The 71,927-nt window shown below is 41.9% G+C and overlaps 4 protein-coding genes and 1 long non-coding RNA gene across 5 annotated transcripts; 3 read left to right on the top strand and 2 right to left on the bottom strand.

The window, feature by feature from the left end:
• Positions 1-145: 145 nt before the first annotated feature.
• On the bottom strand, positions 146-1,763 carry cebpb (CCAAT enhancer binding protein beta). The gene is given in 1 exon segment (NM_001124447.1): positions 146-1,763. A coding segment is annotated over 1 exon segment (876 nt). The 5' UTR covers positions 1,535-1,763; the 3' UTR covers positions 146-658.
• A 2,287-nt stretch (positions 1,764-4,050) lies between these two features.
• Positions 4,051-9,126, top strand: peds1 (plasmanylethanolamine desaturase 1). Its single transcript, XM_021566168.2, has 6 exons — positions 4,051-4,410; positions 5,595-5,714; positions 5,851-5,942; positions 6,082-6,226; positions 6,369-6,581; positions 7,510-9,126. The coding sequence occupies exons 1-6, from the start codon at positions 4,275-4,277 to the stop codon at positions 7,629-7,631; spliced, it is 828 nt and encodes a 275-aa protein (XP_021421843.1). The 5' UTR covers positions 4,051-4,274; the 3' UTR covers positions 7,632-9,126.
• A 6,789-nt stretch (positions 9,127-15,915) lies between these two features.
• Positions 15,916-23,596, top strand: LOC110492133 (ubiquitin-conjugating enzyme E2 variant 1). Its single transcript, XM_021566169.2, has 4 exons — positions 15,916-16,071; positions 18,211-18,359; positions 18,715-18,840; positions 22,212-23,596. The coding sequence occupies exons 1-4, from the start codon at positions 16,014-16,016 to the stop codon at positions 22,356-22,358; spliced, it is 480 nt and encodes a 159-aa protein (XP_021421844.2). The 5' UTR covers positions 15,916-16,013; the 3' UTR covers positions 22,359-23,596.
• Positions 23,597-27,581: 3,985 nt separating this feature from the next.
• Positions 27,582-35,682, top strand: slc52a3 (solute carrier family 52 member 3). Its single transcript, XM_021566165.2, has 4 exons — positions 27,582-27,968; positions 32,550-33,680; positions 33,902-34,025; positions 35,067-35,682. Exons 2-4 carry the CDS (start codon positions 32,662-32,664, stop codon positions 35,277-35,279), a joined length of 1,356 nt encoding a protein of 451 aa, XP_021421840.2. The 5' UTR covers positions 27,582-27,968; positions 32,550-32,661; the 3' UTR covers positions 35,280-35,682.
• A 1,103-nt stretch (positions 35,683-36,785) lies between these two features.
• On the bottom strand, positions 36,786-43,719 carry LOC118939543. Its single transcript, XR_005036533.1, has 3 exons — positions 43,331-43,719; positions 42,475-42,645; positions 36,786-39,123 (listed from the first exon to the last, which is right to left on the bottom strand). It is a non-coding gene; the product is annotated as an uncharacterized LOC118939543 (long non-coding RNA).
• Between the last annotated feature and the right edge of the window lie 28,208 nt (positions 43,720-71,927).

The following is a 71,927-nucleotide window of genomic DNA, read 5'->3' as shown; positions in this document are numbered from 1 at the left end:
TCTTACACATGTATGTGAGAGAAAAGATACATAAATGTTATATTTAATTCTGTGTATGTATGTGTGTGAAAGAGAGAGTGGAATACACCAGTCAAATGATCTACTACCTTTTTGAAATGTCACAAATAAACAACATACAAATGAATAATATCAAAGTATAAATCTGTTTAATTCAATAAAATATCAAGTACCATTAAAACATGTGTACATTTTCATCATATTAAGAGATTACTTAATTCATTGACAATACTGTTACAAAGAGTTGCATCATACCTCTGCAGTGGGCTACAACACTTCCCTTGATAACCACTGCTCCAGATAAAGAAAGGTATTTTTAAATAACAGAATATTTATCAATATTCTATATAAAATACAAAGCCCTTACAGAAATACTGCATACACAAAATGAATAAAGACAGAATGAAGGTGACAAGTCAAGAATCATGAATGGTTGCACATTCCATGCACCTTCTGTGCTTAATCACGACGTGTCTTGTAAACTGTTGGGGGCTTTTTCCACATATAGATTCTGTACACAAACGTAACATATTGGAATCACTTTTTCAGAATTATGGCACAGCGATAAATGGGTTTTTAAGTCCGTGCCTGATAAAGTACCGGTTTCCAGCGGTGTGTGGGCACTCCGGTGTGGCTAACACTAACCGGTGGCAGAAAGCAAGTTACGCAGGGTGGCAAGTTCTCTTGACAGCTGCTCCACGCGTTTTTGTAAACGATCATTCTCTGCGGCCAGTTCCAGCACTTTGTGTTGCGTCTCCGTATTGCGCATTTTGGCTTTATCCCTGCTCTTTCTAACAGCAAGGTTGTTCCTCTCCCGCCTCTGCTTATATTCCTCACTGTTCTTTTCCAGTCGCTTCTTCCCCTTGACACCAGACGACATTTTCCCGCCCCGCGAAGGCGACGTGCATTTACCTGACAGTGCAGGTGTACCGGGTGGACTGGAGGAAGACGAGGATGCAGTGGAAATGTTACCAAGGCTGCCACTTGGAGTCGACTGGTAATGAAGATACCTCATGTCGTAGCCAGTTGAACCGTTGTCCATTCTTGGGTCCTCTTGAGACTCGTCTCTTTCACCGGATTTAAAGTGGTTCCCAATAAACTCCGGGCTGAACACGGTGTCCACACGGGTCTCCTGCAGTTCAGGATAGCCCAGGACGTATGGCTCTCTATTGTCGTGCACACTTGTCTCCCGCTCGTTGAGAGATATGTAGTTTCTGTAGTTTTGTTGTAATGATGAACGTCTCTTTATCCTGCTTTCCTCGGCAAGGAAATCTGCGAATATGTCTACCCCTCTCTGATGACTTTCGTTTTGTGTTGCCAGTTGTTGACAGTGCGCAGCAGGAGGATCCAAGTAGACACTGAAATCTATCGCTTTCTCGTTCTCGGCTATGCCAAGCTCCGTCATCGAGCCGTCAATGGGCTGCTTGCAAGTGCTGTTATCGCTAATGGGCCTGATAATGCAGTTTGTACTCTGGAAAGCAAAGCAATCCCTGTCGTAGAAACCGGCCACTTCCATGGATCTTAACACCCGCTGGATTGCGGGAACATCGAAACCAGGGGCAGACGCCCGGGAAATTGGCTACGCGAGTAGGCCGAAATTCTGTCTGAAAACACTAACGTATATTGTCACACGACTCAATGTCACTGTGACAATATTGAGTTATTGAAGAAAACAAGAAACTTGAAGAATTAGCTATTACTCAGCAGAAAGTTGTTGTCAATGTCACCAGAATGACGAGTAAAGTTGATGTCTATTGCAGCAGTGAGAGTCTAGGAAAGTTTTATATAGACTGTGAAAGAATGGGCGGAGCTGGTGTGATATGTTCCCCTCCTCTAACTAACCTCTTCCGTCTTGATTTCATGCTCTGAATTGTAATTAGGATCCTCCCCTTTCCCCCCCAATTTTCGCCTAAAATGACATATCCAAATCTAACTGCCTGTAGCTCAGGACCCAAATCTAACTGCCTGTAGCTCAGGACCTGAAGCAAGGATATGCATATTCTTGATACCATTTGAAAGGAAACACTTTGTAGTTTGTGAAAATGTGAAATTAATGTAGGAGAATATAACACATTAGATCTGGTAAAAGATAATACAAAGAAAAAAACATGCTTTTTTTGGTGTACCATCATCTTTGAAATGCAAGAGAAAGGCCATAATGTATTATTCCAGCCCAGGCACAATTTAGATTTTGGCCACTAGATGACAGCAGTGCATGTGCAAAGTTTTAGACTGATCCAATGAGCCAATGCACATTTGTTCAAAATGTTGTATCAAGACTACCCAAATATGCCTAATTAGTTTATTAATACATTTGAAGTTCATAATTGTGCACTCTCCTCAAACAACAGCATGGTATTCTTTCACTGTAATAGCTACTGTAAGTTAGATTAACAAGGGGGTGGGGGGGGGGGGGGGGGATTCTGTAGAGGTTTTGAGAAGGACCTTAGAAAGGGAGAATTTCACAACTAACCATACTACTAGTATTATAGGCAACACTGGTTGAATCAATGAATCAACGTGGACTACATGTTGAATTGATGTCTGTGCCCAGTGGGAGCCTACAGAGCCGGGTTCAAATCCATGTGTATTTGAGTCTATTTAACAAATACATGTGTATTTGAGTGTTTGTATTAAATACTTATGTGCTGTGTATTTTAGTATTTGTTAAATAATGTGACCAAATCAACTAGTTCTATTTGTATTTTCAAATAATTTTCTATAAATAGCCTACTATTATAAACTATTTTCAAATACTTGTTTCCATATACATTATCTTAAATACCGCTAGGACCAAACAGACCCGGGTGTAAATGCATGGAGTATTTAAATATGTGTATTTTAAAATACACTTGTCTGTAGTAATAGCCTAACTATAATATCCTACTAATAAATTATATTCTACTCTAAAGACACTCACAGAGGTTTTGCCACTGTAGATTTGAAACCATTTGTAGAGTTACTTGAAATATCAAATCACACATTTTAGGGCAGAGTGTAAATCCATTACCTACCATATTATAACCCACAGAGTCAACACTTTCCATTGAGAAGACTGGGAAAAGGAACAATATTGGTGACTTGTGGTTCAATGATTTTGGAAAATGATATTTAGTCTACACTGCCATCTAGCGGTATTGTAAAATACAATTCACTCGACTGTAAAACTTCAGGAGATCTCTGACTAGGCCTTCTATTAGGCTATTAAAAGTTTGTTGATTGTGACTTGCATTACTTTCTTTGGGGCTATCACCCCAAAGAAGATTTATGATCTCAAATAGGCCTAACACAGGTCAGTGAGAATGAAGTTAAATTACGAAATTGTAAAAACTGTAGTATACAACCATAAAGTGTTCTGGCCTAAACATAATTTCAACATCGTTGACATGCCATGACTGCCTTTAAATTAAAGGCCCATCTCTCTTCTAATTTAGCATTAGGTTTGCCTATCACGTATAACTTCGAAAAGCTGTCTGACGTGTAAAGGGGCAATCTGCAGTTGTTACATCTACTTTTGGACTTGTAAATTAATATTTACCTATTATTCATTGAAAAATACAACATAAATGCCTGATGAGTTTAGGTCAACTCTCGTACCCCATCATAACCCAAACTAAGCTTGTTTTACTCCAATGTTTAAAAACAAAGTAACTGTAAACAAATCATATGAAGCCTTAAAACATGGTTAAAACTATACTTTTGGTATCATGGATGGTCAGTCCAAGCATCCATAGCTCGATCTATGAATTTGAGAACGATTACATTTCTCCTGCTCCCTCCCTCAGCTTTTTACCGAAACAAGGGCGGGTATTTTATTTGTTATTGTTGCAACTGCTGATTGCCGCTTTAACAGCCAAACTCACATGCTCTGATTGGCCACTCAAGGGTGGGGTCAGGCAATGCGTTCGTTCTCCTCACTACCTAATTGGTTATTCGCCTGATTATGGAACTAAGTACGAGTCCGTAATTGGCTACTTTAGATAGCAGGCTCAATGTGATAGGGTTAGAAAGGCAACGCAGTTTTAAGGCAAAAAAAATCACGCATTATTTTCACCCCGGGATAGCCTGATTCTTACCAGAGCGGACCGAGATAGATATCAGATTCATGAGCACCGAAGCGTACACCTTTGCCAGGCGCAAGCGGCTTGTAAAACGAGCGCGCTCGATTATTCATAAAGGCGTGTATCTTGTTATGTAGTTCCTCCCTATATCTGTTGGTTTCCTGGCTGTGAAAGGGGTTGAACCAGGAGTGGAACATGGCGAGAATGGTAAACGAAAACGGGTGTGGACAAGACTTACAGAGCACAGAGTTAAATGGAGCCGGTCGAGGTACAGCGCGGTGGGGTCCCCAACACGCAGGGGCTCTGGAACTTGCGAATTTGTATTCGCCAGGTGAGGCAACAGCTCTCTCTTTTGTCAACGCCACTCAGGAATGTCGTAGGCTACTAACGTTACATTTATACAATACTTACGCATATCGATCAGCCAATTAAGCTTCAGGATTTTACTAATTAGGATCACGGGAAAGAAGTTAGGCATTTTAATATCAGTATTTCAGTTCCGGTACAATTCCGGAATACAGAAATGACGTTACAACTGTAACTATACTATAAAAGCCATACACAGAACGCTCCACACGCACACTGGGAGGGGCTTGCTTGACCTTTCAAAACAATTTCCCCTATTTGCGTGGTGTCAGGAACGGACCAAAGCTCCGTCATAATAAATTAATGGTGCACACTTCAGTTTAACTACACAAAGTTTTTTTTTTTTTAAAAGATTAATGAAAGCTAGCCTAATGTATCACTGTACCAATTGAGCATTTCCTTCTTTGAGTCAGTTGAACTCTAAACACAACCTATTTGTATGTTACCTTTTGTACTTGATGCTTTTGAAAGTTTTTCTTTATTTTCTGCTTGACTCCCATTGAAAGACACTGAATGCATAGGTGCTGCTGTGTCCAGAATGCTCCTCTGTCAGCCCTAATATACAACTGGTCAGGCTCCTCATTAGCTCTGGTCTGTGGTGTTTATGTGCAGCTGATCCTCCGCTGTTGAGGCTGAGCTGCACGTAAACGCCCTGGAACAGAGCTCTTTACTGGCACAGCATTGCTCTGGTGTAAGGAGACTAACTTACTTTGCAGGGTATTGCCTGGGGTGTTGAGCTATAAGGCTGCTTGGCCTTGAACTGTCTTTGAGCTGTAAGAATCGGCTCAGTGTTTCTGTGCCAGCTGCTTCACAATGAAATGAGTAGCTACAACAGCAACGCATGTAGCGTAAGAAAGCCTTCTAAGGTTATCGGTTAAGTGACTGCACATCCATTTAACTCGCAGGTACAGGGTACAACAAGTTATGTCATGAAAGAAAGATGCTCGCTAACTGTTGAAGACCATTGGGTCAAAACGTTGCACAAAAAGCTGCAGGAGCATTCAAGTGTATATAGCTTTTCCTTCATTCAGAGGTTATATCATTGGGCATAATATTGTCTAACTACGTTGAAGATCCACCCCTATGCCTTTTCTATGGTTTTACAGTTCTTTAATCATGGTATGTTAATTTGTCTGTTTGTCTCCACAGGAAAAAGATGTCAGGAATGGATAAGTGTTGTCCTCTGCTTCTCTCTCATGGCCTTCAACTTTTGTCACCTCCTTGTTAACTTCCACCTGGGTCATATGTGGTACATCCTTTTGGGCATTGGTAAGCATAGCTGAAGCACCGGTCATTAGAATAGGCTTACATCCCATGTTATGTTTCTCATTGATTTACACGATTGTTTGCTTACATGTCCCCTCCATCTCTTCCTGCTCTCTCTCTCTCTCTCTCTCTCTCTCAGTGGCAGGAATACTGACTGCAGACTTTGCCTCTGGTCTAGTCCACTGGGGGGCTGACACCTGGGGATCTGTGGAGCTACCCATCGTTGGAAAAGTAGGAGATGCATTTGCTTACGTGACTGGATTTGACAAGATATTGTCCCCAAAATGTGTGTTGTCGAATTGTTTTCTTGACTTTCTGATTGACTGTTTCTCCTGTTATTTTGAATCCACTTTCTGATATCTTGCCCCAGGCCTTTATCCGACCATTCAGGGAGCATCACATTGACCCTACAGCCATCACCCGCCATGACTTCATTGAGACAAATGGTGACAACTGCATGCTGACCCTGGTCCCATTAGCACACATGGCTTTCAATTTCCTCACCCTCTCGCCTGGTGAGCTACTGTCAAACATGGCACAATTATCATTCAACTGAGCCAATGCTCTGGCATCTGAAAACTTCCTTTTCTAGAGCCCTAAAATAGTCTTCTTTCGTTTTCCCGCTCTCTCTGTTTCTCTCTCTCGACCCACATATAGCGGAGCACTATCACAACTACCCCTGGCACTGCTATGTGATGGCACTGGCCATTTTCGTTACCCTAACCAACCAGATTCATAAGTGGTCGCACACATACTTTGGGCTGCCAGGCTGGGTGGTCTTTCTACAGAACTGCCACATCATCCTGCCCCGCAAGCACCATCGCATCCATCACGTTTCCCCCCACGAGACATACTTCTGCATCACCACAGGTCAGTGCTTATGGGAATGGGCTTTGTGTGTATCAGAATATGTCTGTCAGGATACGAGTAAGGGGAAAATATCATTAAATTAAATCGGCAGCCAACTATCTTTTCCCCTTTGGCTGCATTTATACAGCTCAATTCTGAATTATTATTATTATTATTATTATTATTATTTTTTGTTATTTTTTTTTATTTCCCCCACTAATTGGGTCTTTTGACAAATCACTTTTGACATCAGATCTTTTTCAGAGCTGATCTGATTGGTAAAAATACCAATTAGTGGAACAAATATCAGAATTGGGCTGCCTGTCTATGCAACTGAGAAATGAAATGGCATACCCAGAATCCAATATTTAACAATAATGCCTTGCAATCTGGAGGACTACCTACACATTGCACCAGTCATCCAAATGTGTTATCCTCGCCCTTGGCGATATCATGGATAGTAATGGTTTGAGGACATTCAAAGATCTGAGAAGAAGCATTTATATTACCAGGTAACTCTTTTTTTTTTTTTTTTTTGCTTTTGAGTTTATTTATTCTTGCTTACAGATAAAACGTAAGAAATCATCATACAATTGGGGGAATGTAAGTGGAGACTCAGGATGGAGGGGGTAGATTAACATGTTGAAACATTGTTTCAGGCGGGGTGCGTGGTTGGGGAATGGCTGGGGGGGGTGCTTTGTTTCTTTTCCTTGGATACAAAATATTACAAAACTATTGATACTGTTCTTTATCTTTGTATGCATTCCTGTTGTTTTTTTTTTAGTGGCAGCCAACAGTTACAAGAAAATGATAACTGAATATATCTGAATTAATGAGTTTTGATGTTATACCTGTATCTGTAACCCTCTCTGAAAAAAAACAAAGTAGTAGGTCAAAAAGAAATTCTGCTGCCTGTCTAAACGCAGCCATAATGGTCTTATCTCCCCAGGCTGGCTGAACTATCCACTGGAGAAGCTGGGGTTCTGGTCTAGGCTTGAGGATCTGATCCAGAGTGTGACTGGGGAGAAGCCCAGGTCTGATGATCTGAAATGGGCCCACAAAACCAAGTAACCATGCAGACTGGCTGCATCGCTACCTCAGGAGTATTCAGTCTCTTTCTCGCCTAACTCCAGCTGTAATCAATAGGAGACACCAACATAAGGATCTGGTTTCAGAGATGCCATATAGCTTTAAACCTTGCACATTTTGTCTGGTTCTAACCGTGGAGCGTTTTGTCAAGGGCCCAGGGGTGTTTTCTTAACCCACTGTGGAAATCTGAGTGGGAAGTGCTTTTTGAAATAACATTTTGAAAGCACTAATACATTGCAATACTTTCTCAACTCCTCATCTAGCTCTTTATTTCTGATTGTGTATGTCTAACTTGACTCAACCTTTCTTGAGGTGTAACAGTAAAGCCATTGTCCCCAAAGGGACATTTTAAATATTTTTTTCATCCACTTTACAGACTGAAAAAAAAAAAAAAAAAAAACTTTAAATGAAAACTCAAAATATCCCAACCAGAAATACTTGAAGGAAACAGTTTGCTTTTTTTCAGCACTTCGTGTTTGTTATTCGTCACTGTTTGAAAAAAATAAATAAAACATCTGGTCATCTCTCACTGGGTGGCATGGACACAGTATTTTGTGTCCTTCACCTGTCAAGGACTGCCTATTACCTTAATTTCATATTCATAGTTGATGCTGGTTAACAATTTGCCTACCTAAGATATTTTTGCTTAACCTTATAGTGCAGTGCTGGCTTACATTTAGTCTACATCCAATTGATGTAACTGCTATGTTCGTCCAGACTTCTCAAACAGCCTTAACAATCACAGATGCAGTGATCTCCTGCCTTTCATTTCACTTCTCTATTGCAGAACCTATCATGTAATGCTTCTGTTCTTTTCAACCAGTGGTTTTCTGTCTTAAATTTGCAAGTATCCATACAGTCTTTCTCAAGTAATTTGCCAATCTTTTTTTACACACCACACACCCTTTTTAAATCCCAGAAGCATGGAAGTGGTGAAACACATTACCCTTCAGCGATATTGCCAATATATCTGCCGTCTAACAATGCCAAGCAGGCTGCAGTGATGGCCTAATACTTTGAGTGCAGTAAAAGAGTAATCAAAAGTGATGAATCATCATATTTAGCAAAATACCTGAAATGAAAGTGCTTTGTGTGTATGCTCTAGTAATCATGTTTGTAAATTAACTGTGCAGCAGATACCTATGCAGTCTGACTGGTGATGAACCTGAACCTTGTGTCTTAACTGTCTGGTTGGCTAGAAATGCTATTTATGTTCTTAAATTCCCTTAACATAGACATTCTTTCATTATAAAAGGCACACTATTACCTCTGCGTGTGATATTTGTCATTGTCACAGACCAAACCGTTGACGTACAGGTAATCGTGTGGGAGTTCTGTCGTAATGAATTCAACTCTGGGGCTTTTATTTCCAGCACCAAAAATGAGTGTGCGTGTTATTCTCCCATATATAAATGATTTCCCAATTTTATATTTGAAAATGGTTCAGCTTGGGAAGAATAAAGGCTGTACACAAGAACACTGGTCTCAAATTCCCTATTCAAAGGTGTGTGTGTGTCACACTGACTTACATACTGTATACATGCATGCAGGTTGGCTTATGCAGGCAATATGTAGGATCACCAGCCTTCCTCACTGTTTTCATGTAACTAATTAATCGCTTGATAGTGGCATGAAATCAACCTGCTGTATGTGAGCACTTGAGTTTTGAAGGTTTTGCTATTGTTCAGTAATGTTTTTTTTGGGGGGGGGGGCTTTATTTGAACAACCCAAATTGTCAATTCATTTTAAGTGCTAGGCTTACTGTAATATGGCATTTGCATTCATAGTTATGAAGTTTTTTAAAGTGTCAAATTAAACTAGCTCCTGTTTTATTCAGAAGTCAAAATTACTTTACTGAAAGTTAACAAAGGTCCTTATTCTTCTGACTCAGTTCATATATTTCTCAATTGTAGGTCAGCAGAAAAATCCCTGCAGAGTTTGTTTTATTATAAGTAGGATATTGTAAAAGCTGGGAAAGTGATGACATTTTGTTTCACTACCACTGGTTCTATTGGGAGTGAATCATTTCAGTCAAACCCAACCAGGTTGATGTATGAATATCTTGTTGGCAAGATATATGAATATCTCGTTATCATCCTTCAAATTAGTATATTGTTGGCCAGAAACATTCATAGATCAATCATGAAATAACATTCTCCTCAAATGTGTTGTTTTGGTGCATTTAATGGATATGGTCTTATGGGTCCTATTAAAAATAAATGGCTGCCATTATCCCCGTGGAACCAGAAGTAGTGATGCAAACTATGCATCAATTCCATTGCTTATTACTGTTCTGCTTTGTCTGGGCTAGGTAATATTAAAGCAGGTGTGAGTTTACATATTAACTACAATGTCATTTATACTTTTTTTTTTTTACTAAGGATACTAGTAAGTATTTTATAGAAGTAGGTAGAGGATAATAGTAAATAAGCAGCTCAATAAATAATTATGACTACGGCTTCACTAGATGAAATAATTCAGTTGAGGGGAAGAAGTTTGAATGGATAAACTGAAATGGCTTTTCATATTGTTGAAATTGTAACCTCTTATCAGTTGTCTTTCAGATCATGTTGCTATTGACCAATGCCAAACTTAACTTGATTGATGGATAATTAAAAAATGTGTCAGTTTATAATGTAGTATATGCAAGATTATCTGTCATTCTTTTGCCATTGCAGATTTGAAGTTACAGGGTATGATATGCTGCATTAAGCCATGTGTTTAGTACAAACTATTGCCTAGATGTAAATGTGTGATTAAGTTATTTTAATGACCTAATAGCTTTAATACAATACTTTTTCAATGAATGGATTTAGTTAAAGCGCTTAAGTGTAACATTTGGTTTGTCTAAATGATACAAGAATAGAGATGTTGCCTAATGCACTTATTTTTCAAAAGAAAGATCAGTCATGTTATATAAATGGTTACTGTTGATTGTTCGGGTGTGTTTCTGACATGAGATTTAGCTTACCGGTACAATATTGTTGGCCTACTTATGACTTGCAACCGCACTATACTATTCAATTGATTCTGCTCTTAAAAAACCTTAAGGATCTACCCCCTTTTTTCTCTCTCCAATTTTCACCTAAAATTACATTCCCAATCTAACTGCCTGTAGCTCAGGACCTGAAGCAAGGATATGCATATTCTTGATAACATTTGAAAGGAAACACTTTGAAGTTTGTGGAAATGTGAAATGAATGTAGGAGAATAACACATTAGATCTGGTAAAAGATAATACAAAGAAAAAAAATATTTGAAATGCAAGAGAAAGGCCATAATGTATTATTCCAGCCCAGGCGCAATTGAGATTTGTCACTAGATGGCAGCAGTGTATATTCAAAGTTTTAGACTGATCCAATGAACCAGTCCACCATCTGTTCAAAATGTTAGATCAAGACTACCCAAATGTGCCTAATTGGTTTATTAATACATTTTCAAGTTCATAATTGGGCACTCTCCTCGAACAATAGCATGGTATTCTTTCACTGTAATAGCTACTGTAAATTGGACAGTGCAGTTAGATGAACAAGAATGTAAGCTTTCTGCCAATATCAGATATGTCTATGTCCTGGGAAATGTTTTTGTTACTTACAACCTCATGCTAATCGCATAAGCCTACATTAGTGTAACCGATCCTGTAGAGGTTTTAAATTATCCAAAATCCATGTAATCTTTTCTGATATGAATCCTGTGGATGTTAATAAAGTATGGTTGTGATGGAATTTTAGATATCAAACCATGCCTTGATGCCTTTTTGTTGTCTTCCATGTGGAAGACTTACTGTGTGTGTGTGTTCTATTTATAAAGAAACTAAACACCAATATATTACTTGGTTGTGTTCATTATTCCCATTATATCTAACAAAGACCTTCCATGAGCACAGTTGCTATAGCACAGATTATTCATTATATTGACCAGATACTAAATTGGCCGCCACAATGAACTTTTTTGAAGGCATTTATTTAAGGCAGTAAAATCAGGTGGGAACATTCTAGCCGATGAGAGGGCAGATACGAGTGTGATAACAGGCACAATTCCAGTAGTTATTTTTTTCTCAAGTTGCCGGGATGTCACGTGTCATTCTTATACTGGTACATTTAACAACCGAAGCATTACAAAACTCCTATTAGATCAAATACGCCATTATATTTCTTTGTTAACCAAATTCTACTCTCATTAACCATGTTTCCAGCCTCAGTTTTTATGCAAGTAAAGCCATGTGGTATAACAAAAAAAATCAGGACATCTGTGATGGAAACAGAAAGTTTTGGTACAATTTTATCAAACATTTGTTTGACATTGTGGGATATTTTTATAATCGTTAAAATCAATTATGCGAGAAATAGCGGGAACGGCTTTATACGCAAATATTGGTATAATAACCATATCAAAGTAAACTTGAGGTCGTGATGGCTTGGTTTGTAGTCCTCCCACTACGACTCGAGAAACTATGCAGTTTATTAGGCTACAGATTAAGTTGTGAAAGTGCACGGTAGGAGCTTGATGCGCCTTTCCAATAAAATGTTGAGGGTCTTATTCTGGTGACATGATCGATGCTTCACTGCCGTTTGACAAATAAAAATATTCTAGCTCTTATGCATAATAATATGTGTTGTTGACTAAACTACCAGCAGAGCCTACCTGCGAGCTATTTCTTTTTATTTCACCTTTATTTAACCAGGTAGGCCAGCTGAACAAGTTCTCATTTACAACTGCGACCTGGCCAAGATGGAGTAAAGCAGTGCGACACAAACACAGGGTTACACATTAAATTAACAAACGTACAGTCAATAACACAATAGAAAAATCTATATACAGTGAAACGTTGGCTAGAGCACATGTGCCAAGACCAGAGTAGGCACGTTTGCTTTGTAACGTAACATTTTTTTTGTGGCAAAACATTGAACATTCGATTTTTATTCAGTACATGAAAACTGTGTGCAATACGTCATCACGCACTGCTTTTTATCCCCCCCAAAAATTGTTTGGTGGAAAAACATACCACTGTTGGGAAAATGCACATTTTCTTTATGCATATTATAGAATATTTGCATGAAAACCTGTTGCCAATTGGATGGAAACCTAGCTATTGACCTCCATAGAGTACCACAGTATGAGTTATAATACCTATAAAACCTAGCAGTCATAACAGGAAATGGTTCCAATCATGTTTCCACCATTCATCATTTTTCCCAGAGAGGATTTTTTAGAAACACTTAAAATAAGGGCTGTGTTTTGTGTAGGCTTACAATTGCGTGATGTTTTGATAGCCGTGTGAATCTCTCTATGACAAAGTCACTTATCAATATATTCACCCCCAAAACATTTTTAAACGCCAATTAGCTGCTAATGTGGTTATCATAAAGAACTACAAATGCCATGATGATCTGGACGAGACTGCCGAATCCGGGCAAAGGTAAGGCTCTAGATTAACTATCTGTTAGCCAAATGTAGTAATTAATACGTTTTGGGGAAAAATTGTAAATTGACACGATACCTGTTAACAAAGCCCCCGTGATATGCAGCTGTTCAGGGAAGCTAGAAACCATTATACACAGGCAGTTAGAAAAGCTAAGGCTAACTTTTTCAAGCAGAAATTTGCTTCCTGCAACTCTAACTCAAAAAAGTTCTGGGACACTGTAAAGTCCATGGAGAATAAGAACACCTCCCAGCTGCCCACGGCACTGAAGATAGGAAACACTGTCACCACTGATAAATCCACCATAATTGAGAATTTCAATAAGCATTTTTCTACGGCTGGCCATGCTTTCCACCTGGCTACTCCTACCCCGGTCAACAGCACTGCACCCCCACACAGCAACTCGCCCAAGCCTTCCCCATTTCTCCTTCTCCCAAATCCGTTCAGCTGATGTTCTGAAAGAGCTGCAAAAGCTGGACCCCTACAAATCAGCCGGGCTAGACAATCTGGACCCTTTCTTTCTAAAATGATCTGCCGAAATTGTTGCCACCCCTATTACTAGCCTGTTCAACCTCTCTTTCGTGTCGTCTGAGATTCCCAAAGATTGGAAAGCAGCTGCGGTCATCCCCCTCTTCAAAGGGGGGGACACTCTTGACCCAAACTGCTACAGACCTATATCTATCCTACCATGCCTTTCTAAGGTCTTCGAAAGCCAAGTCAACAAACAGATTACCGACCATTTCGAATCTCACCATACCTTCTCTGCTATGCAATCTGGTTTCAGAGCTGGTCATGGGTGCACCTCAGCCACGCTCAAGGTCCTAAACAATATCTTAACTGCCATCGATAAGAAACATTACTGTGCAGCCGTATTCATTGATCTGGCCAAGGCTTTCAACTCTGTCAATCACCACATCCTCATCGGCAGACTCGACAGCCTTGGTTTCTCAAATGATTGCATCGCCTGGTTCACCAACTACTTCTCTGATAGAGTTCAGTGTATCAAATCGGAGGGTCTGCTGTCCGGACCTCTGGCAGTCCCTATGGGGGTGCCACAGGGTTCAATTCTTGGACCGACTCTCTTCTCTGTATACATCAATGAGGTCGCTCTTGCTGCTGGTGAGTCTCTGATCCACCTCTACGCAGACGACACCATTCTGTATACTTCTGGCCCTTCTTTGGACACTGTGTTAACAACCCTCCAGGCAAGCTTCAATGCCATACAACTCTCCTTCCGTGGCCTCCAATTGCTCTTAAATACAAGTCAAACTAAATGCATGCTCTTCAACCGATCGCTACCTGCACCTGCCCGCCTGTCCAACACCACTACTCTGGACGGCTCTGACTTAGAATACGTGGACAACTACAAATACTTAGGTTTTCTGGTTAGACTGTAAACTCTCCTTCCAGACCCATATCAAACATCTCCAATCCAAAGTTAAATCTAGAATTGGCTTCCTATTTCGCAACAAAGCATCCTTCACTCATGCTGCCAAACATACCCTTGTAAAACTGACCATCCTACCAATCCTCGACTTTGGCGATGTCATTTACAAAATAGCCTCCAATACCCTACTCAACAAATTGGATGCAGTCTATCACAGTGCAATCAGTTTTGTCACCAAAGCACCATATACTACCCACCATTGCGACCTGTACGCTCTCGTTGGCTGGCCCTCGCTTCATACTCGTCGCCAAACCCACTGGCTCCATGTCATCTACAAGACAATGCTAGTTAAAGTCCCCCCTTATCTCAGCTCGCTGGTCACCATAGCATCTCCCACCTGTAGCACACGCTCCAGCAGGTATATCTCTCTAGTCACCCCCAAAACCAATTCTTTCTTTGGCCGCCTCTCCTTCCAGTTCTCTGCTGCCAAGACTGGAACGAACTACAAAAATCTCTGAAACTGGAAACGCGTATCTCCCTCACTAGCTTTAAGCACCAACTGTCAGAGCAGCTCACAGATTACTGCACCTGTACATAGCCCACCTATAATTTAGCCCAAACAACTACCTTTTTCCCTACTGTATTTAAATGATTTATTTATTTTGCTCCTTTGCACCCCATTATTTTTATTTCTACTTTTCACATTCTTCCATTGCAAAAATTCCAGTGTTTTACTTGCTATATTGTATTTACTTTGCCACCATGGCCTTTTTTTGCCTTTACCTCCCTTATCTCACCTCATTTGCTCACATCGTATATAGACTTGTTTATACTGTATTATTGACTGTATGTTTGTTTTACTCCATGTGTAACTGTGTCGTTGTATGTGTCGAACTGCTTTGCTTTATCTTGGCCAGGTCGCAATTGTAAATGAGAACTTGTTCTCAACTTGCCTACCTGGTTAAATAAAGGTGAAATAAATAAAATAAATAAATAAGGCGTCAGCTAGATATGACGTGCAGGGATTTGTAGTCTTGCATGATGTCTACTTTGATGCTGAATAGCATTTTCAAAACTGCAAGTAATAGAGATTAATATATTGATAAAAGTCACCTTGTCCAAAAGAGATTTACCTGGTTATCAAAACGTCACACAAGGATAAGCCTACATGAAACACAGCCCTTATTTGAAGTATTTCTAAAATTCCATGTGGGAAAAAACTATGGTAGAAAAACGTTTGGAAAAAAACCCGATTGGAACCATTTCCTTGTTTGACCTCTAGGTTTTATAGTATTATGATACCTCCACAGAAACTCCTTGCTTGGTGAGTGAAAAAATACGAAAAAAGGCTACCTGCTGGAAAATACAGTTATCGCTCTTACTTCACCTCTTCCTCTCTGCTATTAGCTTATTTAAAAATACATATATGCCAAATTAACTACCATTGTCTGTAAATATATATATTTTTTAAACGCCTCTTTCGTTGCGTTATTATTGAGGGTGGGTAAATCTCGAGCAAGCGCGTTCCCATCTCTCCGCTCCCCTTTAACCAACCATGGTTACGTGTGCGCTCCCGCTACTAAGCGACAAGATGGCGGTCGCCGCCGGATCAGGTAAATTATTCAGATATATAAACGACTACCACATTACCTATTCCATGTAACAGTCAATAAACGTTTGTTTATGAAGTGTACAAACGTTCCATGTTGCAATATATCTTAGATAAATGCTCAAGTACAGCTTCTTTTTTCAAAACATTGCTATACATAGCTAATAGTTAGCAAGCTAGCACCTAGTATCTGCCAGCTGACAAGGTTTTTTTGTCTTGTAATTTCCATTGCCATAGTGAATTGAAGCTAACAGGACATGTCAAATTCCTTTGGAACCTATCTATGCATAGTTACCCATACATTTAACGCTAAATTTGACTCATTAACATGGCAAAATAACTCGCCAACCTGTGTCGACTGATCAATTGCCGCGTCATTCACCAGGCGTTGTTTTTAGCCTGTAACTAGCTAACGTTTGCGAACCACTCTAGCTCGTGTCACAAACTAGCTAGCTGCTCACATTAGCTTCCACATCCAGAACGTCATTAGTAAGAAAGCTACAAGCTAGCTCATTATTCGCTAGTCGCAGGAGTAGGTCGAACTGGCTGAGTTGTCTTGAGGTAGTTGGCTAACTATATATGAACGGTTTCAGCACACGTTAGCCTGAACGACACGATTTGTCAGTGATTTCGTGAGGTAACTTCAACTAACTTGTCAGTCACATTGACTTGTAGTAGTTAGCTAGCTATCTTAAGTTATGTTGGAAATATGGCTATATTACATTGTATGTAGAAAATAGTCTTTCTAGTTAACTATGATGACATCAATCCGCTAGCAAACGTTAGCTCACTCATCAGAATTTAGGCCAGATCCGTTTTGGCCTATGAACTGAAAAGGCTAGCAAACGTTAGTAAGAATTGTCTACCCACACATTTCTTCGGATTGCTTTACAGGCCAGTGACGTTACAAATTGAATTAGCTAGCTCTATATATATACGCCTAGTTGATCATCATTTAAGAACCCAAAATAGTCAGGGGTTTTATTGTACTAACTTTGGTTGGGTGGGGTAATTGATGCAGAGTGGTCTCTATAAATGTTACACGTATCTGATTAGCGTAATTATACACTAACTATCAATATTTTATTACCAAAAACAATATACGCATAAATGCTGTAATTTGTAAAATGGAAATGAAATGCGACACTACCAGATAGCTATGACTAGGAATTTAGCAGAACATTTCTAGAACCTCCGTGTCAATTGGTCTACCCACTAAATCTGCCCTGACTTATTGCTCACCTCTGCACCCAATAATATAACAATGTCTAAACTTAGTGGATACAGTTCAGCAAGGAGCCACGAGTAACCCATTAATCAATCCCATTGATGTACTGTTTCCCCTGTGGTATACTCTAGTGATGGGAAACAGGCTTTCTGAAGTCTTTGGGGCTTTCACCAAATTGTGTTGAAAATGTTAATTCCTCTGAGCTTTTAACACAATGTGCATTAGTGACAGCTGCTGGTCAGTAATGAAAATCAGCGTTTGATGTTTTATATATAAGTTTTTCCACTATTCATCAAATCTTCATGTGCAGCGGTTAGTTATGAGTCTTCATAGCCTACACTGAGTTACCTTTGCAGGTTCACACCTTTATCATGCTTCCAATTTTTAGCTGTGAATCCCCCCTTTGCTGTCAAATTTAATTTTGGTCATTATTTAGGATGCTTAAAGAAGGATTAAAAATATTAAGCCTTGAGATAATTGAGACAAGGATTGTGTATGTGTGCCATTGACGGTGAATGGCAAGTCAAAATGTTTCAGAGCTTTTGAACGGGTATGGTAGTAGGTGCCAGGCTCACCGATTTGTGTCAAGAATTGCAACGCTGCTGGGTTTCCCATTTGTACAAGAATGGTCCACCACCCAAAAGACATCCAGCCAACTTGACACAACTGTGGGAAGCATTGGCGTCAACATGGGCCAACATACCTGTTTAATGCTTTCGACAGTTTGTAGAGTCCATGCCCCAAAGAATTGAGGCGGTTCTGAGAAAAAAGGGGCGGGGTGCAAATATTAGGAAGGTGTACCTAATGTTTGGTATTCTCAGTGTTTTTTTAAACCATAATGGGATGTGTACTGTTTTGATTTTGTCTTGTATTTCAATAATTTCTGTTTTCTGTGCTTGTCTCTCACACTTACAGGCGTTAAGGTTCCTCGTAACTTCCGGCTGCTTGAAGAGCTGGAAGAAGGTCAGAAAGGTGTGGGGGATGGGACAGTGAGCTGGGGATTGGAAGATGATGAGGACATGACCTTAACAAGATGGAGAGGGATGATCATTGGCCCTCCTAGGGTGAGTAGGCTACTCTGATCCACAGGCATCCACCAAGTTTGGTTCCCTGGCCTTGTTCAGAAACGACCCCTAGTGCTGACCACACTAGGCACTTGTGGCAACCTGAGAGGTTATGACAGATGTAAGCAATATGGAAAAAATTCCACCTAGAATATCAAAGAGCAAGGTGGAGTTATAACCATAATGCTAAATCTATCCAAACCTCTGTTCTTCACAAGCTTCTAGGGAGTAGGGACTAGAGTTTGTTCCTGGATGAGGCCACTGTTTCCTATGTAGATGTTCTGTATAACCTGCTATCAGGAACCTTTGTCTGGCCTGCCATTCTCACTGATGTCTTTTGTATGTCATTTTTCAGACAATCTATGAAAATAGGATGTACAGTCTGAAGGTTGAATGTGGTCCCAGATATCCAGAGGCACCACCGTTTGTCAGATTTGTGACTAAGATCAACTTGAATGGTGTGCACAACTCCAATGGCGTGGTAAGTAAACCTGTTTGGGTGGCCTTTTTTGCTGTTTCATAAAATACTGTAAATCCTGCAAAATATTTCAATTTGGGAAGGAGGATATTAGAAAATATCTCCTTTGTGTTGTAGATATTTTTTGTTGTATGTTTGAAGATTTGGTTATGTTAATTGAAGTGAATGACTGATTTAAATTGTCCCTGGCTGCTATAATAAGATGGAGTTTAGTGCAGGGCTAACATGCAGTTGGGTGATTGGTACACAACATACACATGTACACATGGGTTTTGTTGTAGATATGTGGTAGTAGAGTAGTGGCCTGAGGGCACACACTTAATGTGTTGTGAAATGTAATGTTTTTAATTATATCTGCCTCACTTTTCCTAGGGTCCAGCATAATTAACTGCTGCCTTGGCAGCTGCTAATGGGAATCCATAATAAATATAAATGCCTACTAAGTTTAGGTCACATTACAGACAGGAAATGTCACATGCAATAAGAGTCCATTGCCATTTCAGACGGCAGTACTTTGCTTGAACATACTAAATATAGTTATACATGATCATATATAATGTAGCTTCTGCAGGATAGGCTATTCCAGAGGTTGCATTAAAGTAGCCTTTGGGAAAGTATTCAACCCATAATGACAAAGCAAAAACAGGTTTTTAGAAATGTTTGCTAATTTATAAACTCAGCAAAAAAAGAAACGTCCTCACTGTCAACTGCGTTTATTTTCAGCAGACTTAACATGTGTAAGTATTTGTACGAACATAATATTCAACAACTGAGACGTAAAGTGAACAAGTTCCACAGACATGTGACTAACATAAATGGAAAATGTGTCCCTGAACAAAGGGTGGTCAAAATCAAAAGTCAGTCAGTATCTGGTGTGGGCTCTTCGCTGGCCATGGCAGAACACTGACATTCCTGTCTTGCAGGAAATCACGCACAGAACGAGCAGTATGGCTAGTGGCATTGTCTTGCTTGAATCATGTCAGGATGAGCCTGCAGGAAGGGTACCATATGAGGGAGGAGGATGTCTTCCCTGTAACGCACAACGTTGAGATTGCCTGCAATGACCACAAGCTCAGTCCGATGATGCTGTGACACACTGCCCCAGACCATGACGGACCCTCCACCTCCAAATCGATCCCGATCCATAGTACAGGTCTCGGTGAAATGCTAATTCCTTCGAAGATAAACGCAAATCCCACCATCGCACCTGGTGAGACAAAACCGTGTCAGTGAAGAGCACTTTTTGCCAGTCCTGTCTGGTCCAGCGACAGTGGGTTTGTGCCCATAGGCAACGTTGTTGCTGGTGATGTCTGGTGAGGACCTGCCTTACAACAGGCCCTCAGTCCAGCCGCTCTTAGCCTATTGCGGACAGTCTGAACACTGATGGAGGGATTGTGCGTTCCTGGTGTAACTCGGGCAGTTGTTGCCATCCTGTACCTGTTCCACAGGTGTGATGTTGTAATACGTGGTCTGCCACTGCGAGGACGAGCAGCTGTCCGTCCTGTCTCCCTGTAGCGCTCTTTTAGGCGTCTCACAGTACAGACATTGCAATTTATTGCCCTGGCCACATCTGCAGTACTCATGCTTCCTTGCAGCATGCCTAAGGCACGTTCCCACAGATGAGCAGGGACCCTGGGCATCTTTCTTTTGGTGTAGAACGGCCTGCAGTGTCCTAAGTTTTCATAACTGTGACCTTAATTGCCTACCGTCTGTAAGCTGTTAGTGTCTTAATGACCGTTCTATAGGTGCATGTTCATTAATTGTTTATGGTTCATTGAACAAGCATGGGAAACAGTGTTTAAACCCTTTACAATGAAGATCTGTGAAGTTATTTGGATTTTTACAAATTATCTTTGAAAGACAGGGTCCTTCCTGATAAAGGGCAGTTTCTTTTTTCGCTGAGTTTATATATAAACAAAAACTATGACATTTACTTAAGTTTTCTGACTCTTTACTTAGTACTTTGTTGAAGCACCTTTGAAAGCATTGTCTTATTGTGTGTGACACTACAAGCTTGGCACATCTATATTTGGTGATTTTCTCCCAGTCTTCTCTGCAGATGCTCTCAAGCTCTGTCAGGTTGGATGGGGAGTGTCGCTGCACAGCTATTCGATCAAGTTCAGGCTCTGACTGGGCCAAGTACGAGCTCTGGCTTCCGGACATTTAGAGACTTGTCCCAAAGCCACTCCTGCATTGTCTTGGCTGTGTGCTTAGGGTCGTTGTCCTGTTGGAAGGTGAACTTTAACCCGCTCCAGAGCAGACTGGGGCTTTCATCAAAGATCTCTCTGTACTTTGCTCCGGTCATATTTCCCTCAATCCTGACTTGTCTCCCAGTCCCTGCCGCTGAAAAACATCCCCACAGCATGATACTGCCACCACTATGCTTCACCCTAGGGAAGGTTTTCATCCAGGCGTGATGCTTGGCATTCAGGCCAAATAGTTGAATCTTGGTTTCATCAGAACAGAGAATCATGGTCTGAACTCCAAGCAGACTGTAATGTGCCTTTTACTGAGGAGTGGCTTCCATCTGGCCACTCTACCATAAAGGCCTGATTGATGGAGTGCTGCAGAGATGTCTGTTCTTCTAGAAGGTTCTCCCATCTCCACAGAGGAGCTCTGTCAGTGACCATCGGGTTCTTGGTCACCTTCCTGATCCAAGGCCCTTGTCCCCTGATTGCTCAGTCTTGGTGCTTCCAAACTTCCATTTAAGAATGATGGAGGCCACTGTTCTTGGGGACCTTCAATGCTGCAGACATTTTTTTTTATTTATTTTTTTTTATTATTATTTTTTTACCCTCCCCCAGATCTGTGCCTCGACACAATCCTGTCTCGGAGCTCTATGGACAATTATTTCGACCTCATGGCTTGGTTTTTGCTCTGACATGCATTGTCAAGTGGGACGTTATATAGACCGATGTGTGCCTTTCCAAATAATGTCCAATCAATTGAATTTACCACAGGTAGACTCCAATCAAGTTGTAAGAACATCTCAAGGATGATCAATGGAAAGAATGCACTTAAGCTCAACCTTGAGTCTCATAGCAAAGGTTCTGTATACTTATGTAAATAAGCTAGTTCTGTTTTTTATTTAGTATACATTGGCAAAAATGTCATGCTGGTTTCGCTTTAAAGTTATGGTGTGTTGTGTGTAGATTGATGAGGGGAAATAAACAATTTAATACATTTTAGAATAAGGCTGTAACATAACAAAATGTGGGAACAGTCAAGGGGTCTGAATACTTTCCGAAAGGCACTGTATCTGCATTTTACATCCATTAAAAAAACTTTTTCTGGCAGGATATGTTAGTGTGATGGATGTGAGAGTGTGATTAAGATGTGACAATGTTTCTCTCTCCTTGTTACCTGTCCTGCAGGTTGACACACGAGCAGTGTCTGCGCTGGCCAAGTGGCAGAACTCATACAGCATCCGTGTGGTCCTGCAGGAGCTCAGACGACTCATGATGTGCAAGGAGAACATGAAGCTCCCCCAGCCACCAGAGAGCCAGATCTACACCAACTGAACCCATGTTACTACTCTCCTCCTTTTCCCCCTCTTTTGTTTTCAGTCATCCTTTCACCCCATCTACCACCTCCCTCCTTTTTTCATTCAGGTGCCTGCCAACACTCAAGCGTACATACACACACACACACAGATATAGGGACCTACATGTATGCACGTGTACATAAACACATAGACATAGGAACATACATGTGTGCGAACGTATATGCTGACACACAAACATGCAATCACTTCTGTATGCGCCATTCCTAGGCCCTGGCCCCTCCCCTCTTCCATCACTGGAGCTCTGGTTGGCCTAAAGAAGACGAGGCAGGCGGAGTCATCGGTCCACACCAGGCCTTAATCTTTTTTTATTATTATTGGTTATAAATGCAGATTGTACAATAACATAAATAATCTCGAGTGTACATTTTGTGTGCTGCCTTTTTGTAATAGAGAAAGAACCCCAGCCTGTCAACAGTTTCCTTGTTTATAATTATAATCCACCAATTATGCGAGTATTTGTGGATGTTGTTTAGTGCAATATATAAATGAGATACATTTTCTTATCAGGTTCTAAACATAAAGATCAACCAGTCAATTACCTTACCTCCCCATTGATTTCGAGAGCTTGACCCAACAAATATGTGAAAATATTTAGTGTTTTTCTGGGCTTTGTGCATGTTTGTATATAGAATAGCATATTTACCATATCCACTGGAAATGCATGTGACTGCAGCAGCTTATGGCAAGATGCCTGAAGTAGTAAGGCCTTCATGCTGTCACTTTGGTCAACACTTGCGTGGCCATGACAGAAGCAACCACTGATATTTCGCCTCCCATATCCAGTAATGTTTTAGTTCAGAAGTGTAATTGAGTGTATAAACTCAATACAATAAAATATGCCATCTGATAGGGTTCACACAGCAGAGAACTTGAGTTAGCTACCTCTTTCGTGGCGTTAGTTATAGGAGAGTAGAATTGACCGTTTTCTTCCCCCATAAATCTTGCATCATGCCTTCACAATTGTGTATAGTGTCCAGAGTCCTATGGTTCTAACCCCCTGCAGCCATTTCCCATGTTTGTCTTAGCTTACTAGAGTCATTGGGTGTAAGGTCATTCATACACTGTTAGTATGGGTTATGAAACTACAGTGATTGTACTTTTACACTATCTTTGTCATGATCTTATGTATAGTGTTTACGTCTGTTCCCTTTGAGTGAGCTTACCTAACATGCAGTAAATCTCAGTGTGACCAGTTTTCTGACTATTTCTCGTACAATATTACAATTATGCTCCTTGAAGTGGGATCGGAGGAAATAGTATACATCAAAAGGGTGCAGTCCTATTAGCTTAAGTTCAGCATTTAAAATTCTGTGGACATAATTTCCCTTGTGCAAATTGTAAAATGGCTTACATTGCATTCAGAAAGTATTCGGACCCCTTGACTTTTTCCACATTTTGTTACTTTACAGCCTTGTTCTAAAATTGATTAAATTGTTTTTATCCCCTCTCAATCTACACAAATACCCCATAATGACAAACTAAAAACAGGTTTTCAGAAATGTTAGCAAATGTATTAAAAATAAAACATATTTTTACATAAGTATTCAGACACTTAACTCAGTACTTTGCTGAAGCACCTTTGGCAGCGATTACTGCTTCGAGTTTTCTTGGGTATGACACTACAAGCTTGGCACACTTGTATTTGGGGAGTGTCTCCCATTCTTCTCTGCAGATGCTCTCAAGCTCTGTCAGGTTGGATGAGGAGCGACGCTGCACAGCTATTTTTAGGTCTCTAAAGATGTGAGATCGGGTTCAAGTCCGGTCTCTGGGTGGGCCATTCAAAGACTTGTCCCGAAGCTACTCCTGCGTTGTCTTGACTGTGTGCTCGTCCGGTTGGAAGGTGAACCTTCGCCCAAGTCTGAAAACCTGCTCCAGAGCACTCAGGATTTCAAGGATCTCTCTCTACTTTGCTCCATTCATCTTTCCCTCAATCCTGACTAGTCTCCCAAGTCCTCACCGCTGAAGAACATCCTCACAGCATGATGCTTGCTGCCACCTCCATGATTCATTTTAGGGATGGTGCCAGGTTTCCTGCAGACGTGACGCCTGGCATTCAGGCCAAGGAGTTGAATATTGGTTCTCATGGCCTGAGAGTACTTTAGGTGCCTTTGGCAAACTCCAAGTGGGCTGTTGTGCCTTTTACTGAGGAGTGGCTTCTGTCTGGCCACCCTACCATAAAGGCCTGATTTGTGGAGTGCTGCAGAGATGATTGTCTTTCTGGAAGGTTCTCCCATCTCCACAGAGGAGCTCTGTCAGTGACCATCGGGATCTTGGTCACTTCCCTGACCAAGGCGCTTCTCCCCCGATTGCTCAGTTTGGCCGGTGCGGCCAGCTCTAGAAAAAGTCTTGGTGGCTCCAAACTTTTTTTATTTTATTTTATTTCACCTTTATTTAACCAGGTAGGCCAGTTGAGAACAAGTTCTCTTTTACCACTGCGACCTGGCCAAGATAAAGCAAAGCAGTGTGCCAAAAACAGAGTTACACATGGGATAAACAAACGTACAATCAATAACAATAGAAAAATCTGTATACAGTGTGTGCAAATGAAGTAAGGAGGTAAGGCAATAAATAGGCCAATAGTGGTGAAGTAATTACAATTTTGCAATTTACACTGGAGTACACTGTCAACTGTGTGCCTTTCCAAATCATGCCCAATCAATTTAATTTACCACAGACTCCCAAGTTGTAGAAACATCTCCAGGATGATCAATGAAAACAGGATGCACCTGAGCTCAATTTCGAATCTCATAGCAAAGGGTCTGAATACTTATGTAAATAAGGTATTTCTGTTCTTATTTTTAATAAATTTGCAAACATTTCTAAAAACCTGTTCGTTTTGTCATTAAAGGGGTATTTTGAAGCTGAAAGCAGGGCAAGTACAGTTAGCGAGAAAGATGAGTGGACAACAGTTTAGTCCAAGAATGGAACAAAAATGACTAAAATTGTTGTGGAAAATGACCTGATGGATATTTCTTGTACGATTTTTGGTTAAGGATGTTTATTTGGGAAACCCCTTTGAAGTCACGGGGATGGCAAGAAGGCACAGGGAAAAGTGGATGCAGTCAAAGTAACCAGGAGTTGTATGGTGTTGATAGCGTGTGTATCTAAAGAGCAAAAGGAGCGTGCATTGTGGGTCAATATCTTAGGCTAAAAATTCCAGAAGTAGTGTATGCATGTCGCTTGACATACGGAGAATGGGAGGAAAAAAGAGCAAAGTGTATCTGTATTATTTATGTTCGATGAGCATTTTTCCACCCTATGGAAAGTTTGAATATATAAGATATGCAGTAAAACCCGATGCAATGCAAGAAGTGTAAAAAGTTTGACCATGTGTCAAGCGTTTGCAGACGGAAGGAATATGTTATGTAAATGTTAAATGTTGCAACTGTGGTGAGGATCATATTTCCAAATTCCCTGAGAGCCCTGTTATGGTGAAAGAGGTTGAGGGATCAAACATCAGGGCTGTACAGCAAAATCTCCTCTGTGAAGGCGGTGAAGAGCGTTGAAAGGGGCAAGAGGCCACAGTTCTGAAGAACATATGGCGGTGGATGGACCACAACCAGTTATAAATGTTATACGTCACTCAAGTGATCTGGATACACTTATTGTGAAGATGGTGGATTTTGTAGCATTTATAGCCACAGTTTTTAATTGTACTGCACAAGTGTCCAAGAAGATGGACATCATTATATCTGCAGCCGAGAGTTTTGGGCCTCCAAGACTTAACAGCAGAAGCACTGCAAGGACTACTGTCGTCAGGAAATGTCCCGCCCTCAGGATCCTTCTGAGCCTGTGTGAGGACCTGATTAAAACAGAGAAGCAGGCTGATTTAGTTTAACATTTCATTACTGATGGTTTGTTTGGAATGTATTTTTTACCTTGTATATTTTTCCCTTTTTGGATCCTCATTACCCACCTGTACATTAGGTGGTAGAATGCACATATAATTGTTATGAACGCCATTATACCAAAGAAGAAGTGTATGTCAGAGAAAAAACCAAGCCATGAGGTCGAAGGAATTGTCCGTTGAGCTCCGAGACAGGATTGTGTCGAGACTCAGATCTGGGGAAGGGTACCAGAACATTTCTGCAGCATTGAAGGTCCCCAAGAACACAGTGGCCTCCATCATTCTTAAATGGAAGAAATTTGGAACCGTCAAGACTTCCTAGAGCTGGCTGCCCGGCCAAACTGAGCGATCGAGGGAGAAGGGCCTTGTTCAAGGAGATGACCAAGAACCCAATGATCACTGTGACAGAGCTACAGAGTTCCTCTGTGGAGATGGGATAACCTTCTAGAAGAACAATCATCTCTGCAGCACTCCACCAATCAGGCCTTCATGGTAGAGTGACCAGACGGAAGCCACTCCTCAGTAAAAGGCACATGACAGCCCTCTTGGAGTTTGCCAAAAGGCACCTAAAGGGCTCTGAAACCAAGATTGAACTCTTTGGCGTGAATGCCAAGTGTCACGGTCACGTCTGGAGGAAACCAGGCACCACTCATCGCCTGGCCAATACCATCCCTACATTGAAGCTTGGTGGTGGCAGCATCATGCTGTGGGGATTTTTTCAGCGGCAGGGACTTGGAGACTAGTCAGGATTGAGGGAAAGATGAACGGAGCGAAATACAGCGAGATCCTTGATGAAAACCTGCTCCAGCTCGCTCAGTACCCCAGCCTGGGGCGAAGGTTCACCTTCCAACAGGACAATGATCCTGAGCACACAGCCTAGACAATGCAGGAGTGGCTTCAGGTCAAGTCTCTGAATGTCCAGAAGCGAGAGCCCGTAATTGGCCCTGCAAGAGGAGCCCAGCCAGAGCCAGGACTTGAACCCGATCTAATATCTCTGGAGAGAATTGGAAATAGCTGTGCAGCGTTCTCCCCATCCAACCTGACAGGGCTTGAGAGGATGGGAGAAACTTCCCAAATACAGGTGTTCCAGTCTTGTAGCGTCATACCCAAGAAGGCTGTAATTGCTGCCTAAAGTGCTTCAACAAAGTACTGAGTAAAGGGTCTGAATACTTACGAATGTAAATGTAACATTTCTGTTTTTTATTTGTAACACATTTGGTTAAATGTATATATGTATACCTGTTTTGCTTTGTCATTATGGGGTATTGTGTGTAGATTGATGAGGGGGTAAAACAACTATTGAATCAATTTTAGAATAAGGCTGTAATGTAACAAAATGTGGAAAAAGTGAAGGGGTCAGAATACTTTCCCAAATGCACTATAATTGTGGAATGAGAAAATGGACCTTAGATCTCCCATTAGTCTCACGCGGCCGGGCAGGCGGAGGAATGGGACGTCCCATCTCTACTATGTCTGACTTTATGACTGTTGCACAGACTTAAAAAGGACACAGTTGAGTTTAATCTAACACGGTGGAGCTGACTGCTGGACTGGACTCTGAACTACCCACAAGGCAGTAGTTTCCTAGTTTATCCTCCAGCCTGCGTGTGAAGGAGAGAGGAAGCCGGTCACATTGTCCCAAAAAAGCTCTATATATGGGATGAGAGGGAGGAAGTTGGATTCCTCAATAGGGCATCCACCCAGTGGCTCAAGAAACCTGTGAGTACAAGTTTTAATCTTCTTGATTCCTATGAGTTGTTAAAAAAAGTCAAGCAATGGAACAAAAATGAAAGCTTAAGTGTATCAATTTCATATATTGTAAAGGAGGCCTTTTTCAGGTAGATTCTGAAGATCTATTCCTCTGACAAGAATAATAGTGATCAATATGAAGTTAAGGTTCTTGCACTCCCTTCACTTTAAAATATTCTTTGTGTAAATTACTGTAACACATCTGGGCTTTGTTAGCCAGGATGATACACAGAATGTGATGGTATTGGCTCTGACATTGTCTAATTTGTTAGGCCCAATATCATGAAATGGTGTAAAAGCTAAACGCCTGTCTGATTTTTTCACTAGGAGAGATAGGAAACGAGCCGTGTAGACTGAATTGTGCAGTAGCAAAGTTGACTTTGTAAAGGTAAAAGGAGAGACTTGAGTTCCAGGATCCGGTCGAAGTAAACGTTTTAATACAGAGTTTTGGGTATAGGTGGTCATGTGAAAATGCAAAGGCTAATAGCACCAGTGGCTGAGAAGCCACAACCAAGAATAGCATGGTGCAAATTATGCTTATGAGTCTCAAGAATACAGTGCCTTGCGAAAGTATTCAGCCCCCTTGAACTTTGCGACCTTTTGCCACATTTCAGGCTTCAAACATAAAGATATAAAACTGTATTTTTTTTGTGAAGAATCAACAACAAGTGGGACACAATCATGAAGTGGAACAACATTTATTGGATATTTCAAAATTTTTTAACAAATCAAAAACTGAAAAATTGGACGTGCAAAATTATTCAGCCCCCTTAAGTTAATACTTTGTAGCGCCACCTTTTGCTGCGATTACAGCTGTAAGTCGCTTGGGGTATGTCTCTATCAGTTTTGCACATCGAGAGACTGACATTTTTTCCCATTCCTCCTTGCAAAACAGCTCGAACTCAGTGAGGTTGGATGGAGAGCATTTGTGAACAGCAGTTTTCAGTTCTTTCCACAGATTCTCGATTGGATTCAGGTCTGGACTTTGACTTGGCCATTCTAACACCTGGATATGTTTATTTTTGAACCATTCCATTGTAGATTTTGCTTTATGTTTTGGATCATTGTCTTGTTGGAAGACAAATCTCCGTCCCAGTCTCAGGTCTTTTGCAGACTCCATCAGGTTTTCTTCCAGAATGGTCCTGTATTTGGCTCCATCCATTGCCATCAATTTTAACCATCTTCCCTGTCCCTGCTGAAGAAAAGCAGGCCCAAACCATGATGCTGCCACCACCATGTTTGACAGTGGGGATGGTGTGTTCAGCTGTGTTGCTTTTACGCCAAACATAACGTTGTGCATTGTTGCCAAAAAGTTCAATTTTGGTTTCATCTGACCAGAGCACCTTCTTCCACATGTTTGGTGTGTCTCCCAGGTGGCTTGTGGCAAACTTTAAACGACACTTTTTATGGATATCTTTAAGAAATGGCTTTCTTGCCACTCTTCCATAAAGGCCAGATTTGTGCAATATATGACTGATTGTTGTCCTATGGACAGAGTCTCCCACCTCAGCTGTAGATCTCTGCAGTTCATCCAGAGTGCTCATGGGCTTATTGGCTGCATCTCTGATCAGTCTTCTCCTTGTATGAGCTGAAAGTTTAGAGGGACGGCCAGGTCTTGGTAGATTTGCAGTGGTCTGATACTCCTTTCATTTCAATATTATCGCTTGCACAGTGCTCCTTGGGATGTTTAAAGCTTGGGAAATCGTTTTGTATCCAAATCCGGCTTTAAACTTCTTCACAACAGTATCTCGGACCTGCCTGGTGTGTTCCTTGTTCTTCATGATGCTCTCTGCGCTTTTAACAGACCTCTGAGACTATCACAGTGCAGGTGCATTTATACGGAGACTTGATTACACACAGGTGGATTGTATTTATCATCATTAGTAATTTAGGTCAACATTGGATCATTCAGAGATCCTCACTGAACTTCTGGAGAGAGTTTGCTGCAAGTAAAGGGGCTGAATAATTTTGCACGCCCAATTTTTCAGTTTTTGATTTGTTAAAAAAGTTTGAAATATCCAATAAATGTCGTTCCACTTCATGATTGTGTCCCACTTGTTGTTGATTCTTCACAAAAAAAATAGAGTTTTATATCTTTATGTTTGAAGCCTGAAATGTGGCAAAAGGTCCCAAAGTTCAAGGGGGCCGAATACTTTCGCAAGGCACTGTATATAATCATTCTGAATTACGTATAGATGCATCTTAACAGACAATGGTTGATATGAAACGGATATAATTTCTAGTTCAACAATGAAACATTTGCCACTTTGGGAACAGCATGTGATGTTCAGCAGCTTGAGCCAGTTCACGGTTTGGAGTGTCAGTGTCACGAGTTGAATTGTGTGTCCTGTGTGATCTAGGTGGTCATCAGGCATCTGGCTGGCCAGGCTGGCCCCCACTGCCTTGTGGCATGTTGTATTTCTAGACCATGTGTTAGGGAAGTGAAAATTACTTCAGCTGGTTGACATGCGACTGTGTAGAGTAGACTGAAATACTTATCTGTTATATTGCTAGTATTGTCTCAATGTTTCATGGTCTCCTCAATGGTCTCATCTGTGTATTCATTTAAAATACAATACATCTGATAATCACTACTCCAGCTCCACAGTTAGGTAGATGTTCTTGACTTTGAGGTAATCAGTGTAACTAAATAACTAAACCAGTAATTTCAAAGTGTGAAGTGTGACATTTGCACCCTTGAGCAACACCCCGTGCATAAAATATAGGGCACACAGAGGCTGCTTTACACAGGCTGCCCAATTATGATATTTTTTCCACTAATTGGTCTTTTGACCAATCACATCAGATATTTTCACATTAGATATTTCTCAGAGCTCATCTGATTGGTCAAAATACTAATTTGGTGAATTAAAAGATCAGCATTGGGCTACCTGTCTAAACACAGCCGAGAGCATCAGTTTAACTAGATCTGCTTATAACAGGTTGCTTCACCCTGTATGACTAAAGTTACAGTGTAAAATAGCACAGTAAACAGCTGTTTGGTTAAAAGTTAAAGACCAAATTCCAATGACAATAGGAATGCACTTTCAGTAACTAAGAACAAATTTGGTAAGCCCACAATAACAATGTGATATTTGCTCTTGGTTAATCATTATTGATGATTCAGGCTATAGGTCAATGCCTACCAGTTGATAGATCCTTTCAGAGAGATTTGGTACTACAGTACTGACATTAATACTTTTACTCACATAATTATTGTCCTAGTCATTTGATCCTTAATCTACAGTGGGGCAAAAAAGTATTTAGTCAGCCACCAATTGTGCAAGTTCTCCCACTTAAAAAGATGCGAGAGGCCTGTAATTTTCATCATAGGTACACTTCAACTATGACAGACAAAATGAGAAGGAAAAAATCCAGAAAATCACATTGTAGGATTTTTAATGAATTTATTTGCAAATTATGGTGGAAAATAAGTATTTGGTCAATAACAAAAGTTTATCTCAATACTTTGTTATATACCCTTTGTTGGCAATGACAGAGGTAAAACGTTTTCTGTAAGTCTTCACAAGGTTTTCACACACTGTTGCTGGTATTTTGGCCCATTCCTCCATGTAGATCTCCTCTAGAGCAGTGATGTTTTGGGGCTGTTGCTGGGCAACATGGACTTTCAACTCCCTCCAAAGATTTTCTATGAGGTTGAGATCTGGACACTGGCTAGGCCACTCCAGGACCTTGAAATGCTTCTTACGAAGCCACTCCTTCAATGCTCGGGCTGTGTGTTTGGGATCATTGTCATGCTGAAAGACCCAGCCACGTTTCATCTTCAATGCCCTTGCTGATGAAAGGAGGTTTTCACTCAAAATCTCACGATACATGGCCCCATTCATTCTTTCCTTTACACGGATCAGTCGTCCTGGTCCCTTTTTGCTCACCGTTCTTGTGATCATTTTGACCCCACGGGGTGAGATCTTGCATGGAGCCCCAGATCGAGGGAGATTATCAGTGGTCTTGTATGTCTTCCATTTCCTAATAATTGCTCCCACAGTTGATTTCTTCAAACCAAGCTGCTTACCTATTGCAGATTCAGTCTTCCCAGCCTGGTGCAGGTCTACAATGTTGTTTCTGGTGTCCTTTGACAGCTCTTTGGTCTTGGCCATAGTGGAGTTTGGAGTGTGACTGTTTGAGGTTGTGGACAGGTGTCTTTTATACTGATAACAAGCTCAAACAGGTGCCATTAATACAGGTAACGAGTGGAGGACAGAGGAGCCTCTTAAAGAATAAGTTACAGGTCTGTGAGAGCCAGAAATCTTGCTTGTTTGTAGGTGACCAAATACTTATTTTACACCATAATTTGCAAATAAATTCATAAAAAATCCTACAATGTGATTTTCTGGATTTTTTTTTTCATTTTGTCTGTCATAGTTGAAGTGTACCTATGATGAAGATTACAGGCCTCTCTCATATTTTTAAGTGGGAGAACTTGCACAATTGGTGGCTGACTAAATACTTTTTTCCCCCACTGTAATTTGATCGTTTTAGCAGCAATGTCTTTCAGTATTACTGGTATCTCGATATTTCCTCTCTTTCTAGGCTCTGAAGGCTGGCCGGGTTGAAACTGTTCAGAGAGATCTTCACTTCAGATCAGAAATTCCTCCAGAAGACTACCTCACCTGACCTGACTGGGACCAGCAACAATACAGCCATGTCTTTGCGGATCCATGTGCTGGCCTGCTGCTTCGGCCTGGGCTCCTGGGTGGCTGTCAATGGCCTGTGGGTGGAGCTCCCCCTCATCGTTAACACTCTCCCCGAGGGCTGGGAACTACCATCTTACCTGACCGTTATCATCCAGTTCGCCAACCTGGGGCCTCTGCTGGTCACTCTCATGCACAAGCTGTGTCCGGGCCGTCTGAAGGAGAGAGCTGCCATCTACTGTGTGTTGTCCATAGGTGTCCTGGCCTGTATACTTCTGGCGTTCTCCTGGGATGAGACCACAGTGGTGGCGGCGGCATCTCGGAGCACAGCCTTCTTTATCCTCACCTTCTTCCTGGCCTTGGTGGACTGCACCTCCTCTGTCACCTTCCTGCCCTTCATGATGCAGCTGCCAGCCCACTACATCACCACCTACTTCATTGGAGAAGGCCTGAGTGGCTTTATCCCTGGTCTGGTGGCTCTCGGCCAGGGCGTCGGCATGGCCAAGTGTGTGAATGCCACTCAGTCCTCTGGTAACCTCACTGAAGAGGATATGTACATTGTCCAGACCCAGTTTCTACCGCCCAACTTCTCCACCGAGGTGTTTTTCTTCTTCCTGGCGGCCATGATGTGCATCAGCCTGGCAGCATTCTCTGCACTAAACAGGCTCCCACGTACCTTTGAACTGTCCACAGAGAACTTGGTTCCAGACACTGACACAGTGGCGTCAGTCTGCTCCGGACTAGACAACCATGGAGCAGTGACTGAAGGGGAGAACTCAAACCCAAAATGCCACAGTGAGGAATCAGGTCAGGACAGGCCACAGCTGGCTAAATCAGGCCACTCTGTTTTTCAGTTAACTTTTATCTATTTCATGGTGGTCTGGGTGAATGGGGCGACTAACGGCCTCTTGACCTCGGTGCAGACATACTCCTGTATGCCCTACGGTAACCTGGCATATCACCTGTCGGCTGCTCTGGCATCCTGTGCCAACCCAGTGGCCTGTATAGTCGCCATGTTTTTTCCTAAAAGGTAAAACCTCAGTAACTCTCTAAATGGATTATTATGGTTGAAATAGCTTTCCACTGTTAAAGGTTGACACATTTTACAGCATGCTAAGGTAAAACAAATATGGCATATACTAGTATATGATAAAGTAATTCAGCTTTCCCTCACTATCTCTGTGGTTATCTAGAATGTATTTTCTTCAGATACAGGTACTTAACCAGTTCCTGTTCTGAGTCTCTGTTTAGGTCACTAGTGCTCCTGGGTGTACTGTGTCTCATTGGATCAGTCTTTGGAGGATACAACATGGCAATGGCCACCATGAGTCCATGTCCACTACTACAAGGCTCCGCACTAGGAGAAGCCATCATAGTGAGTAACACACCACCTGTAGAGATACTGTAGGTCTCAGTCCAGGGACACTTTCTAAGAAAGGGTTGGCTCTCTGTCAGTTCATTGATCCTTGTTATTGCAGAAAAGGAATAGTGACAAAGTTGTTGCTGTCATGTTTGGAAGATGCTATCACCTATTATTTTCTGGAATACCAATGATCTACAATAGCTATACCGAGATAACATTTACAATTTAGTAATTTAGCAGACGCTTTTATCCAGAGAGACTTATCTTAAGATAGCTAGGTGGGACAACCACATATCTCAGTCATAGTAAGTCCATTTTTCCTCAATAAAGTAGCTATCAGCAAAGTCAGTGCAAGCAGGAGGGTAGAAGTCAAGTGCGAGTATTAGTTCATAAAAGGCACTTGTTTTTGTTTGGGGGAGCTGATGTGGGATTATTTAAGATACTCTTTGAAGAGGTATGGTTTCAGATGTTTTCATAAAATGGGCAGGGACTCTGCTGTCCTAGCTTCAGGGGGGTAACTGGTTCCACCTTTGGGGTGCCAGGACAGAGAAGAGCTTTGACTGGGATGAGCGGGAGCTGCCGTCCTGTAGGTGGCAGAACGTAATGCTCGGGTTTGGGTGTAGGGTTTGAGCAGAGCCTGAAGTTAGGGGGGGGTAGTTCCTCTTGCTGCTCCGTAGGCAAAAACCATAGTTTTGTAGTGGATGTGAGCTTCAACTGCAACATACCGAAACAAAACGAACTATGCAAGAGATTTTGTTGTAGAGTTAGGATTCTATTGCATTGCCAGGCAGGACTCAGGCATGTACTCTACACAGACCGGTGCGCCATAACCAATCAGAGCTGAAGTAGGGCTGTATGCAAATTGACAATTGCCATATATGGATCTGTGCCATTCCCTTTGATCTGGACTGTTTGTACAACATCAACTTAAAGCGGTGTTCACAGTAAATGTGTGCTGGAAGTTACACAGAAATTTCAGCAGACCTGAAATTTGCTTAGTGATGAAAAAAATTTGAGGGAACATTGCTGATAATGTTACCTTGAAACCCTCAGGTGCTGTCGTGGGTCTTCTTCACAGGGATACTGTCTTATGTCAAGGTGATGGTGGGCGTCATCTTCAGAGATGAGAGCCACAGCGCCCTGGTGTGGTGTGGAGCAGCGGCACAGACAGGCTCTCTGCTGGGCTCTGCCATCATGTTCCCACTGGTAAATGTCTACAACCTGTTTCAGTCAGGAGACTTCTGTAACACCAAGTGCCCTTTATGATGGTGACCTATTCCTAAAACACTAACATAACCACGGGTAAGTAGCCTTGTCCATGCCAGAATGGCCCATCTCATAGAACACTCCCAGGAAAGGACACTAGTACCTGCTAGTACTTATACCAACTGGGGTGGTGTGTGAATAATGTGGGGAATGAACAATGACTGGACAAGATTAGAGATTGGACTCTGAACATGCCTTCAAGGGCACTCTCTTCTGAGAGAGAAATCCACCTGGATCAATGGACTAAAATATAACATTTCAAAATGTTGCTCAATTAATATTTGAAAATGTTTTATAAAGTGTGATTCACAACCCACGCTCAAGGTTAGCAATGATTGTTTAAAATACCTGCCCTAGTAAGTGGGTCAAGCACCTTTGAAATACTTTCTGTGAATAGCCTCAATCTTTTCATCTTTATTGTGTCGTAGACTTTTTGTTGTTGTTGTTGGACAAAATCTTTATTCATTTTAAAATGTGGTTGTTGGGGTAGGCTACATGCACACATTCACATAATTTAATAGTTAAGCTTAGACACACCTACTCATTCATGGGTTTTTCTTCATTTTTTACTATTTTCTACACTGTAGAATAATAGTGAAGACATCAAAACTATGAAATAAGAAATCCTATAGTAACCAAAAAATTGTTAAATAAAAGTCAGATTCTTCAAAGTAGCCACCCTTTGCCTTGATGACAGCTTTGCAGACTCTTGGCGTTCTCTCAACCAGCTTCATGAGGCAGTCACCTGGAATGCATTTCAATTAGCAGGTATGCCTTGACCTTTTAAGGATTGGACCCTTTTTTTTTTCAATTATCTCCTAAAATGACATACCCAAATCAAACTACCGGTAGCTCAGGACCTGAAGCAAGGATATGCACATTTTTGATACCATTTGAAAGGAAACACTTGACGTTTGTGGAAATGTGAAATTAATGTAGGAGAATATAACACATTAGATTTGGTAAAAGATCATACAAAAAAAAACATTTTTATTTTTTTGTAACGTCAACTTTGAAATGCAAGAGAAAGGCCATAAGGCCATAAATTCCAGCCCAGGGGCAACTTAGATAATTTCACCACTAGATGGCAGCAGTGTATGTGAAGTTAGCTTGCAGGTGACCGGCCCACCACAAGGAGTCGCTAGAGTCGTCTGTCCTCGGTTGCAACACTCACTACCGAGTTCTAAAACTGCCTCTGGAAGCAAAGTCAGCACAAGAAGGGTTCATCGGGAGCTTCATGAAATGGGTTTCCATGGCCGAGCAGCCGCACACAAGCCTAAGATCAACATGTGCAATGGCAAGCGTCAGCTGGAGTTGTGCAAACCTTGCTGCCATAGGACTCTGGACCAGTGGAAACACGTTCTCTGGATTGATGAATCGCGCTTCACCATCTGGCAGTCTGACTGACAAATCTGGGTTTGCCGGATGCCAGGAGAACGCTACCTGCCCCAATGCATAGTGTCAACTGTAAAGTTTGGTGGAGGAGGAATAATGGTCTGGGGCTGTTTTTCATGGATCGGGCCAGGCCCATTATAGTTCCAGTGAAGGGAAATCTTAAAGCTACATCATACAATGACATTCTAGACGATTCTGTGTCCAACTTTATGGCAAAATTTGGGGAAGCCCTTTCCAGTTTCAGCATGACAATGCCCCTGTGCACAAAGTGAGGTCCATACAGAAATGGTTTGTCAAGAAGAACTTGACTGGCCTGCACAGAGCCTTGACCTCAACCCCATCAAACACCTTTGGGATGAAATGGAACGCCGACTGCGAGACAGGCCCAATAACCCAACACCAGTGCCCAACCACACTAATGCTCTTGTGGCTGATTGGAAGCAAGTCCCCGCAGCAATGTTCCAACATCTAGTGGAAAGCCTTCCCAGAACAGTGGAGGTTGTTATAGGAGCAAAGGTGGGACCAACTCCTTATTAATTATATATTGTTTATTTGTATGTTTGGCTTTAGCTGAGAATATTCTTTACAGAGTCACGTATATTTTTCAAGGCCTCAATTGTTCTTTGTCACGCACAAAGATTCATTCTCACTGTTGATAATTCTAATGTTATAACTTAATAGTAATAATAGTAACTGTATCCACTGGCGAATTGGGAGAGAGTGAGGTGAATGCCATATAAGAGCCAACATCTTTTTTTCCGGCAGTGGTGCCTGCCAGCAGTAATTGTCTCTGATTTATTGAGTCATTAAGTAACATAGTAGATGCAAAGCATTGAATATTTACATTCATGCACTTTGAAATGGAGTAACTTTGACCCAGAAGCATTTAACTGCAGGGCAATCACACATCCTATGAAGGAATGTGCCTACCTGATTTAGGGGACACAGTGAACAGTCGGGGAAAATGTCATCTTAAAACGTTTCGTTGGTGTTAAATACAATCTGTTAACAAACTTCCATGTATATGGTGATGGTTCGGATTACGGGATGCCAAAGTCATATTTTTCATATTCTGTTCGAGTTAAAGGGTTGTTCATATTCACTTAGATCTGTGGACCCTAATTATTTTAATGGCTAGCTCAGAATAGAGATCAGCCCCTTTGGGAGTCCAGGTTCAGTAGTTGGGTCTCCCAAGGGACTCCATAGACCAGCATAGTTGACCTAACTTGTACATATAGAAAAAAAAGGAGTTGCCTGTAATGTGCCTTTCAAATTTTGGAGTGTTCTCAAACCATTACTGTCCTTGATAACGGCAAGGATACAGATTCCACATTTGGACTATTCGAGGGAATGCAAAAGGCTGTCCTCAAAGATCACAAGGCGTTATAGTGAAATATTGAAGTATGGGCATGCCATTTTGATTCTCAGTTACATCGTTTTTAAATGTTGTGCCAAATAGAGATTGCTTAAGCAATAATGACACCAAACCGTAGTTTACATTGTTTAACGGATATATTGGTTAAGACCAACACTTCCATGGCAATAGGAGACATTATATTTCTCTATATACACAGCCAGGGGGCAGAAGAATCATGTCTAAACCAATTTAGGATGGTTGACTTTTTTCATACATGTATGATTATTTTAAACCAAGTTAAAAATGTGGAATAAACAGAATCCAGATTCACTCAAAATCAAGTCAATTAAGTAAATAACACCTTCTTAAATCAATTATTAAACAGACACAAGACTCTTCATCAGACAGATGATGCCACCTTGTATTGCTACTAGTGAACTGGGCTCTTTGCTGTGTGTAAATGTTTCCCATTGCAACTCATGATGGCATCACTATACCGTGTCAGAAAAAAGTGCCTACAATTCTTTGCATTCCTCTGGCACCCCAGCAGATTCTCTGAACACAAAATACATTTAAGTACACTTTGTCCATTTAACACTGCTTGTATAACGGCTTTAATATCTCTATGTTTTTGTGTGTCTGTGAAAGTTTTCAAGAGCTTTCCGTGTAAGATCATCATGTGACTTGCACTGTTGATTGTTTTTGTAAATACAATATAGATCACACAACGTCATGTGTCAATATGTTCAACGTCATGTGTTCACTCACATACAATGTGGCTTCGAGACATACTGTGGCTATCATGTATGTCTGAGAATTCGATTACTGCAGATTACAGCACCTTCTCTCAGGAGGATGCTGCTCTTCCATGGGAAGCGTGATGTCCCCATCAGCAGCTGTTGTTCCTTCAGTCTCTATCCCTCTATCCCCTTCCCCTCAGACGAGTGGAGGACCACAAATAGGTCCCCCCAGCAGCCCCAGGTCTGAGGAGAAGCACAGGGGTTACTAATGAAGGGAGGTCAGAGTAGAGTAGGCAGTCAGTTGGCTGTTGGCCCTGTCGCTGGTCACTTGGGAGCTCCGCTGACCCCGGCACTGAGTAAAAACAAAAAAGAAAGAGGGCAATGATTATCCCCACCCTGCCTCTGGGTCAGCTGAGGATCAGGCTAAGAGCAGATGTGACTTTCTCTCTTGGATTTGAGGAAAGGAAACCGCCTTTTCCTGAAATCACTGCAGTGGTTTACTCACATTGTTGACAATGAATAAGCCTGAGCTATTTTATCATTAGTGGATTATATCATGTAAAAGAAAAATGTAAAGGTAGTTTAAGATAAAGTATTACATGAAGTTGAAGATGAATCAGAATTTGTCTGTATTTCTTTTTTTATTTGATATAAAAGCTCCTTTTTTTGTTTTGGGAATTACACAGCTTGTTACGCACAATTCACTGCATCTTGCATGCAAATGTCGTTCCGCTTTGCTTCACAACGACCATGAATATCTCAGTGCAACTAAGAGGTTTTCTGCTAGCTTCATTAGCTGAATTCCTTGATTGGCCTGGGCTTTTGTGGCGAGGCATTGACAAGGCAGCACAAAGCATCAGCAGCAAAATAAAAAAGTGTATCATTTTCATCAGATGGCCCATCGCTTCTCCAGCTGGACAGGAGGGGCTACGGCCACCTGGATTCCCTGTCTTGGTCCTGTGAGATCCTGCAGTCTCCTCTGCCATGCGAGGACTCCACTTACTACGCCACTGAGAGGCCCATCTGGTCGGGACGACACCTCCCAGTGTGGACCCCCACCCTCACACCCATAAAGAACCCCCACCCTCACACCCAAACGAACCCACACCCCACTGAACCACCACCCTACCCAGCCGCTTCCCCTCCCAGCTCCCAGCTAAATGAGCAGTGCGTCAAATTGAATAGGGAATTTACCCTCTTTAATTAACAGAATCAGAGGATGAATTCAGAGAGTTATGACACAATGAACTCTAAACCACCACTCTAAATAAATATCATATCTGACTAGTTGCTGAATCCACAGATGTGTCACCTGTGCCTGACACTGTAACTGTAATTACATTATCCCCTTTGTAAAGTTGATAAAACAACAGTCATTTAAGAATTCATGATTAACATTAATACTCAAATTTACTAACCAGCTAAAAAGTAGCATAATTAGACTAGTAAAATGATAAAGCTGTTTTGTCAAAACATCAACAAAATCCAGAATGTGGGGGAAATTTGCATGGGGACATTTTTGCTTGAGCAAGCCCAGATGGAGACAAATGCTGGCAGCTGATATTCAGGTGAACAGCTTGTGGAAACCAATTGCTGATGCATGCAGACAATCAAGTGACAGACACACAAGGAAATATTCAGACATTAGTACTTCAATAAGTACGCCCCATCTCCTATCAATTTCTATTTAAATAATGCTATCCCATAAAATTTGATTGAACGTTACAGCCCTCTGTCATTTCCCTATATTCTCTCCCTGTAGACAGCAGTGCTCATGCCTGCTCTTCTTTTTCCATCAGACGATATTGATGTTGGTTTAATGAAGTGCCTACCGCTCCACTCTTGGAAGGGACAAGTCTGTCAGCATATGTAAATGCTTCCTGCTTGTCAATGTGGCAGGGGGTTCTGCAGGGGTCAGCATGCACCCACCAACCCCCTCTCTGGGAACCCTTTGTTCTGGGGGCTGACTGTGCCATATGTGGGGACCAATGATAGAGATGCACAGCAGGGAGGAGGGGAAAACTTGTTACGCTGTTGTAGTGAGCTAATTACTACACTTACCTAGTTGATAGAAGAGCGCTCATGAGTGAGTAACTAAATAGACAAATGTTTCACCTATTCTTCATGGATGTCTGTCTGAAAGCATGTTTACTAAAATGTCAGTGATTTGGACTGTAGTTAAATTCTTACGGCACTTTGATGATCACTGTTTGGGAAAAGGTTTTTCTCATTTTGTAACCATAAACAGGTACAAATGGTAGATAACAGGAATATAAAGTAAAATCCTCACAGTGCTTCTTTGCATTGTACTGTGCAATTCAAAGGTAATTGACTGGTTCATGGTACCTGACTGCCAGCCCCATAACCTTGAGATGACATAGAGAAATTATATCATTATAATGTATAGCTTCCCTGAAATGTGTCCCAAATGGCACCCTATTCCCTAAATAGTGCACTACTTTTGACCAGAGCGCTATGTGAATAGGGTCCCACTTGGGACACAAATCTCTGTTCCTAATGCTCCGAGTTATGTGAGGAGGCATTGGCAGTCTGTGCTACATCAATGAGTACAGGATGAGTAGCCAGGCTAGCATTGATGCAGTGGCACAGTTGACATGCCAGGCTGTGCTCAACAAAGCAGCGGACTCTGGAGACCATGGACAGTACCACGCAGCATACTGTACTGCAAGCAGTAATGTAGTGAGAGATCCCATAAGGGTCAAAGGACCTGTGGATTATGGTGACCGGCTTCCATTATCTAGGACCATTTCATCTTTCTGTGGACCACCTGCAGAATTAGCTAACCATTTCCCACACGGCGATGTGATGATCATGGGTTAAGATTTAGCTATATAAGCATTATGACCATTCCCTGTAAAACTCGTTTTTATATCTATGGTAATCAACAATAGAAGCATTGAGTTATTGATAGCTACTCTGATGGGTCCAGTAATTTGGGGCAACAATATTGGATACCCCTTTTGGATACCCATATGATGATGGGGATTTTGACCCCCCTTTAACACTGAGAGCTCTCTCGTTGCATGGACCCCCCCTTCCCCTACAGCACCCTACCCCCCTTGACCAGTCTGGCACAGCTGCTGGGAGTTGCCAAGCCTGGCCAAGGCTGAGCTATAGGCCCTTTGTCTGTGGGGCCAGTCAAGTGGAAAATGGCCACTACAGAGAGACCACTTCAGAGAGCCGTCACCCTTTGAAGGGGATTGATGGCCTTTGACAGCCACAGTGTTAACATGGAGCACATAGGAACACAGCACGGCTATTATTGTGTTTACCAGTGCAGGGGGAGAAAAGAGAGGATAAAGGGGAGACCCCCTTGGTTGATATTTGCAGCCAACAGAGACAAGGGGCTTGTCTTACGGACAAGCATCACAGACAGATGACGTATGATAACTGACAGCCAGATATAGCTGTATATCATATTTGCATAATATCTGCTGCTCCATTGGTACTGTAAACAAACCACTCGTCTGCTGAATTATATGTCCTCAACCAGGCCATCATAGTAATATTAGGGACGGTTCGAAAACAAATACACCCCCCTTCCCAAGGTAAAAAACATCTTCACATGACCCCCCCCCCCCCCCCCCCCCCCCCCACTGTAAATTAAATGTGCACACCCTCCCCCTCGTTGAATTAGCTCAAAATAATGTTTAAGACCACAAATAACAATAACTGTACCAACCTTGTGCTTATAAATGTGGATATCGACGTTGCCACTACAGCATGTTTTTGTCGTGGCACAGTTTGATGTCACACAGGGTTACGGGCCAGAAGGTTGGTGGTTCTTCGACCACTCACGCTCTCTGCCTGTGTCATTACACTACGATCAAAGCCAGCTGCAGACAATGATCAGCTAGAGGAAATCAGATTTTCAACATTTTGATGGTATATTTAGAATTACAGTGAGCTCCAAAAGTATTGTTGTTTTGGCTCTGTAATCTATAGTTTGGGATTTGAAATGATACAATGACTATGAGGTTAAAGTGCAGGCTGTCAGCTTTAATTTTAGGATATTTTCAAGTTTCTACTGTCACAAGCTTGATGTAGTCATTGCATGCTAGGAATATGAGTCCAAATACTTAACTTTTTACTACTTTAATAGTAATGTACATATAAGTGAATTTGTCCCAATACTTTTGGTCCCCTCAAATGGTGGGACAATTCATTTGTATGGTGTATGGTGCCAATGCACCATACAACCAATAAGCAAAGCATACCAACTTCGGGCACTTCAACATCAAGGTTTGTATTTTCAACACCACAATCAAATAGACTATGTCAATCTCGACAAACAGAAAATATTAAAGAACGACTTGGGAGAATTATGATCTGCAACAAACAGCGCATCTCAGTATCAGAAGTAAAATTATAGCCAGACTGACTTGCTACAATACCTTTCTAGAACTTCTAAATTGTTGAGAGTAGACCCACAACTGACCTAAATGTAATTACATGTTCAAATCACAGGACTTTTGCACTGTTATTCAAATGTCATTATTCACTGCCATTTACAGCCTAGAGGATAATTTTGTACTCACTTGTTGTAGGCTAGTCGAGATAATTTAATTGTCCCTAAACAAGATCAATGGGGGAGCTTTTTGAGTTGCGTGTCTCACGTCTTCAATGTTCTTTCATGCGCAATGACGTACCTGGCCACTTCGCTGCTTATCAGCTATTTCTCGTTGTTCTCGTGGATTTTTAATTGCAGCTTTTAATGATTTTAGTTGTGGTATGATTGCTAGTTAGCCCATTGCCGATCTGGACAAACGACCACCTACCACTATTTTCACTATGAATGGTGGATAGAAGGCAGAATAGACAGTTAGACTGGTAGACTATATTAACCTGTGGTATATTTAGCGCATAGTGCATAATGGAAGTAGCCGAACACTTCGATAGGGGAAGCGCATGTAAGCAGATTTGGAAATTTGGCTAGGATGAAAGAAATTATATGATAACACACTGTCCCTTGGTTATATAGGTTACAGTGAAACGTCTCAGCTGGTGTGCTTACAGTTGGTTAATTATTTACTCCATTTCCAATGTGTAGAGCAGCTGAATGTGCAACAGTGATTATATCTGCAACAAATGGTCTTGCTACGGTATGTCATTATCCAGATTCTCAGTAGTTGGGCCATTTTCTGCCACAGATGCCACTGTTATATTACATCTCACATGAGTTTGTCTGGGGGGCTAATATGGGTTTGCTAGAAAAGAGCAGGAGGCGTCATTGTGTTAAAGCTCACCTGATCTCAGTCGTCCTTCATATGGCAGTTCCACCTTCTCACAGGTCCCTCTACTCAGGGCCCTGCCTCAGGGTGGTCCATCTGGGGGGATAGATGGTTAGGCTTTCATTATCCTCCCTCAGGTTTAAGATCTCTCCCACTCCCCTGGTTATGGAACTGTTGTCTGAAGTGGGTGAGGGTGGTAAACATATTATACAGAGACGGTAGTTGGCACAAACAAATTCTTAGACATCCAATGCAGCCACCAAGTCCCACTTTATTTCTGCACAATTTTACCTGGTAAAAAACAGTGAGACATCTGATCTGGAAAACATCCCAAAACCGTAGCTTACCTTGCATAGCTTTATTTATTATGTTCTGCTGAGGCAGAGTTTTCCTCTTTGTCCTTGAGCACCTGCTGGTGTTATCTTCTCCTATAGTGTTCATTGTCAGAGGCTTTTGATGGTGCTGTGTTGTATGGCTTGAGTGTGCTTTGAATGGGAAGTTCTGTGTGTGTGTCGCACAGCACAAATGTATAGGTCTTTGAAAGAAAAATATTTCAACAACGATCCAAAAGGGTTGGCTGTGATTTTGGACTGTGGCGTGTATGCCTCTTTCTAAACAGGTGAGGGGACAGGACCACAGGTACTGGTTTATCCACCAGCCCACCCCTGACGACAGTGGTGCTTTGCATTAATGGCCAGATCAATGAATAAAGTTGTCTATTTGGACTCAGTTCAAGGGAAATGTCCTTGCGTGGTCTTCACCTTTCTGATTGAAATGATGAACTTTGATACCTGGTATCCAACAGAGGACCTTGAGCGCTCAATAAAAAGTGAACGGTCTTTTCAAGGTTTGATGATTTACTTTCTCGTTCATTTATTTAGCTGCCTTCTCAATTCCTGAGACGTTATGCCTATAAGCAGAATTATTGAAGACAAGAAACAAAGTATGTATTATGTTCATGTTGCTCTGTGATAATGTTCACTTTCTCTGCCGCACTCACTTTACTATGATTTACTTCATTATGTGGATAGATATAGGATGCATGAAATAATGTAATATGCTAATTTGACATCTGCATACTGCCATGGCTCGGTGCCAGCTATAAAAGGACAAGAACACAATCACACTCTCTTTGATGACGACAATTGGCAAAGTCCCCAACCCTTAAAGTGACATGCTCTGCTGTTGCTGGATGAATCCAGTGGGGAAAGAGTGCACTCAGTATATCTATAGTACAAGGCCTAGATTCACACTGTCCAGCAGAGCAGACAATGTCCTTGAGAGTTAATGCCCTATTAGTTTATCTAACAGTTTAACTTGATCCTGTTTTCTTTCACAGCATTTATAGATGGCATTTTGAACTTTGTTTATGATTATGGATAGATAATCAAAAGCATTGGGGGATATCTTGACAAGTTATTTAAATGCGTGCCTCCCAAACATGCATTTCAGCAAATGCTAGTGAGGACAGCCAACAATCCCATTGAGAAATTAGCAGCCAGCCCCCTACCAACAACTCTCTGTTGTTTATGAATAATTCAGCTGTCAGAGAGAGGTGAAGGCTGGAAGACCTTGTCACTGACGTTTGACTAAGCACACTGTGGCCTGAGGGGGACACTCTAAACCTGAGAGATTGGTTCTGCTTAGTTTCTCCCAGGTTCTAATGCATACTCTGCTGATGTGACCGACTGGGTTATGTTACCAACTGGGTTGAAACCTGGGTCTCTGGTGTGCCAAAAGAAAGTGTTAGCCTGCTGATCTAAAGCCTAGGTTTTACCAGGGACCAGAACGTTTCTGGATGTAAACTGAAATGTGGATTAACCACTAAAATCCCACTGAAAGTCTGCTTGAAAAGTCAGTTGATTATCATCACAACAATGATCCAAATAGATTATACAGATGACTTGGGCAAGTGTAAGTTATTTTTACATTAAATAATTATAATTGCTGTTGTACGGTTGCTGCCAAATTACTGTAAGTGCTGTGTGTTAGTCTGGCCTGATTAATCATATTAAACCTGTTGTCATTATGACCTTTAGGTCAGTCAGAGACAACTCTTCCTTTCTTACTCCCTCTCTCCCTTCTCCCTCTCTCTCCCTGCCTCCTTCTGCCTTTCCTCCTCTCCCTCTCCTTTTCTCTCTCCCTGCCTCCATCTGCCTCTCCCTGCCTCCCGTTCCTTTCCCCTCACTCACTCCCTCTCCCTCTTTCTTTCACTCTCCCTCTGCCTCTCTCTCCACCTTTACCCCTCTTTCTCCCTATTAACAACACATTCCTCCCTTCCACTATATGCCACCATTCCCTCGCTACTGTCTTTCTACACTATGTTCTTCCATTTCTATATCCTTTGTTTTTCACATAGACTACCAATGTATGCATTATGCCCCTTGCTACTTGCCACTCTTATCTTATAGCCTTTGGAGTGAGAAGGCATTTTGGGACACTTACAAAAGAGTATTCCACATCCAGGTCATGCTGCCCCTCTGGGCTATACTGCATATTTTCCTGTAGGCCACAGACTCAAGCCTTAACAACACATCTGTTTGGCTCTGGAAGGATCCTTTGAAGTGGAAGGATCACAATGCAGAATGAGAATGAAGGACAATCTAAACCAAAATAGAAAGTTAGGGTTGAGGATCCACTCAATAAGCTCAATAGATGAATCTTTTTGATAGAGTTATTGTTGTTAATTGGCTTAACAAGCCAGACCTATGGGTACACTGCAAGATGGATCAATACTACTGGAGAAAGAGAGCATTACTGTATTAGCAAATCTTCTCCAACAACCAGACTTCATAAATCAGTGTAAGGGTAGATGTCCTTTGATTGAGAATTCAAACAGGTGTCATCCTGGCTCATCCTGGCTCCTTGGAGGCCACATAAATGACAGTCTACTGGGCCGTAAACCGCAGAGCAGATGATGGGAGACTGGCCATATGTCCACTGTTTGTCTGTTAGTGCCAGCAAGCCACACTGGCTTGGTTTCTGATGGGAGGGATTCTTCTGGGAACATCTCAGTGAATGCTCCTCTGGGACAGAGAGAAACTTCATCTCTAATTGCTATATTTTGAGATAAGATTTTTGTTGTTGTTGCTGTTTTGACACGTTAGAGAAGTGATGTTCCGACTCAACTTCTCAGTAGTTACAATTAATGTGACATTATTAATGTAATGTGATTATTTGTTAACAAAAACCAGTGCTTTGTAACAGCAAAACTAGTGGCAACTGAGCTGCGACCAACTTGAAGGAGACGAAACCTTAACTTTGCTGGATTATTTAAGCACATCATCCTGATGTTATTTTTAAACATTACATGGTGTGTTGTAACACCACGTAATCAACTGTTGTGCAGCACCTTGCCAGGGACTGGGAGAACTAACAGAAAAGATTGAAAACACTATTTTGGTGTTTCGAGCCCTGTTTAGTGCAGAACTTGATACTCTCTTTTGATGCTGTTTCCTCCCTCTAAAGCTTCTAAACACCGGTATGATGTTTTAAATCCTGCCTAGTACAGAATTAGATCCCTTTTTCTGAAGTGTTTTAATGTTTAAGACTGTTTTATGTACTTGATCATTTGCCTTTTTATACCATTTTGGCAGGAATTGTCAAGCACAGTGTTCAAACCACCAGCACTAACAGGAGATTGAACTGCAAGAATAGAGGATTCTGCAGTTCACCATTGATAAATATGGATTTATCAATGGGTCAAAAACCCCAGCCACCCCAGTCATAGACTGTTCCCTCTACTACCGGAGTGCCAAGTATAGGACAAAAAGGCTTCTCAACAGTTTTTACCCCCAAGCCATAAGACTCCTGAACAGGTAATCAAACGGCTACCCGGACTATTTATTTGCATTGTGTGCCCCCCCCCCCCCCCCCCCTTATCATCAATTCATATTTAGGCTATATATGCATGTTTTGATGTTACCTTTTACATGCACTGAAACACCAAAAAGTGTTTTCCCAACATTCCCTTAAAAACACCAATATTCAGGTTAAAGAACCGCTTACGGGTGTTTCAGAGTTCTTAATTTCTGTTATAAGATATATTCTGCGACTTGAAACACTTACATTTGGATTTACATTCAAACCCCCTCCAAACACCAGATCTCATAATAGGTGCGCTACATTTCATGGTTTCATTACACAACCATGGGGTTTTGAGACTTTCCATTTTTACAGTGTATGATGTAGACCTACACCACATCCAATCTGAGTTTAATAATGAAAGGCATGTACGAACATGTATGAATCTAAAAGATTTCAAAAAATGTTTCCAAATGCTTCATGTAACAACAAGCACATACTTTAACATTGTCTCATTAGCCCGCCTCTGTCCTCTCAATACATATTTACTACTGAGAGAATGCTATGAGGATTGCTGGGAGGTGCACACACACACAAGCACATGATTGGTGTTACACAAGGAGATGCCATTCTCCTAGGAGCAACCAACTCCATCAGGGCCTAAGTAATTGGTCCGCTATTCATATTTCAGCAATAGAGCTATTCATACATTCACTCATGAACTAGATACACTGAGGACAATCAAAAGATGGGTTGACCTTAATGTCACAACATTTTTAGAAGTGGTGGACAGGTTGAGATGGAGAAACCTGGGTCTGGGGGGGGGGGGGGGGGGGGGTTGAATAGCTTATAGCCTTTTTTTTATAGGTAGTTGTCATGAAGATTGAAATGGAGGTTCCCTTGTAGATAACAGATAACTAGCCTTTAATGTTCCAAAAGACAAATTTCTTCTCAAAATTAGGAAACACACTATCTGAAATATACAGTTAAGTAAAATGTGACAATGGGAATTGATTTGAATTATATATCAACACCACTTTTAATAATCAGATTAGACTGCAACAGCAATATAACCTTTTATCAGAGATCACACTTTCATAAGGAAGATTGCCTTATCCTCAGCAATTCCACATCTATTCTTTCTCTAATATATTCAGTGAGTCATGAATTACTGTACAGCGGCAGTTCATGGTGAGTTATCTTCTTAAAAAAGTAAGAGCAAAAAACAAGCTCACCGCAAAGGCATTACCACCTACAGATATAGGATCTTCATTTGATTATTTGTTTGCTGAGGAAATGCAAACTTGAAGTGTATTCAAGGTTTAAAAAGTATTCTAAAGTTTGTAATTTCCACTTTAAAATGTCAGACTTGATTTGCCCTTATGAAAAATGTATCAACCCCTACACATTTTTCCATGAATTATAATTCACACAATAATTTGCATTGGCTTTTGCTGCAGGATTATTTTCCTTTTGTAGCAAACTGGCTCAAATAAAGATCCTACATCTGTACACACACACACACACACACACACACACACACACACACACACACACACACACACACACACACACACACACACACACACACACACACACACACACACACACACACACACACACACACACACACACACACACACACACACACACACACACACACACACACACACACACACACACACATATTCCTCTTGGCAACCATCCATCCATAGACCACAGCAGTAATACATTTCCATATTTCATCATTAATAAAATTACTCATGAGGTATTACCAAAGTAATATTCCACCCCATTGTCAATGCAATGCAACGACCATAAACTCTCTTCCTAACAATGCTTACCACTTTAAACCTGTCTGCTATTCTACAAGTGGAACATAGATAATCAAAGGACAAAACCCTTTTGTTGTGAGTGGAGGTATCGTCTGTCTGGACAACATTTTACAGGACACAACACCTTTATCATCTGATCATTCCTCAACATGATGAATACGATGGTCAACACATTGACAGACAAATGCTGTCCTCTCAGTCGCAAAGGTTTTGGAGTGGTTTATTTATCATGGTTTGAAGAGGCGTCTGAGTCTATCCAAAGTACTGATTATACAGAGTGAAGAGGAGCCGCCGGCCCATTACCGGCCCGGAAAAAGACAATGTAAACACCCGCCTCCACCGCCTCTCCCAATGTAGTATGTCAGAGCTTGTCAGCTGCAGCGCCATTCATTCAATCTCAACAAGCCGTGTGCTTGAGTCCTCATTCGTTGTGTATCCTCTCCTCCTCTATCTCTTCTCCCCTCCCTTTCTTGGTTTCACTCTCCCTGGTACACCGCCTTCCAACATGGTCGGTCCCTCTTTCTTGCAGGCTGCACCCCTCCACCCCCCTGTCCCTATGAGCCATTGTAAGATCCAAGCAGATGGATGGGAACAAAGGGGGTGAAAGGGGGCCCCCCTCTGCTCTGCCTGTCCGCTCCCTCGGTATCACTGCCAGCCAGGCCCTGGGTAATCTTCTCAAGCTTTCACGGCCAGGCCATGAATAACCCCAGCCTCTTCTCTGTGACCCAGGCTCCACCACCGCCCAGCCGCCCCTTCTTATCTCCCCTTGTGCAGGCTCGCTAGCCAGGCTCCGTGCTCCCTGGATAGCATCTCTCACCCTCGCTTCCCACTCACCATCTCTGACTCTCTGTCCTCATAGTCCTACGCATCCAAAGATTTTTTTTAGTTTCTTCTCGGGGCTTGTTACAAGGCCTTGGAGATTAATTGGGGCTGTGGCTGTCTGACATCTGGTCCTGGTTTCATAAAGGCCTGGGTCCTTGAGGTCTGCTGGGTTTATAATGAAGTGTACACATAAGTTAATTTTCTCATCAACAGAACGTTCACCAAAGACTACAATAGCAGTCTCCACACCCAATTGGGGATCATTTTGAAAACACAATTTTGACAGACTTGATTACTCAAATTAGTGTACCAACTCACACTCTGGTTTTTGCTATTTTCATAAAATCTGTGATTTGTATATTCTGATGATATATTTACAAAAACAGTATTTGAGAAATTGTGACAAGATGAAAAGAATCCAAGTTTAAAGAATATATACACTTTCAGCCCAAGAACAATAAGCACCAGAAAATGTAACAGCTGTGAACCAATCAATTCAATTCTTAATTGTGTTTATGAAAATAGAGTTGATAAAACAAAGGATGATAAATATATTTTTCAAACCACATATCACATGGAAATTCAATATAAATTCAAAAGAGCCTTTTACAATAACACCCATATTATTGTGGTGCAATTTCACACATCATTTGTTGCATCAGAAGTAATTTTGTCAAATAATTCGACTTGGTTTGAGCACGGAATATGAACCATAGTGCCAGGACAGTGATGGGTGAACTTGAGTGATCGGTTAGCCCAGAGGCTTTAAGAGCAAATTGCATGAATGGGGCTATACACTACCCATACTGTGGCTTAACAAAGACAAAATCCACCTGTACTAAAAAGGACCAGCCCCGCCATTCCATTCCCAGGCCTTCTTTCATGGCAACCCTGTTAAAATATTGAGCAGGTACTTAAGTGCTATTTGGCCGAGTGTCATTTAGGCTGAAGGACCCTCCATCCACAAAAGACGTCTTGAAGTGACTCAATCAGAACTGGTAGTGAACCACAGACGAACATAAAGGTACTGAATTATTTACTGGCCATTAAACATTAATGCTATTGTCCCATAAACTAATAACCAGAGCTGGGGAAACATAGAATAACTTAGATTCACATTAAAAATGAGAAAATAAGACCACAATTATGTACGTTATCATATTTTTGTGGGTAAACCCTTACAGAAAAACCACATGATTTCACATGAAAATCATGTGGTTTTGGAACACTTCAAATGTGACGACATTTCACATGAAGTTTCACATGGATTTTCACATTTGATCACATAACCTTTCACATGTGAAATCGTGTGAAACCATGTGGTTTTGGAACACTTCACAAGTGATGATATTTCACATGAAGTTTCACATGTGAAATCATGTTGTTTCTTGTGGATTTATACATAATCTTTCACATGTGGATTCACACATATCCTGCAAACAAAAATGTGTTGTTAGGATGTCCCCGGAATGTACATACTTGACACACATGAATACATTTTGTATGTTTATTTATACAGTAATTATTATTCAACATGTCCTTGCCTGGAATTTAAACCCACTACCTGTCACGACTTCCGCCGAAGTCGGTCCCTCTCCTTGTTCGGACGGCGTTCGGCGGTCGACGTCACCGGCCTTCTAGCCATCGCTGATCCACTTTTAATTTGTTTTGTCTTTGTTTTTCACACCTGGTTTCAATCACCCAATTACTTGTTCATTATTTAACCCTCTGTTCCCTCATGTTTTTTTGTGAGTGATTGTTTTGTATGTAGTAAGGTCCGTTTATGTGGGCTCTCTTTTGTATTTCATTTGATTTATGTGGAGTAAAGTACGTTTATTTACTCATACCTGCTGTCCTGCACATGACTCCTAACCAGCTACACACAGACCTCATTACACTACCTATTCGATCACGGCATTCTGATCTTCCTGCTACGCCATCTTATATGTATCAATGACTGATTTCACATGTATTCCAAATTCTACAATTTGGACTTCAAAGTAAATCTCATATTTGTATAATACACTCAAGAAAAACTACTATATTTCTCAACATTAAAGCATTAACATGCTTCCACAAACATTAGACAACTATACAGAAAACCCTCAAATTGCTGAAGTAAGTCAATTATATCAATGATGAGAGAATATTCAGATTAACTGATAACTAAAATAACAATCTTTTGCTAAGTGCAGAGCTGTATTCTACACTGAGAGTACCAAACATTAAGGACACCTGCTCTTTCCATGACATACACTAACCAGGTGAATCCAGGTGAAAGCTATGATCCCTTACTGACAGTGGCGGTTTTAGCATGTAAATCTTGGGGGGTGGGGCAAACGCATTTTTTTTTTTAGATGCATGTCAGCAAAGCCACTACACAACACTAAACAACACATTAAATACTTTCTGTATATAGTATATTTACTTTATTGTTCTTATTCTTATTTGTCATGTTTTTTTTCTAGAAATGCATTGTTATTGATTATTGCATTGTTGGGTTTTGAGCTCGCAAGAAAGGCATTTCACTGTACATTAAAACTTGAAACTTAATTGCACTATAACGGTGAAGAACGGTGCCCACAAACTGTTAGGGCCTACATAAAGATATCCCAACAGCAGACCATTTTTCAGCACCATGGTGTAAATCCATACCACCGCTATACCTGGCTATCAGCAGAGACTTGTGTGGCAGTGAAACAGTTAATTCAGCCTCATTTACTGCCTTAAAAAAAACTGCTGATATAGCTGACTTGCTTAAACAAATGTGGTTTCTACTGACAATTGAGATGTACAAACTATGGCATAAGGGAACAATGAGGGGATAAGAGGCAATCCATAATTTCTATTATGACATTAATAAGCGAGCTAAGACAGATGTAGTCTGTCTATTGGTTCAGCACTTTTGAAATGTACAGCGAAGTAATTCAGAACATGGGCCGTTCTTACAGTATTCTCCTTGCACACCAAGTTAGAACCGTAGGATAAATAACGGGGGCATATAAGCAGACAATGAAAGCTCATACATTATTTGATGATGATATTTCTCTAAAACAGACTATAGGCTACATGTACACCACCAAGTCAGAACAGTAGGCTAAGTGATGAGGGGGAAAGGGACCAAATGATTAGGGCGAGGCACATGGGCTACTAACAGCTTACTACACAACATACACTTAGTATTACTTTCTAAGCTACATATATCTCCCTGGCATATTACATAATTTATGCAGAGGTATACAAGACATTTTTGGACTCACCTTGTGAGGTGGCGCGCCGCTCCTTCTTGTGGTCACATTTTGTCATCAAACTTTGTCATCAGAATATGTCATTCTCTTGGTGCTTTGAAGAAAACTGTGAACTCAGAAAAAAACAAGGTCGAATCATGACATCAGTGATCTTCAGGTCGGAGCTCAAAACGTATTTTCCCACACGGAGCTTGTTTCTTTCCGAGGTCCTAGTTGTCTTGAACTCACTGAAGTCTGAGATTTCCCAGATCTGAGTTTCCAGTTGTTTTGAATGTGGCAGGAGTCATGCTTCATAGACAGCATGGCCAATGTATTCAACCTTTTCTGTCCTATGGTGTTGAATGTGAATGTTTATCCTTTTAAGTTGTGAAAAGAGACACTTAAACCCAGACTTGGACCACACACCCTCTCCACCAAATAGCAGGCTAGTGACTGCTTTGTAACGCTTGCAGTTAGCCACTGACTCCTTCCACACTACTCATTGTTGAATTTGCGATTTCCAACTTGTTGTGTAATGTTTATGGCTGATGGCCGATGGGCACCGATACGTTATATCTATAATTTGTCTTCATATGACAAGGATTGAAAAGGATTTGCCAGTAGATTGATTCATGATGATGACTGCTTGTCTAGCTAGCTTGCTAGCTAAGATTTTGAAAGTATGATGTTGACATGATCAGTCCAATCAAAACTACGGTAGATATAACGTGATTTGACGTAATTTTAACTGTGGCCAATGACCTTGAGCCATTTTGGATGGGCACTTCTAATGTAATTCTATGGCAGCACCCAAGGAGCTTGAACTTTCTAGCTCTCCCTGTAGATGTTGCGGTGACGTAGTGTCCCCATGAGTGACAGAACACTGAGCCAATCATGGCGCAACTAAAGAACAACTCCTATGCTCTGTATTTTTCGCTGGCTGCCCAACCACGACAGGAAGCACTGAGCTAGGCTGAAACAGCTGCATTTTGGAGCTGTCTTACTCAGGAAAGTAAAAAATAGGACAGGTGGGGCTTTATTAATGAAATTTCTTTCACATAGTTTTTTACATTGCTCTGCCATACCTGCCCTGAATGACTGGTCACCACTGATTATTGATGTCACCTATTAAACCCACTTCAATCAGTGTAGATGAAGGGGAGGAGACAGGTTAAAGAAGGATTTTTAAACTTTCAGATAATTGAGACATGGATTGTGTATGTGTGCCATTCAGAGGGTCAATGGGCAAGGAAAAAGATTTATGTGCCTTTGAACAGTTTGTGAAACACATGATCACATGTGAAATTCATGTGTTTTTTCCTTAAGGGACAATCTGATGAGGATAAAATATGGTCTATTTCTGAAATGCTTTGTTGTTGTGTGGGAGTATACTTACCTAGGCTATAACGTAATACATACAGTAAATCCTTTATTTTCTATTTTTGTTCGAACCTTGACCTACTGTAGTGGGATGTGCATATCTCTATTCATAGGTTTCTAACAACAAAGAACAACTAAACACAGCCATGGTGAACCTTGGCTATTGTACCTAGGCCTTCAGTGGGGAAGAAACTCTTCCAACACCTTGTATCAAACTCAAAAATCAACATAGCATCACTTAATGCGCACAACTGAATCAAACATGCCTGAGGCTGAACCACGCTTCGGGGCTGCCACTCGCACAGAGACAGCACCTGCACTGAAAATGCTATCAGCAACAACAACCACACTGCTTACACAACCTATTGTAGCCTAACGCCATCACTATCACACTCTCACCAATTCAACAACAGTGACACCTCATAGGATGTGAGTGTGACAGGCTGATGATGCTGAACGGACAGTGACCGTAATGTGCAGCGTACTCCATGTAGGAGAGCGCACGTTTTGTGAAACACACAGGGCCTGATAGAAAGACAACAGTCACACACAGCATGATGTTAAAAGATAAGCAGCCCATTCACTCGGACATAATAAGCCTGTAGGCCCCAATCATAAGAATACAAATATACAACCATTAGGCTAAGCGTTTCCCAATCTAAATTTACAACCATTACTTCCCACTGCAAATATATTTTTCATGTTCAGCACATCACAAAGTCACCATTGATCTGAAGTTTAAATGCAACAACGTTTCACACACACAAGTTATTTTCAAAGATATAGCTAACCAGATGATCTTTTGAAGCTTAACTTCCTGTTAACTTCCTGTTTAAAGTTAATATTGAAAAGGGCGAGACTAACAAATCAAATCAAAGTTTATTGGTCGCTACACAGTTTAACAAATGTTATAGAGGGTCCAGCGAAATGGTTATGTTAATAGCTCCTTACAGTGCAGTACACAAATAATTAAATGTAAAAAAGTACAACAAAAAACATGAAATCAAGAACGTCTGGAATTATTAGCAACAACATCCTCTTCGATAACACATGCTGCAGCCTCTGCACACTAGCCTACAACAAAGTTTAGCTAGCTAGACCCTGGTGAAACTACTGCTCGTTATTGTGCAGGGACCTGTTGGCCTTCGAGAAGGCAGAAGTTTCCATACGTTTATAGGTGGTCACTAGTTAAGACACAAAGTCATTATTATAGCTAAACCCCACCCATTTCTAAAACTGTTCTTCTTAAAATCTGCATTTAATCCTTACCCTAACCCTAACCTTCAATTAATACCAAAAAGCACATTTTTGTAGCCAATTTTGACTTTGTGACTCTGGAATCTGACTTTATGGTCAAGTTTATGTAAAATGGTCCCATCCATTACAAGTCAAAATGTAATGGGACAGTTGAATGGCAAAGATGCCTTCTATAAAGTTTCTGAGTGCCTAGCCAATGGCTGACTTAGCGAGCTCAATGTATTTACCCAGAGACCACCAAAGAAAAGTCCTGATTGGATCCTGATTGAACTGATCTTTTTTCTCTTAACACTTTCCTTTCCAACACAAACTGAATAGATGAAAGCAGAATATCATTGAAAATAATCATATAATTAAAATATCATTGAAATGTTATTGAAAAGATGAAATGGACATTTACATTTTAAAAATACAACAATTATTTCATAAATCCTTAGGCCTTCTCTGAAGGTGTAGAATACCCTCATGGTTTCCCACTGCAACACATCACTATGCTACAGGCACTCATTCATTACCCAGGCAGCCTGTGTTCCTGACAAGGGCAAGATACAAATCCCTTATATTTTATGTACAGGAAATGTTACACACGGGTTGCCAAGCTCATATCAAAACATTTGAAAAACATTCCTGTATTGGGTGATTCACACTTAATAAATCTACTAATTCCTACAATCGTAGTTGTTTGAGAGGGTTCCTACAAACAAAACTTCCTGAATGCCTTAAGTGTTGCTTGTTGCAAACCTGCTTGTCTGAGAAACTGAGCACCTTGCACATGTATACAGACTTTTGCTTTTTCATTTTTCCCTAGCATCTGTAACCAGTCGGTCATGTCCCAGTCCCTAACCCCCTCAGGGGACCCCCAGCCTATCAGCAGGCCCTCAAAACCTGGGGGGAGGAGGAGGGATATTTGATTTATGATGGTGTGAATTAACCTGAAAGAGATGGAGAGAATCCTTTTATCAGGCCTCAAACACAAGTGGATTAAAATGTAGTTGTACAACCCCTCTGTATAATTCAGCAGCCCCACGGTATCGCTGTGCGCCAGAAGTCCTGATGAGATACGCCTTCCTCCATCACCGACCCCACCTCTATGTCGGTGAACCAAGAAAAAGGTTGTGAGAAAGGTTTTCAACAGATCCACATCACAAAAACATTATTTTCCAAGATCTCCCATGTAACATGTTCCATAATCTAACCTTTGATGCTCACATTCCTAATCTCAGTACACTTTCTGTACCCTAATTTACATTTAACTAGATAAACATATGTCATATTTTGGTTGGTCACAGTATAAAGGTGCCAGTGTACAAGGGTTTTTGGTTGTAGAATAATAATTGATTTTCTGAAAGAATGTAGTGTAAAGTGTAGGAACTACTGACTACACCGCCCACAGAAAATTGGTGAGGGACCATAGAGATCCTATATTTCAATTTAATTCTGTGTGCGAGACCTTGAAACGGAATATTCCACAATATATCACCTGGTTACATCTGTACTCTGGAGCTCAATATACAGTACATTCAATAATGGAAGTGGGGACATGCAGTAGCTCCTGGCTGTCTTAAACAGTGTCACCAAGGCATTCTCAATATTGCCCATTCCAGAGGCCTTAATGGGTCTGCAACATGTCTCTGTCTGTCTGGAAGGATACACTGGGAACGCTCTGCCTCTGACTCCATGGCTGTCCCGCTGTCCCGTTTTGTGCCACTGTATCATTTATTAGCCTCTTCTCGCACAGGCCTCTCTCTGCACTTCCTCCGCTGCCTACTTAGGGAGCAGGTGAAAGTTCAGCTGTTTAGTTTAACACATCACTGACAACCAAGGCCCAGAGACCAAGCTGGCTCACTGCACAGACCGCACATGTGACAACTGCAATTAGAGGGAATTCTGAGGAACATACAAATTACTGAGAATTCCCGTTTTCTCATGCAGGCGGACAAGAGTAATTTATCAACGGGCCCCCAATGGCATCTCCTCAGTCCTATAGGCCTGCGGGGAATGGAGTTGCGCTAGTGTTGTTGTCTTTGTCTTGAGCTCTTCCCCTTCAGGCCTGGCCTGGTCTGTGAACTGAAAGATCCCTGGGAGAGCAGGATGCATTGTCGAAGAAGGACAACAACCCCCTTACTTACCCCCTGTCGTCGATCTGTTTCATGGTCTGTTGTTTCTGCTGTAAACTAGTAGAGTATGATTGTTGCTGCAGGCTACTGCAGTAGTAGGGCTTAAAGATGGAATCTGCATCAGGGGAAACAGCGCGACTGGTTGCCCCACCACCTTTGTTATTGTTTTTATTTTGTTGAAAAACGGAGATGAGGAGCATGGTATAAAACAAATACTGATGTGCTGCTGTTCAATCGCGCGTACAATGATGTCCAAGGGAAAAAAATAGTGTCCGTTGTTTGCAGTAACTTTTTTGTTGTAATATCCCAAACAGATGTTGCTGATTCACCTTAAGGATTCCAACTTTAACAGAGTGTAGTAGCACAACAGGGAAAGACAAATGGGACAATTTGCTAAAACGTTCCCTTCCACCCCTACAGTATACAGTTAAAGTATGGGTTAGCATTGCAAGACATTCTTGTCTACTGTATATGAGACTATAATTATCTTCTTTCCAGTGTTGAACACTGTCCAAGACGTGACTGACCAAAGTACCCCAGCTAGCACATAATGTTCTGGAAACCATTTGTTTCTTAGAGCTTGGTGAGAGCGTGGTTGTCCCATGGTTATTTTGCATACAATCTTCCCACAACATTCTGGGAATGGTGCAGGATACCCAGCTATAGTAGTACACAACGTTTCACTTTTTAGTTGGGAGTTTCAGTACTTCAGCACATCGTTTTCTGCAGGTCTTCTCATGGTTCTATTTAAAGTCATGTTCTCAGAACGTTCAGAGAATGTTTAGAAACTATCTTCTTTGGGAATTTCAGTGCTTCAGCCTAATGTTTTCTACAGGTTTCCTCATGGATCTATTTAATGTCATGTTCTCAGAACATTAAGAAAACATTCCATTAAAAAAACACAAGAAAACATTAGTAACGTTCAATGAACGTTCTAAGAATGTTATTTAATTAAAAACATACATTCCGTTCTCAGCATTCTCTCTCTACCCTCTATCTTGTTGGCCACACCTGATTGGCCACACCTGATCTTAATGAGCACTTGTTTCCTTTGAAATGGGGTCTGTTTGAATAAACTTAAATTAACAGCTTTGTATGAGTAAAAAAACAAACATTGAACGCTAGCTCCATTTTGGAAAATGTTTTGTTCTTAGAACGTTTAAAAAAACGTTCAGTTTTACCAGTCACGAAACTTATGGTTTCATTCCCAGAATCAATGGGAAACCAAAAATGTACATTCCCACAACTTCCAAGGAACCAAATGTGCTAGCTGGGACCAACCTGCTGCAGGCCTTTGTCCCCATGCAGTCTGAATGGAACTGATAGATAGGATCAGAGTGACGAGGGCAAAGAGCATGACGATTTGAGCACTGACCTGGTTTCCACTGTAGTCATCATAAAGCACACAGTGCCAAGCTCTTGGTCCTCCAGGGGACGTGTAATAACATCAGGCTTTTGGTGTAATTCAGAAATTCAGCGTGCAGTTGGTTAATATAGTAAAAACCATTACCATTTGCTTTTACAATTCGTTCCTCTGTCCCTGGTCCCAGGCAGCCTGGATTTAGGTGACTGTAGTCCCCTCTAATGGAGTTCCATTGATAAGGACGGGTCTATTTATTACGTATGTGCGGTCGACCGTAGTGGTAACAGCTGAGCACGGGCAGGTGTAGAGCCCAGCGAGTGCTAAGGCACCACTGGCAGGCCCCGGCATTCATTTCATGCACGTTAACGCCACACAAGCTGTGTTGGTAACAGAGGTCGCGGAGTGCACCATAGTCTATAACTGCTGAGTGATGAGGTCTCTTTATAGTCAGAGAGGGAGTTTCCATTATTCTAGAAAATTGGTTTGTTTGGGAAAAATCAATAAATCATCATTATTGTTTTTTGGGGGGAGAATATCTGATTTAACTCGACATATGGCCACTTCTGTGCAATCATACACGAGATAGAAATCCTGAAACAACTTGGCTATAGCCTCACAGAAAGTCTTATGTCCAAGGAGATTGTGATTGAGTGGTTTGCTACTGTTCTAATTCATGATGGGGTTACCATTGGACAATGTATTGCTGTGGATCACCAATGAGTGATAAATAAGAGAAGAGTTATTGGCTGAAGTATTTAAACGTGGTTTTAAAGTGTCTATCGAAAAGGCATAAACAATACCTGAGTGAAATCATGTACGTCAGAATGAACAAATACGGGAAAATAATACCACTAGTCAGTCAATGTTGCAAATTTAAGGTTAGCCGTTTCAGCTCTCCTCAAACCCTTGAGGATACATTTTACTTCAAATTACAATGTCTATTTGATGTAATATCTTAATAGGGATGGATTGGAGGAGAGGACTGGATGTATGGTGCTCGCTCTCCTCTCTCACCCTGAGGGGACAGACTGTCATTACCAACTCAGTCCTTCAGAACAAGCCCAATGGGAGGAAGGTGGTTCCACAGGAAATGTTGCCTGTTTTGACAGGTGTCTTTTCTGGTTAATGTATCAGGCAATTATACAGAACTGCTGTACTGTTTTCTTCATTTGGGCAACCTCTGGTGTCGATTTGTCATGTGTAGATTCTAGAATCACACATCTAACAGTGGAGTGTGTTGAGGGAATATGAAAATGCATCCTGAATATCTTTATTGCTCATTTGTAAAAAAATAATAATAATAGAGCCGATGTCCGTGCCCCCCCGGAAATCGAATTAGCATAATACAACAATCCCCATCTAAATTGGTTCTTTATTTTTTATTTTATTTCACCTTTATTTAACCATGTAGGCCAGTTGAGAACAAGTTCTTATTTACAACTGTGACCTGGCCAAGATAAAGCAAAGCGGTGCGACACAAACAACAACACAGAGTTACACATGGAATAAACAAACGTACAGTCAATAACACAATAGAAAAAAATATATATACAGTGTGTGCAAATGAGGTAAGATTAGGGAGGTAAGGCAATAAATAGGCCGTAGTGGCAAAGTAATTACAATTTAGCAATTAAATACTGGAGTGATTGATGTGCAGATGATTAATGTGCCAGTAGAGATACTGGGATACAAAGGAGCCAAATTAAATAACAATATGGGGATGAGGTAGTTGAATGGGCTATTTACAGATGGGCTATGTACAGGTGCAGTGATCTGTGAGCTGTTTTGACAGCTGATGCTTAAAGTTCGTGAGGGAGATATGAGTCTCCTTCTTCAGTGATTTTTGCAATTCGTTCCAATCATTGGCAGCAGAGAACTGGAAGAAAAGGCAGCCAAAGGAAGAATAGGCTTTGGGGGTGACATGAAATATACCTGCTGGAGTGCGTGCTATGGGTGGGTGCTGCTATGGTGACCAGTGAGCTGAGATAAGGCGGGGCTTTACCTAGCAAATACTTATAGATGACCTGGAGCCAATGGGTTTGGCGACGAATATGAAGTGAGGGCCAGCCAACGAGAGCATACAGGTTGCAGTGGTGGGTAGTATATAGGGCTTTGGGGACAAAACGGATGGCACTGTGATATACTGCATCCAATTTGCTGAGTGTTGGAGGCTATTTTATAAATGACATCGTCGAAGTCAAGGATCGGTAGTGTCATGCCCTGACCGCAGATTGCTTTGTATGTTTCTATTTTTTGTTTGGTCAGGGTGTGGTGTGGGTGGGCATTCTGTGTTTGTATGTCTAGGTTTTGGCCGGGTATGGTTCTCAATCAGGGACAGCTGTCTTTCGTTGTCTCTGATTGAGAACCATACTTAGGTAGCCTGTTTTCCCACTGTTAGTTGTGGGTAGTTATTTTCTGTTTCGTGTTGGTTGCACCTTGCAGAACTGTTTCGGCTATTCCTACTGTTATTTTGTATCTTAGTGTTCAGTTCAGTATATTAAAGATGAACACGTGCATTTTGGTCTGACGATTCCTATTCTTCTTCTGATGAATGCCGTCACAGAACCACCCACCACAAATGGACCAAGCAGCAGGGTAACTGGGAGCAGAGGTTGATGGACCCATGGACATGGGAGGAGATATTGGACGGCAAGGGACCCTGGAGACAGGCTGGGGAATATCACCGCCCCAAAGAAGAACTGGAGACAGCTAAAGCTGAGCGGCGGCGATATGAGGTAAGGCAGCACAACAGGCACGAGAGGCAGCCCCCAAATTTTTGCGGGAGGGGCACACGGAGAGATTGGCGGAGTCAGGCGAGAGAACTGAGCCAACTCCCCGTGTTTACCGGAAGCAGCGTGGTACTGGTCAGACACCGTGTTATGCGATGGTATACCAGCCCCCCACAAGTGCCATGCGAGAGTGGTCATCCAGCCTGTCACGCCCTGACCGTAGATTGCTTTGAATGTTTCTATCTTTTGTTTGGTCAGGGTGTGATGTGGGTGGGTTTGTATGTCTAGGTTCTGTATTGCTATGTTTTGGCCGGGTATGGTTCTCAATCAGGGACAGCTGTCTTTCGTTGTCTCTGATTGAGAACCATACTTAGGTAGCCTGTTTTTCCACTCTTAGTTGTTGTTTTCTGTTTAGTGTTGGTTGCACCTTGCAGAACTGTTTCGGCTATTCCTATTGTTATTTTGTATCTTAGTGTTCAGTTCAGTATATTAAAGATGAACACGTACCTGGCTGCATTTTGGTCTGACGATTTCTCTTCTTCTTCTGATGAATGCCGTGACAGGTAGGATAGTTAGTTTTATCGAGGGTATGTTTGGCAGCATGAAGGATGCTTTGTTGTGAAATTGGAAGCCAATTCTAGATGTATTTTTGTCCACATATTCTAAGTCAGAACTTAGAACGGGCGGGCAGGTGCAGGCAGCGAATGGTTGAAGAGCAAGCATTTAGTTTTACTTGAATTTAAAAGCAGTTGGAGGCCACGGAAGGAAAGTTGTATGGCATTGAAGCTTGTCTGGAGGTTAGTTAACACAGTGTCCAAAGAAGGGCCAGAAGTATACAGAATGGTGTCATCTGCATAGAGGTGGATGTGGGTGGGCATTCTGTGTTTGTTGTTTTTTTTGTTGTTGAATTTGACCCCTTTTTCTCCCCAATTTCGAGGTATCCAATTGTTTTAGTAGCTACTATCTTGTCTCATCGCTACAACTCCCGTACGGGCTCGGGAGAGACGAAGGTTGAAAGTTATGCGTCCTCCGAAACACAACCCAACTCAAACTATTTAACACAGCACGCATCCAACCCGGAAGCCAGCCGCACCAATGTGTCGGAGGAAACACTGTGCACCTGGCAACCTTGGTTAGTGCACATTGTGCCCGGCACGCCACAGGAGTCGCTGGTGCGACATCCCTACCGGCCAAGCCCTCCCTAACCCGGACGACGCTAGGCCAATTGTGCGTCGCCCCACAGACCTCCCGGTCGCGGCCGGCTACGACAGAGCCTGGGCACAGCTGGCGCTGCAGTACAGCGCCCTTAACCACTGCACCACCCGGGAGGACCCTAAGAGCGACATCATTGATGTATACAGAGAAAAGAGTCGGCCCGAGAATTTTACCATGTGGCACTCACATAGAGACTGCCAGAGGTCCGGACAACAGGCCCTCCAATTTGACACACTGAACTATGTCTGAGAAGTAGTTGGTGAACCAGGCGAGGCAGTCATTTGAGAAACCAAGGCTCTTGAGTCTGCCGATAAAAATGTGGTGATTGACAGAGTCGAAAGCCTTGGCCAGGTTGATGAATACGGCTGCACAGTATTGTCTTTTATCGATGGCGGGTATGATATCGTTTAGGACCTTGAGCGTGGCTGAGGTGCACCCATGACCAGCTTGGAAACCAGATTGCATAGTGGAGAAAGTGGAATTCCAAATGGTCGGTGATCTGTTTATTAACTTGGCTTTCGAAGACCTTAGAAAGGCAGGGTAGGATAGATATAGGTCTGTAACAGTTTGGGTCTAGAGTGTCTCCCCCTTTGAAGAGAGGGATGACCGCGGCAGCTTTCCAATCTTTGGGGATCTCAGACGATACGAAAGAGAGAGTGAACAGGCTAGTAATGGGGGTTGCAACAATTGTGGCAGATAATTTTAGAAAGAGAGGGTCCAGATTGTCTAGCCAAGCTGATTTGTAGGGGTCCATATTTTGCAACTCTTTCAGAACATCAGCTATCTGGATTTGGTTGAAGGGGAAATGGGGGAGGTTTGGGCAAGTGGCTGTGGGGGGTGCCGGGCTATTGACCGGGGTAGGGGTAGCCAGGTGGAAAGCATGGCCTGCCGTAGAAAAATGCTTATTGAAATTCTCAATTATCGTGGATTTATCGGTGGTGACAGTGTTTCCTAGCCTCAGTGCAGTGGGCGGCTGGGAGGAGTTGCTCTTATTCTCCATGGACTTTATAGTGTCCCAGAACTTTTTGGAGTTTGTGCTACAGGATGCAAATTTCTGTTTGAAAAAGCTAGCCTTTGCTTTCCTAACTGCCTGTGTATATTGGTTCCTAACTTCCCTGAAAAGTTGCATATCGCGGAGGCTATTCGATGCTAATGCAGTACGCCACAGGATGTTTTTGTGCTGGTCAAGGGCAATCAGGTCTGGAGTAAAACAAGGACTATATCTGTTCCTGGTTCTACATTTTTTGAATGGGGCATGCTTATTTAAGATGCTGAGGAAAGTACTTAATAACCAGGCATCCTCAACTGATGGAATGAGGTCAATATCCTTCCAGGATCCCCGGGCCAGGTCGATTGGAAAGGCCTGCTCGCTGAAGTGTTTTAGGGAGCGTTTGACAGTGATAAGGTGTGGTCGTTTGACCGCAGACCCATTACAGACGCAGGCAATGAGGCAGTGATCGCTGAGATCCTGGTTGAAGACAGCAGAGGTGTATTAATTAAGAGAGCCGGTTGGTCAGGATGATATCTATGAGGGTATGAGGGTACCCCTCTATGGAAAGATGAGTCTCTCAAAAACACTTACGTGTTGGTTGTTTTGCTCTAGGACACCTGCAAGCCTCACAAGATTCTCCTGATGGCAGCCCGGTCCCAGTAAAAAATAAAATAATGGAAGCATGCACTCGGAAAGTATTCAGACCCCTTCCCTTTCCCACATGTTGTTACGTTACAGCCTTATTCTAAAATGGATTACTCCATTTTTATTCCTCATTAATCTACTCACAATACCCCACTATGACAAACCAAAAACAGTTTTTTTAGAAATGTTAGCAAATGTATTACAAATATAAACAGAAATACCTTTTTTACATAAGTATTCAGACCCTTTGCTATGAGACTCAAAATTGAGCTCAGGTGGATCCTGTTTCCATTTATCATCCTTGAGATGTTTCTACAACTTGATTGGAGTCCACCTGGGGTAAATTCAATTGATTGGACGTTACTTGGAAAGGTACACATCTATCTATATAAGGTCCCACAGTTGACAGTGCATGTCAGAGCAAATACCAAGCTAAGAGGTCGAAGGAATTGTCTGTAGAGCTCCGCGATAGGATTGTGTCGAGGCAAAGATCTGAGGAAGGGTACCAAAACATGTGTGCAGCAGTGAAGGTCCCCAATAACACAGTGGCCTCAATTATTCTTAAATGGAAGAAGTTCGGAACCACCGAGACTCTTCCTAGAGCTAGCTGCCCGGCCTAACAGAACAATCGGGGGAGAAGGGCCTTGGTCAGGGAGGTGACCAAGAACCTAATGGTCACTCTGGCAGAGCTCCAGAGTTCCTCTGTGAAGATGGGAGAATCAAGTCAAATCAAATTATTTGCTCGACTTTTTTCATTCAACTTTTTCACCCCGGACGTTTTATCTGGATGTGGTTCGTCAGGACCTTCACCAGCTGAAGCTAAGTAGTAACATTAACATGATGCCTTCTAATTGCAGTCGCTGTATTCATAATATACAGGAGAACGATCGCCTTATGGCGAGGATAGCTGTGCTGCAAGCCCAGCTCCAGACACAATCGTTAGGCAAGGGTAAGTTAAGTGTAGGAAAGGATGAAACAGCGTCTGTGCCACCAGTAAGTACAGAGTGGTTTAAATACCCTTGTTTAAATCCCATCAATTTTCTCATGGCTTCTGGAAGGAAATGCTGTAGGAATGCTGAATGTCACTCATTCAGCCGACAGAACTTTCAACCAGTTCTCCCCATTAAGCAACGGGTCAGAGTCAGAGGCCGAGCCTTCTCTGGTCTCTACTCCTCCCGTTACGGGGTCTGAGACGCCGAAGCCTCCCACCATTAGCTCTGACAAATTGAAAACCCTAGTCATTGGCGACTCCATTACCCTCAGTATTAGACTTAAAACGAATCATCCAGCGACCCCCTGTTTACCAGGGGGCAGGGCTACCGATGTCAAGGCTACTCTGGAGATGGTGTTGGCTAAAGCTAAAACTGCCAAGTGTAGAGAGTATAGGAATATTGTTATCCACATGGTCACCAACAATGTCAGGATGAAACAGTCTGAGGTCACCAAGCGCAACACAGCTTTAGCGTGTAAATCATCTAGAAAGATGTGTCGGCATCGAGTAGTTGTCTCTGGCCCCCTCCCAGTTAGGGGGAGTGATAAGCTCTACAGCAGTCTCACAACTCAATCGCTGGTTGAAAACTGTTTTCTGCCCCTCCCAAAATATATAATTTTTAGATAATTGGCCCTCTTTCTGGGACTCACCCACAAACAGGACCAAGCCTGGCCTGCTGAGGAGTGACGGACTCCATCCTAGCTGGAAGTGTGCTCTCATCTTAACTCCCCTAGCTGCACAATGAAATAGGGTGCAGGCCAGGCAGCAGGCTGTTAGCCAGCCTGCCAGCTTAGTGGAGCCTGCCACTTGCACAGTCAGTGTAGTCAGCTCAGCTATCCCCATTGAGACCGTGTCTGTGCCTCGATCTAGGTTGGGAAAAACTAAACATGGCGGTGTTCGCTTTAACAATCTCACTGGAATAAAGACCTCCTCACATCTCAAAATAGGGCTTCTTAATGTTAGATCCCTCACTTCCAAGGCAGTTACAGTCAATTAACTAATCACTGATCATGATCTTGATGTGACTGGCCTGACTCACCTGCTGGTTACACTAGTGACCATATCCCCCACGCATCCCGCAAAGGCGGAGGTGTTGCTAACATTTACGATAGCAAATTTCAATTTACAAAATAAAACCCGACGTTTTCGTCTTTTGAGCGTCTAGTCATGAAATCTATGCAACCTACTCAATCACTTTTTATAGCTACTGTTTACAGGCCTCCTGGGCCATATACAGTGTTACTCACTGTGTTCCCTGAATTCCTATCGGACCTTGTAGTCATGGCAGATAATATTCAAATTTTTGGTGACTTTAATATTCACATGGAAAAGTCCACAGACCCACTCCAAAAGGCTTTCGGAGCCATCATCGACTCGTGGGTTTTGTCCAACATGTCTTCGGACCTACTCACTGCCACAGTCATACTCTGGACCTAGTTTTGTCCTATGGAATAAATGTTGTGGATCTTAATGTTTTTCCTCATAATGCTGGACTATCGGAACACCATTTTATTACGTTTGCAATCGCAACAAATAATCTGCTCAGACCCCAACCAAGGATCATCAAAAGCCGTGCTATAAATTCTCGGACAACCCAAAGATTCCCAGATGCCCTTCCAGATTCCCTCCACATACCCAAGGACGTCAGAGTACAAAAATCAGTTAACCACCTAACTGAGGAACTCAATTTAACCTTGCGCAAAACCCTAGATGCAGTCGCACACCTAAAAACAAAAAAAACATTTGTCATAAGAAACTAGCTCCCTGGTATACAGAAAATACCCGAGCTCTGAAGCAAGCATCCAGAAAATTGGAATGGAAATGGCGCTACACCAAACTGGAAGTCTTCCGACTAGCTTGGAAAGCCAGTACCGTGCAGTATGGAAGAGCCCTCACTGCTGCTCGGTCATCCTATTTTTCCAACTTAACTGAGGAAAATAAGAACAATCCACCATTTATTTTTGATACTGTCACAAAGCTAACTAAAAAGCAGCATTCCCCAAGAGAGGATGGCTTTCACTTCAGCAGGGATAAATTGATGAACTTTATTGAGGAAAAGATCATGATCATAAGAAAGAAAATTACGGACTCCTCTTTAAATGTGCGTATTCCTCCAAAGCTCAGTTGTCCTGAGTCTGCACAACTCTGCCAGGACCTAGGATCAAGGGAGACACTCAAGTTCTTTATTACTATATCTCTTGACACATTGATTAAAATAATCATGGCCTCTAAACCTTCAAGCTGCATACTGGACCCCATTCCAACTAAACTACTGAAAGAGCTGCTTCCTGTACTTGGCCCTTCTATGTTGAACATAATAAACGTCTCTCTATCCACCGGATGTGTACCAAACTCACTAAACGTTCTGGCCTGGTTTAGATCTTATCTGTAGGAAAGATATCAATTTGTCTCTGTGGATGGTTTGTCCTCTGACAAATCAACTGTAAATGTCGGTGTTCCTCAAGGCTCCGTTTTAGGACCACTATTGTTTTCACTATATATTTTACCTTTGGGTCATTCGGAAACAAAATGTTAACTTTCACTGCTATGCAGACGACACACAGCTGTACATTTAGATGAAAAATGGTGAAGCCCCAAAATTGCCCTCCTTGGAAGCCTGTGTTTCAGACATAAGGAAGTGGAAGTCAGCAAATGTTCTACTTTGAAACTCGGACAAAACAGAGATGCTAGTTCTAAGTCCGAAGAAACAAAGAGATCTTCTGTTGAATCTGACAATTAATCTTGATGGTTGTACAGTCGTCTCAAACTGTTAAGGACCTCGGTGTTCCTCTGGACCCTGATCTCTCTTTTGACAAATATATCAAGACTGTTTCAAGGATAGCTTTTTCCATCTACGTAACATTGCAAAAATCTGAAACTTTCTGTCCAAAAAGGATGCAGAAAAATGTATCCATGCTTTTCTCACTTCTAGATTAGACTACTGTAATGCTCTACTTTCCGGCTACCTGGATAGAGCAATAAATAAACTCCAGTTAGTGCTAAACACGGCTGCTAGAATCGTGACTAGAACCTAAAAATGTGATTATATTACTCCAGTGCTAGCCTCTCTACACTGGCTTCCTGTTAAGGCAAGGGCTGATTTCAAGGTTTTTCCTCCTAACCTACAAAGCATTACATGGGCTTGCTCTTACCTATCTTTCTGATATGTTCCTGCTGTACATACCTACACGTCCGCTACGGTCACAAGACGCAGGCCTCCTTATTGTCCCTAGAATTTCTAAACAAACAGCTGGAGGCAGGGCTTTCTCCTATTGAGCTCCATTTTTATGGAATGGTCTGCCTATCCATGTGAGACAAAACAGAGATGCCAGTTCTAGGTCCCAAGAAACAAAGATATCATCTGTTTAATCTGACAATTAATTTAAGTCTTTATTGAAGACTCATCTCTTCAGTAGGTCCTATGGTTGAGTATAGTCTGGCCCAGGAGTGTGAAGGTGAACGGAAAGGCACTGTAGCAACGAACCACCCTTTCTGTCTCTGCCTGGCCAGTTCCCCTCTCTCCACTGGGATTCTCTGCCTCAAACCCTATTACAGTGGCCGAGTCACTGGCTTACTGGTGCTCTTCCAGACCATTCCTATGAGGGGTGCGTCACTTGAGTGCGTTTAGTCACTTACGTGATCTTCCTGTCCGGGATTTTGCCCCCCTTGGGTTGTGCCGTGGGGGAGATCTTTGTGGGCTATACTCGGCCTTGTCTCAGGATGGTAAGTTGGTGGTTGGAGATATCCCTCTAGTGGTGTGGGGGCTGTGCTTTGGAAAAGTGGGTGGGGTTTTATCCAGCCTGTCTGGCCCTGTCTGGGGGAATCACCGGACGGGGCCACGGTGTCTCCCGACCCATCCTTTCTCAACCTCCAGTATTTATGCTGCAATAGTTTGTGTGTCGGTAGGCTAGGGTCAGTCTGTTATATTTGGAGTATTTCTCCTGTCTTATCCGGTGTCCTGTGTGAATTTAAGTATGCTCTCTATAATTCTCTCTCTTTTTCTTTCTTTCTTTCTTTCTTTCTTTCTTTCTTTCTTTTTTTTCTTTCTTTCTTTCTCTCTTGGAGGACCTGAGCCCTAGGACCATACCTCAGGACTACCTCGCCTGATGTCTTCTTGCTGTCCCCAGTCCACTTGGTTGTGCTGCTGCTCCAGTTTCAACTGTTCTGCCTGCGGCTATGGAACCCTGACCTGTTCACCGGATGTGCTACCTGTCCCAGACCTGCTTTTTTCAACTCTCTAGAGACAGCAGGATCTGTAGAGATACTCTGAAGGATCGGCTATGAAAAGCCAACTGACATTTACTCCTGAGGTGCTGACCTGTTGCACCCTCTACAACCACTGTGATTATTATTATTTGACCCTGCTGGTCATCTATGAACATTTTGACTTCTTGGCCATGTTCTGTTATAATCTCCACCCGGCACAGCCAGAAGAGGATGGGCCACCGCTCATAGCCTGGTTCCTCTCTAGGTTTCTTTCTATGTTCTGGCCTTTCTAGGGAGTTGTTCCTAGCCACCCTGCTTCTACACCTGCATTGCCTGCTGTTTGGGGTTTTAGACTGGGTTTCTGTACAGCACTTTGTGACATCAGCTGATGTAAGAAGGGCTTTATAAATACATTTTATTGATTGATTAAAATCTTTGACCTGAATGCCAAGTGTCAAGTCTGGAGGAAACCTGGCACCATCCCTACGGTGAAGCATGGTGGGGGGCATCATGCTGTGGGGGATGTTTTTAAGTGGCAGTGATTAGAAAACAAGTCAGAGTTGAGGGAAAGATGAACGGAGCAAAGAGATCCTTGATGGAAACCTGCTCCAAAGCACAAAGGACCTCAGACTGGGACTATCTGTTTTCAATGTTTGAATCTGTTATTCAACTTGTCTCTATGGGACAATAGCAGTAACACCAAATTCAATGTTTCATCAGACAATTGTTTTTAATATTTTTTTGCAGATACCTAAAGGGGTTCTAAAATTAAAAATCAAATAGCTAAATGATCCTTGGTATGACCATCAGCCGTTCTGGATGGAGCAGACAGCAGACGGGGAAGGAGGCAGCTTTTATGCACCCTATATAAAGGGTGACGCAGGAGCCACGGCCTTCTGTAAGTGTGCCAACTTGCACGCTTCAAGGCAGCAACACAGTGAACACAGCTTGCCTCTGACTGCCAGCTGCATCGTCTGCGTGTGTGTGCCTCCTGCACAAAAGCTGCATGCCCTTTGAAATGTGCTCAAACACACAAATGTAGGTCTATGAATGCACACACACACTTACACACGCACCGATGTGCACCGCAAAAACATGCATGGTTGCGCAGTTACATTTCAAAGTAAAGAATGGGATTTTATATGTTATGTACACTGAGTGTACAAAACATTAGGACCACCTTCCTAATATTGAGTTGCACCCCCTTTTTTCCTCAGAACAGCCTCAATTCATCGGGCATGGACTACAAGGTGTCGAAAGCGATCCACAGGGATGCTGGCCCATGTTGACTCCAATGCTTCCCATAGTTGTGTCAAGTTGGC

Source organism: Oncorhynchus mykiss, chromosome 16 (genome assembly GCF_013265735.2).
Source record: "Oncorhynchus mykiss isolate Arlee chromosome 16, USDA_OmykA_1.1, whole genome shotgun sequence".
In the NCBI taxonomy this organism is placed as follows: domain Eukaryota; kingdom Metazoa; phylum Chordata; class Actinopteri; order Salmoniformes; family Salmonidae; genus Oncorhynchus; species Oncorhynchus mykiss.
This window is presented reverse-complemented; position numbering and strand designations above follow the sequence as displayed.

What these genes read in the sequence shown, in the direction of transcription:
- peds1 (XM_021566168.2), top strand. Translation starts at nt 4,275, where the DNA reads ATGGCGAGAATGGTAAACGAAAACGGGTGTGGACAAGACTTACAGAGC. An exon ending in GTACATCCTTTTGGGCATTG is followed by an intron (nt 5,715 to 5,850) that starts GTAAGCATAGCT and finishes TCTCTCTCTCAG; the next exon opens with TGGCAGGAATACTGACTGCA. An exon ending in TTTCCTCACCCTCTCGCCTG is followed by an intron (nt 6,227 to 6,368) that starts GTGAGCTACTGT and finishes ACCCACATATAG; the next exon opens with CGGAGCACTATCACAACTAC.
- LOC110492133 (XM_021566169.2), top strand. Translation starts at nt 16,014, where the DNA reads ATGGTTACGTGTGCGCTCCCGCTACTAAGCGACAAGATGGCGGTCGCC. An exon ending in GGCGGTCGCCGCCGGATCAG is followed by an intron (nt 16,072 to 18,210) that starts GTAAATTATTCA and finishes TCACACTTACAG; the next exon opens with GCGTTAAGGTTCCTCGTAAC. An exon ending in TGATCATTGGCCCTCCTAGG is followed by an intron (nt 18,360 to 18,714) that starts GTGAGTAGGCTA and finishes GTCATTTTTCAG; the next exon opens with ACAATCTATGAAAATAGGAT.
- slc52a3 (XM_021566165.2), top strand. Translation starts at nt 32,662, where the DNA reads ATGTCTTTGCGGATCCATGTGCTGGCCTGCTGCTTCGGCCTGGGCTCC. An exon ending in GCCATGTTTTTTCCTAAAAG is followed by an intron (nt 33,681 to 33,901) that starts GTAAAACCTCAG and finishes GTCTCTGTTTAG; the next exon opens with GTCACTAGTGCTCCTGGGTG. An exon ending in CACTAGGAGAAGCCATCATA is followed by an intron (nt 34,026 to 35,066) that starts GTGAGTAACACA and finishes TGAAACCCTCAG; the next exon opens with GTGCTGTCGTGGGTCTTCTT.